The following is a 72089-nucleotide window of genomic DNA, read 5'->3' as shown; positions in this document are numbered from 1 at the left end:
ACTGCCTGGTGTTGCTATACATTTGATGTATATTAGGATCCTAACATTTGAAGATCTTAACTGTTTCATCACTCATTAAAATAGGTCTCATACACAAATCAAATCAAACTAATTCCTCTTTTGTCCTACTCCTTTGATTCCAAGACACTGTTTTCTGGTCACTTTAGTCCCTTCTATTCCTTTTTCCTTGTTTTCCTTGATAGGCTCATTAAACTTTAATTTCATCTGTTGGTTTATGTAAGACTACAGCTGTACTCCCAGTACCTGCACTCTTCATTCTACACTTTAACTACTGGCCACTGCCCATATTCAGAAAGTGTTGTAGACTGTAATAAAGCAGCAAAAGTTTTTCTTAAAGATCGAGGATGCTGCTTCTGTGGCATTCCTGTCCTCCACCAGCCTGAGCTGCCACCTATTTCAGCACTGCTTCTAAACACAGATATGGTGCAAAATACAGTAAGAAGCTGTCCAAAATAAAGTGTCTGAACTATGTGAAGGGTCACTAATTGTTGTGTTCCTATCAGTATTGCAGAATGATGGCTACCAGTGATCTGCATCAATGATGAACAAATCTTTCAGTGGTACTTGCCATTTGAGAACTCAGTCCTGTTCATTTCTTAAACTCCCATGCAACTTGCTTTACTCGTTCACACTCTTTGAGTTTACAAGGTTGCTTCAGAAAGGGTGCAGCAAAGAAAAGAGGATACTTCCACTGAGAATACAGTATGGTTTATTTCCTGAATAATGCTGGTAGCAATGCCTGTCTTGTGCCTGATAGCAGATACATGATTTACATGTGTATTATACCTGAAAGTGTGAATATTTATTTATAATTTTTACAGGTGAATAAATTCTGCTTAAAATTAGAAGATAGGGAGCCACTTTTGTCCCTATACAGACCCTTTTTCACATGTACTTGTGGATAGATGAAAAGGCAGGTCCTGGCAGCCTGTGAGGAAACCGCAGTTAGTACCTGAATTAGGAACAGCAAACATATTGTTAGCCAGATTACAGATACCTTGCGGGTAGGCTACTGATAAAAGAAGCAGAAACAGGTCTACGGCCCAACCTTTTATTTCATTGCTCTTTAAAGCATAAAAACAAACATTTATCTCAAAGTATGTCTGGCAACCCATGACAGCACGACTGATTTTCACCCATACCAGCTGAAGAGACTCGAGAGTTGGGAGGAGGGTGGCACACAGATTGGTAGCAGGTCTTCTTGAATTTGCTGAGTTCTCCCAATTTCTCTCCAGCCTGTGCCCAATATTTATAGATGGCTGGTTCTAATATTCTAATAAATGATCTCTGCTTAGTTTCTTTAAATTTCCTTGTTTCACTGAAACTTTTGGAACTGGACTGAACCAGATCTCTCATGGACTTGGAAGGTGTCAATTAGTTGGGCTTTATATCCTTGGGAAAGAAAGAGTGGTGGTGGTGGTGGTGGGGGGGTCTTATTTCCTTTCCTTCCCCATTGTGGAGTGCTGCTCAATACTGACCTGTTTCTGCTTTACTTCAGTGTCTGACGAGGCTGTTTTTGTTTTTACAAATTATCTAAATACCTTAACAAAAATATTTTTATTATAGCAAAATAATGTCTAATACATTTGGTTATATCAATCACTACTACTACTATTTTCAAATTAAACTATAATATGGTGTATTTGGGTTATTTAATGTATGATCTTCCTTTATTTCATTTCAGGCTTTTGCTTTGACTTATTGTGTTTGATGACTTCCTTTACTTTGCTGACCAGGCTAGTTGTCACATCTGCAAAGGTTCACACTACGGTCACTTAAAAACAGGCTTTGGGGCCTTCTGTTTAGCCATAGTTCTGCAGTTTGGCCTAGGCCCCTTGAAAAGGGCCATGGCAGCCAACAAAGTCTGAAAACCTCCAATGATGGAATTCAAGGACATCTATGACTAGGGACATCTAGTCTGAACCTGTGCAGTAGTTTTCTTAAGCCATCTCATACAGATGTTGCCTATTCAGGCTCTTGGAAACCTCCAATGATAGATCCACAGAAGACAAATACAGACCAGAGGGTCAGATTTTACTCCAGCCTTAAGAATGAAAGTGGAATTAGGGACCTAAATGCAATTCTATCCCACCCTGTTCAAGTTCCTGAAAACCAGTTAATGCAAATGGTAGGTGGTCCTCCTCATTGCTTTTTTATTACTCACTTTTAAGAAGAAAGTGTGTTACAAAACTAGACGCATTCATGGATTTTCCGGACATGAACCCAGTGGAATAGACTTAGGTGCCTAACTGACTCTGCTTAGATGCCAATAGGAGGTATGGAATCTGGCTGCTGATTCCTAACTTGAACTTTGATTACTGTGCTGCAAATCATGGCATCATTATAGATTGTGTACTATTCTTGGGATCTGGGAAGAAAAACCTGCAAAATTACCATTCTTTGTGAGGATTAACCTATTGTTCCAGTGTGCAGTGAATCTCATGCAGTTCACTGAGATTTTAAGACGAAAATATGAGGAGGGAAGGATCCGAGTGGGGGAAGATCTGGAGGATGTAGAGAATAAAGAGATAAAAGTTTTGATTGGGAGGAAGAGGAAGGTTTTCTGAAATAGAGGATTGTTAAAATATATGCAGTAGAGCTCACTGCATCTGATATTGGAATAGAAACCTTAATTCAGCGAAGTGGATAGCTTTGTGTTTAGTTTGGAGTAATGAGTCCAGGTTGAAGGAGGAAGAGTTTGAAGTTGTGCTTAGCTTGCTGAATCAGGGCCAGGAGAAGTTCAGTGAAACACTTTCTCAAAGCCTTCTGTTGAAAAACCACCAGAAGCAGCAACAGTAAAATTCTAAGACAAATAAATTGCTTGTGTAGCACCTGCTGGGTACTAACATGAAAGGACCTGCAAAACTTAAGCACATTTTTATTATAAGAACTCTTAATAGAGCAGATGCAAGTGCAGCTCCTGTTTATCCATATATGCTTGGACTAACTTCTTGGTATCTCCTTCAAACTCTTCCTCCTCAACTTTTGTGCAGGCTATGTAAATGAAGTCTTAAAACTATCTAGAGCAATGAACTAAAATAATTTAAAAAAGGAATTAAAATATTCTTCCCTGATGTCTGTTGTACCACTCGGAAAATAATCGCATGTTTCCCGGCAAAATGAAAATTGGGAAGGGGGTCGGGGGGAAAGCATATCATTAGCTCTCAGCTGTCCTGCAAGACCACTAGGAACTAAATTTCAATTTTCAGTAATCAAAAAGATGCAATAACATTGTTCAATCTTTTAGAACCTCAAGATGGATCTAAATAATGAATGCAGAAGCCCAGCAGATTTTCAGTGCAAAGATGTATCAGGTAAGAGTCATGGAGCTGAGCTGTATGCATGTCCTGTTCTCTTGTTTTAAAAAAGGTATAAAACAAATGTAGACAGATGCTGTATTAAAGTGAGTGTTCAGTTTATAGTAATACATTCCTCTGTGTTTGGAGGAGTGTGAAAAATATTTTTCCTCTTCTCGGCCCAATATCACTCACATAAATGAGATATTACAATAACTGTACAGGGGGCATCTGCACGTGCACTGTACTGCACAGTTGTTACTGCGCAGTCATTTAGTCCTTGCTTAAGCAAGGTCTAAGTGACTGCAGTAACCGACATTACTGAGAGGTTCTGATGCTACACAGGTTGTTTCTGATGCTACTGTGTAGTAGCTCATTGCTATTGTACAGTAGTATCTATGTCATGGTTCATGCCTGCCAACATAACATCGCCATAGCAAGGAGCTACGGCGATGTAGCTCATCACTACAGCAACATAGCATTTCATGTAGATGTGCCATATATGTATAATTAAAATCCATCAAATATGTCACAAGGAAGGGTTAGTGGAGGATTCATTGGCAAATGAAGTGTGAAGCATTTGATTGAGCTCTGGGATTACAGTTCATCTTTTGTTCTCTGCTTACAGCCCTACAGAAATGCAGTTCATGATTGGACTTCCTAGATGTGGCAGTATAAATTTTCTTCCACTTTATTTGTCTCTCATGGCAGGTAGATGGGGGGAACTGGTGAATTGACTGGCATGTCAGTCTTGCTTAATTGATGCTACAGTTTTTTGTTGGTATTTGCAGTATGTTAGAATAGTCTAATTTATTTGATTTATATCCTGATTCTTTTTATTTGTGATTCATGTAAACAGGAATATGCTTTAAAAGTAGCAAGGAGTATGAGGAATAAAAAGGGCAAAAGAACAAACTTAGAGTTGGCATGTACGTTTACTCCCTGTATTTCCTTTATCCCCAATGGGAAGGAAAAGACCAGGATGTCCTCTCTCCACTTTTTACTGAGATTTGAAAATCTACCCTTAATCCTCTTCTCCTTGCTTCACTGACACAGTCAATTGGATAAAGGCATCCTCTATTTCTTGGTATGAGTTCACCTCAGAGAATTAAAGGAAATAAGGAAAACCTTGGTTTTAATAGACCTTCCCTTAATTCTACCAAATAATGTAGACTAATAGTACTTTGAAATAGTCTCCTGGAATGTTAATGGGCTTAATAACCCAATAAACAAGAAAGAAGATACTGAACTACTTTTTAAAAAGTTACATCCAGACATTGCAGGTAGATGAAAAAACTGTCATCTCCTGGAAGAGGAGGTGGGAAGATTTTTTTTTTAAAAGGGTGGATGCAACAGTTACCCTGATACATTTGGCCTGCTTATGTCCTTCTGCCCACCCACCTGACACGGTCAAACTCAGTGATTTCCAAAAGGTGTGTTGTCACACACTAGTATGCTGCAAGGCTGGCAGAAGTATGCTACAAAAAATACCAGTATTTTTTTTCAGTATTAGATACAGCCCTTGAAGCCATGTCCTTAGGGCTCCCTGCAGGTCCAGATATTAATTGCCACTGCTCCCCTGCTGCTAAATTTCCAAATCCTGGATTGTAGAATTGGGTCCTGGCTCAGCCTTCCCCATGTGGCAGGATTAGGCCTATGGGGCCAAAAGGCTGGCACCACTACATATATGCAACTTTTTGGGTATGAGTAAAGTATGCCACCAATTTTAATCCAAAAAACAAACAGTATCAGAAGTTCATGAAGCACTGCTATAGCTGTTTCACTTGTCCACACATTTTGTACGGCCATTTGATCGTTTTTATTTTCAAGTCTTCTAAAATCAGCAGTCAAGCCCCCCAAATCAGACCCATTCTTCTTCTTTGTTCTTGGGTTTCTCAGCCTGTACTTGGTTCCAGTTTTTAAATTTTTCTTCATAACCACGAGGGCTGGAAACTTGTTTATGTTTTTTTAGTATAACTTGGGGTTTCACACTGTTTCTTGACTGCAGAAGCCGGGGTTTAAGGAAATTGCCAAATATCATGAGGCTGTCAAGAAAACCCTAGAGTAGACAGAACTGGGATAGGACAGTGGACAAGGCAGATGGTAATGAGAAAATTAGGTAAAGGACAGGGATAGATTGACCGCTTGGAGGGAAGCTGTCAGTGGACAGTTTTATTGGATCTGCATTTCAGATTGGATATTGAACCTGAACTGTAATTATTGTCCTCAACAAAGAGATGAACAGATCCCCACCGAAGACTCAGATTCATAGGCAGACCAATCCTATGCCTCCACAGTTTATTGTTTCTTAAAATCTCTCAGTCTTGTGATTTTCATAGGTGAGGAAGGAAAGGATTTTGAACTCTTGCTTTTGGTAATATTATTGTGACTGACTACAGGTATCTTGATTATGAGGATTCTTCATGAGTCCTTGGATAACCCTTTCTGGGCCTGACGGTCATTAATCTGTTTTACTTCATGCCTGGACGTGGACAGGGAGACTGAACCTGAGTCCTAGGGTGCAGGGGAGGGGCCATGTAAGGAAACTTGCAATTTGTGTATTCTTTATTTTATTCTTTTTCAGAGCCTGAAAACCAGGCCAGTAGAGGCCTTAAAATATATATTTGCATAGCAAACAAGGAAAGAATCCTAGGTTCCACTTGTTTTGATTCTTAAAAGGAACATTTCACTTGAATTGTCTCTTGGTGAGGTATGCAGTGTAAAAAGAGTAGAGTCGACGCCTGGGGAGCCATCAAGAGAGGGAGGATTTGCTGGCAGATAATAGTTGGCTATTTCCTAATGTTTCTTAATGAACCACTGTGGTATACGAGAAAATGAGACTAGGATCTAAAATAGAATTGGAGGTGGGAAAAAAGAACAAAGTTCTCTAAAGCATAATTAACCAGAAAGGGGGAAAAAAGTCTATCTGTTTATATTAATCTTCAAAAGTGAGAATGAGGGAAAAAATGGGAAGGAACTAGAGTAAAGCAGTTTCCCCTACTTCTTTAGCACTTACAAATTAAATCTTATTTTAAAAAAAGTTTGACTTCAAGTAAGGACCTTAAGGGCAGCAATATAAAATTATATGGATATTTAACTGCACCATATTGCTGTGCTGTAATTAAGGCAAAGTACCTTGCAATTATTCCACCAACTGTGTTAATATATTCAATGTTCATGCCTTCAACATGAATATTTATTTATTTTTAAAGAAGTCTTATTTTAAAACATGAAGTGAAACTAGTGGATTAGTACCTCAAGTTATGAAAGATGAGAAGAGGAGCACAGTAAATCTAAACATTGTTTTACTTCATAAACAACAGTACAAAAGCCAACATTTTACATTTTATTTGGATATTTGCTCTTATTAACACTAGTTAGCAGTGATTTGTCTTCCAGATGCTTACTAACTTTAACCGTTAAATCTTCATAATACACCAAGTGGATTGATACGTTTTAATTAATTTTTGAGATGAGGAAACTGACTCAAAGAGGATAAAGCTAGAGCTGGCCAGAAAACAGGGTTTCCTTATGGAAAAAGTCAAGATTTCAGGATTTTGTTTCATTATGAAAATTGAACACTTTTCAAAATTGAATATACCCCATTGCACCAGAAGAGAAAAGCATTTAAGGGTGTGGATTTCAATTTTTGCTCCTGATCAGAGATTGGAATCCAGGTCTCTTCCATAGCAGGTGAGTACAGCAATCACCAGGGGATTGGACATGCTGACCCCTGACCTACCCAGTTAGGTGCCTCTTAGGCATACTCAGAACACACCTAAAGGACCAGGCCCTACTGGCAAGATAGATGTTCTATTACCTAATTTAAGAAACCTGCTTGTAAGGGTTCCTGGAACCTAGAATTCCAAGAAGTTCCTTAGCTGCAGGATGGTTTTGTGTATGTTAACCAGTGGAAACATATGGAATTAAGCAGCAGATAAACAATGACATGGGGAATGTAAGTGCTGTCTAAATGGCTGAATAATGGAGACAGAGAGGCACCTAAGGAGTTGGGCCCAAGTACTTTCCAGAATGAGAACTTCAGCACATACAGCATTTTTAAACACATGCTGAAATGCCTTTCTGACTTACAAATGTTGCATGGTGCTGAGTACACTTGGTTCTGATGAAGTCACTTGGATTTGCAGTCCTGGAACTCTGGCCCTAATAGAGACAATTCTCATGTGGTTTTTTTATAGCTACGTTACAGACTGGTTGCTGGTTTGAGAAAGTATCAAACTCCTTTTTTACTTACAGACCACATATAATGGACCAATAAATGGATGGGAACTATACTCAAGACTCTAACTAAAGACTGGCTCAATAAAAATAGATCCAAAACTCAGTCCAATCTGTTGTCCCAAATGAAAATGTTTTAAAGACTCCATGAATAGACTTATGTGTTTGAAGTGTGTCTCTTCTGGAGATCTTTAGGTAAATGTGGATAGTAAAAATGAGTTTGCTGATACTACCATCACATCATATCATGGGCGGAGATCCAACATTTTTTCCAACTTGTGCCAGAATTCTAATAAGTAGACTGCAGTAGTTGGGTGAAGCTTGGGTCATTGCTATGGCTGCTAGGGCTGTGTGAGGCTTCGGACCACGCTTCAGATCTGGAGAAGCTTCGGACACTTTGGCATCCAAAGCAGCATGTCTGGATCAAAGCACTGGCTTTGTTAGGCTTTCCAAAGTTGTTTGGAGCTTCCAAACCACTTCGGAAAAGCTTTAGAGCCGCCTCAGACATCCAGCCATAGGGTATAATGGGGAATCAATAAAATATCTATAACTTTGTTGTTTTTTGTCTGATTTGGATGAAACATGTAGGGATGGTAGCCTCTTCTGAGAGCATGAAGCCTACCAAGTTTCAAGAAGATAGGTGCAGGGGTTTGGGGGGAACTGTACCTCAAGCTGCGGACAAGCAAAACTCGTGACATGGATGACACTGTGTGTGTTAAGGCGCAGCAGGATGAAAACTGCAGGGATGGTGGCCCTTGCTGCGGCCATGAAGCCTGCCAGCTCTCAAGGAGATTGGTGCAGGGCTTCTGGGTTCTGGGGCCCTGCACCCCTAGCTGCTGACAGGCAAAACTTGTGACATGGGTGCTTGTGCAACTGACTGTGTCTTGGGGCAGTTGATTGTCTGTATTGATTATTTCCTCTCCTTAGTCTGTGGTTTTGTAGGTGTTAGTCCTTGCTAATTAACTGGCTACATTAGCTAGCTACTGTGTATTGAGCTGGTCCCTGAGTGAATCATGATTGATTGGTAACTGGTAACACAGTAACTTAGCAGCCAGGCCTGCTGTAGTTCCCCGCCCTGCCCCAAGACAGACACAGTTGCACAAGCACCCGTGTCACTAGTTTTGCCTGTCAGCAGCTAGAGGTGCAGGGCACCAGAACCCAAAAGCCCTACACCAATCTCCTTGACAGTTGGCAGGCTTTGTGGCCACAGCAGGGGCTACCATCCCTGCAGCTTTCACCCTGCTGCGCCTTAACACACACAGGGTCATCAGTGTCATGAGTTTTGCCTGTCAGCAGCTTGAGGTGCAGTTGCCCCCAAACCCTTGCACTTATCATCTTGAATCTTGGCAGGCTTCATGGCTTCACCAGAGGCTACCACCCCTGTAGTTTTCACCCCCCTGTGGTGTAACACATACATGTGACATGAGTTTTGCTTTCAAGAATTTGGGGTGCAGTTCCCCCTGAACCCCTGCACTGACTTTCTTTAAACTTGGCAGGCTTCATGCGCTCAGTGGAGGCTACTACCTCTGCATGTTTCATCCAAATCAGACAAAAAACAACAAAGTTCTAGATATTTCATTGATTCCCCATTATACCCTATGGCCGGATTTCTGAGGCGGCTCTGCAGCTTTGGAGCCGCTTTGGCTGGATCAAAGTGGAAACCCGGTCCAGAGTTCTGGATCAGATCCCTGGCATCCAAAGCAGCTGGATCTGAAGTTGGATCAAATAGCTGCCTACTTGCACAGGCCTAATGGCTGCCATTGAATGATGATCTTGCTCGTTAAAAAATTAGTTCTTTCCACAAATTTACAGAAACCTTCCTACTGTGGTTAACTTGTCTTTACTAGAGATTCTCAAGGTATAATTAGTTTTTACCTTGATGTAGTTGTTTAAAAATGACCCTTACTGTGGGCTTAAATGGCTCTGTAGTTGTCTGCCACCACCTTGGTGTACAGCTTTTGCTTGCCTGCCCATCCAATGTCTTGATGAGTTGGTTTTCCTCACCTACCATATCTTTGATGTTCTAATTATTAAGGAGTAGGCCATTAATTCAGTCAGGGAAAGGTGCCTTTCTCTCACTCTTCACATCACAGGGTCATTTCAACTCAGGCCTGAGCAGTATTTGGTTGGTGGAACTTCACTCTACCAACTTACCAGCCCAACAGACTTTTCAGCTGAAATCAGCCTCTTGGGCTCATCATTCTCTGCCCAGTCCACAGGGTTGTTAGCCTGACAGGCCAATTGGCCACGCTCATGGGACTTCCCACTCAACAGGCCAATAGGCCACCTTACTCCCCTCATAAATGACCCATACCTTGCATGATTTAATAACCTAGCCCATCATGGCTTTGCGTCTAACTCAGAGGTCTGTTCTTTCCTGGGTGCCTTCTCTCTCAAGCCTTCCTAGGCTTTTTGCATATGTCTGGAGTTTATTCAGCACAGGCCTTCTTCTGGGCTTACTCGTGGTTAGCAGTCCCAAAGGTTCAAGTTTACGGATATCCTCTTCCCAACACTACTAGGGCCCTTCTGCCAGGTTCTTCCTGTGTCCTGTTTTATAAGGCCTAGAAGGAAGGGGCATAGCTTCTGGAACTGCCTCACCTTAAAGGCTTGGCTCCTTCTTGCTCTTTTAGTGAGGGGGCTAGAGGTCCCATTATACCCTGTATCTTTTGCCCATTTGATGTAATTGACTGAAGTGAACTATGAAAGGAGGTATAGGATGACATGTTATTCCTTTTTGGTCTTCTGGATTGACATTCTATTTCCATTTGGCAATCTACATTGCCATTAGGTCAGAGGGAGGATGTCAGTGTAAATCAATGGTTCTGAATGGGTTTTTCTCTCAAGGCACCCCTTGTTAGTTTAAGGCAGTTCTTGTAAAATACCAGGTCCTGGCTTTCACTCATTCTTTGACTATGGGAAAATAATAAAGCAATTCTTCTGTTGCAAAGAATTTGGAATGCCCACAATAGGTCAGAATGTTTTTGATGCTATGGATGCCTTTTGGAAATCTCCGTGTTTATCTTATAAATCATGTTTACACACCTACAAGAGCTAATATTGAACAACACCCTGCAGCACCTGTGGTTGAGAATCACTGTTCTAGATAACTGGAGGTATTATTCACAGTGTTTATCTTCACTTAGCTGCATCAAGGTAAAAGATATCTATGCCTGGTCTTCCTTGATTGTATATTAAGAGAGTAAACTCAGTTTATCATCCTGGGATGAACAAACTGATCTGTAATAATGGGAGCACAGTCTATATCATGACCGGGCTTCATTTTTTACTGGAAATAAAGAGGATATTTGTTGCAGGGAAAGAAGAGTTGCACTTTTTTCCCCAGTTACACTGGTTGCCATCACAGATGTGAAACTGTTAAATGTTGCCCCAGGGGGAGTGCTATCTTGCTGTGTAAATGAATTTGGAAATGTGACATTTTGCTGGCAGGGACAGGTGGTGCCTGTGAGAGTCTGAGTGACTGCCATCCGTCTGCCTGATGGATTGACTCCCATCATCACAGAGCCAAAAGTCATTGATTCCTACTGCTCCTTTTCATTGGAATGACCTCCTCCATAGGGAGGTTGTTCTAATTCTTTTAATTTCTTTCCGCACCCTTCAACTCATTCATGATCCTTTTGTTTATTTACTTATTTTCAATTGTCATGTCAGTCAGCTTCTTTAATTTCTGCTAATTGCAGATTGAAGATAAGGGGGGTGAGATGATGGCTTCCATCAAGGAACATGTTACAGAAAAGAAGTCAGACAGTTGTGATTTCCTATTGTCAGAAACTGCTATGCTGCAAGGAGAAACCTGCCACCTTCCAATGTATATGTATATAGATTCATAGATTCATAGATGTTAGGGTCGGAAGGGACCTCAATAGATCATCGAGTCCGACCCCCTGCATAAGCAGGAAAGAGTGCTGGGTCTAGATGACTCCAGCTAGATACTCATCTAACCTCCTCTTGAAGACCCCCAGGGTAGGGGAGAGCACCACCTCCCTTGGGAGCCCGTTCCAGACCTTGGCCACTCGAACTGTGAAGAAGTTCTTCCTAATGTCTAGTCTAAATCTGCTCTCTGCTAGCTTGTGGCCATTGTTTCTTGTAACCCCCGGGGGTGCCTTGGTGAATAAATACTCACCAATACCCTTCTGTGCCCCCGTGATGAACTTATAGGCAGCCACAAGGTTGCCTCTCAACCTTCTCTTGCGGAGGCTGAAAAGGTCCAGTTTCTCTAGTCTCTCCTCATAGGGCTTGGTCTGCAGGCCCTTAACCATACGAGTGGCCCTTCTCTGGACCCTCTCCAGGTTATCTGCATCCTTCTTGAAGTGTGGCGCCCAGAATTGCACGCAGTACTCCAACTGCGGTCTGACCAGCGCCCAATAGAGGGGAAGTATCACCTCCTTGGACCTATTCGTCATGCATCTGCTGATGCACGATAAAGTGCCATTGGCTTTTTTGATGGCTTCGTCACACTGCCGACTCATGTTCATCTTGGAGTCCACTAGGACTCCAAGATCCCTTTCCAGCTCTGTGCCACCCAGCAGGTCATTCCCTAGGCTGTAGGTGTGCTGGACATTCTTCCTCCCTAGGTGCAGCACTTTGCATTTCTCCTTGTTGAACTGCATCCTGTTGTTTTCTGCCCACTTGTCCAACCTGTCCAGGTCTGCTTGCAGCTGTTCTCTGCCCTCCAGTGTGTCCACATCTCCCCATAGCTTTGTGTCATCTGCAAACTTGGACAGAGTACATTTGACTCCCTCGTCCAAGTCACTGATGAAGACATTAAAGAGTATCGGTCCAAGGACCAAACCCTGCAGGACCCCACTGCCCACACCCTTCCAGGTCGAAACCGACCCATCCACCACGACTCTCTGGGTGCCGCCCTCCAGCCAATTCGCCACCCACCGGACTGTGTAGTCATCCAAGTCACAGCCTCTTAACTTGTTCACCAGTATGGGGTGGGATACCGTATCGAAGGCCTTCCTGAAGTCTAAGTATACGACATCCACCCCTCCTCCTGTGTCCAGGCATTTCGTAACCTGGTCATAAAAAGAAACTAGATTGGTCAGGCACGATCTGCCTGCCGCGAACCCGTGCTGATTTCCCCTCAGCATAATTTGTCCTGCCGGGCTCTCACAAATGTGAGCCTTGATAATTTTTTCAAAGACTTTGCCAAGGATGGAGGTGACACTGACTGGCCTATAGTTGCCCGGGTCCTCCTTCCTCCCCTTTTTGAAAATGGGGACCACGTTGGCCCTTTTCCAGTCCTCCGGGACTTGGCCCGTGCGCCACGAGCGTTCAAATATTCCTGCCAGTGGCTCTGCAATGATGTCGGCCAGTGCCTTCAGCACCCTAAGATGGAGCTCATCCGGGCCTGCCGACTTAAAGGCATCCAGTTCTTCCAAGTGACTCTGCACCATCTCAGGGTCTACGCATGGAAGTCTGGCACCTTGCTGCTGCCTCTCCCCAACCCCAGTGAGAGACTTGTCGTTTCCCTTGCTTAGGAACACTGAGGCAAAGAACTCGTTGAGGAGTTCAGCCTTGTCCCCTCTGTCCGTCACCAATTGTTTCTGCCCATTTAGCAGGGGTCCTATTCCTCCCTGGGTCTTCCTTTTACTCCCTATATATCTAAAAAACAATTTCTTGTTGTCTGTTACTTGGGTTGCCATCCTCAGCTCCATGGTAGCTTTGGCCCGTCTAACTGCCTCCCTACAAGCATGAGCAGAGGAGGTATATTTGTCTTTGGTGATCTCTCCCTGTTTCCACTTTTTATGTGCTCCCCTTTTGGCACTTAGGCTGCCCTGGATTTCTGTGGTCAGCCAGGGAAGCCTCCTGGCCCCTTTCCCTCTTTTGCCTCGCTCGGGGATCATCTTGCTTTGTGCCCGAAGGATCATTTCCTTAAGGCACAGCCACCCTTCTTGGTCTCCCATCCCTTCAAAACTCCTACTCTGCAGTGCGTCCTTGACTAATCGCCTGAGTTCATTGAGATCAGCTTTCCTAAAGTCTAGCACTTTCACCCTACTAGTTACCTTACCCACTCGACTTCTTATGGTGAATTCTATTATTAGGTGATCACTGTCCCCCAGATGGCTACTGATCTGGAGGTCCCCTACCATGTCATCCCCATTGCCATTACCAGATCCAGTATGGCATTCCCTCATATGGATATGGATATCTATGTTTAAATTTGCCAGTGGTTAAAGCATGTTGAATGTAGTAGTTTTTAGCTCAGTGGTACCCCTTTTAATCACATTTTGATACCTTGAATGCTTAGGTCCATGCAAATAACAACCTTGCAGGGAGAGGAAATGAGGGATATGGAGGGAATGGAAGAGTGCTCATAGCCCCTAGTATGAAGGAGAAAATAAATAACCCTGACACATGGGGCTGGGTGCATACAGTCTATGGCATGGGGGCAAAGAATGGAGGGCACAGAACATTCGGGGGGGGGGGCAGAAATTGAGGTCACTGACAGATGTGGAGTCCCTGCTGTAACTCATGGTACTTTTCAGGAAGCGCCATGAGTTACAGCAATCCCCAGACCCAACAGATGTTCACTGTTGTGTTTAAGGGTTAGGGGATCAAGCTCCAGTTTCAAGCAGCTGCATGTCTGCAGCCTCTCTTCCCTAGCCCTGCCCCAACCCCTCACAGCTCCCATGCTGTCTTCAGAATGGGACGGGGAATAGGGAGTGGAGGGAGCTCATTCTGGGGTTTGCCCAGACTGTCCTGGAAGGTGGCTTGGAATCCTCCTAGCCCCCACCCCCCGCACACTCTTTTTACCCCCCTCCCTTTCTAAAGATAGCACTGGGGGTGGGGCTGGACTATATCAGCCCAACCTTGCTCTGGGCATGCGCTGACAGATGTTAATGAAGGTGTTCCACTTTGGAGAACCTTAATCTGAACACTTATATCATGAGGGTTCAAACTGTCATGCAATCGGGCATTTTTAAAGTGCCCTGCAGCCATGCTGATCTGTAAGGGCATGGCTGTAAGGCACTTTAGGTGCGATAAACTGTCACTTCTGTCAGCGCCCTGAGTGATCCTGGTAAGGACAAGAAGGGGTGGGCGTCTGGAAATAAAAGGAAATACACAGAGCCTCTGTTATGGGTGCAGAGAGAAGGGAAGGCATTGTATGGAAGGAGAGTGCACACAGGGCTACTGTGGGTTGTACCAGGGGAGGTGAAGCAAACAGATCCTGCTGTGGAGGATGTGGGGAATGAAAGTCATGGGAAGATGTGGGCATGCAGCTGCTAATATGAGAGTACCTTGGTATTTGAGAGTGAAGGATTAGCATCTATAGAAACCCTGTCAAAAGAGAGGCTTTTTGGGTGGTGGGAGTTGCAGGGGACATTTGGACTCGAAGGGAATGGGAGAGTGGCCTACAGGGAGCCCCTAGGCTGTACAGTGTGCTTGGTCTATGAAAGAACAGTCTCCCTGTGGAGAAGTTCTGAAGGGAATGACCTTCTTTACAGGGAGTCTATTGCGATTATTTTTTTTTAATAAAATCTTTAATCTCTATCTATTTAACTATTTTTACCACAACTTTCACTGTGATATTTAAGTGCTTGATTTTGGGAGGGAAAAAATTGTCCTTGTTTAAATGTCTATCAAAGAATAGAATGTTCCCATCGTGGTGCAAGTTGTGGCGTTGGGGTAGGGATGATGATGTGTATAGGGCCCAGTCCTGGAGGTACTGTGTTCTTTATACAAAGCATGGAGAACCCATCTTTTTGGCTATGAGGATGTTTAGTCCATCACAGAAACAGACCCTTAATGAGCAGTATGCAGTCTATGACATGCATATCCACAGCCTAGTTCAAGGGGGAAAAAATGTACTACCCAGAAAAATATATTGGTAGTCTCTGCTTAATCTTTCGTAGAAAACTGTAAACACCATATTGAAAAAGTAATATTCAATTCAACACAGTCTGAAATGACTGACAGTATGTGCTTCAGAGAGGCCCGGGACTAAGCTAGCATGAACACTGCATTACCTCGCACGCCAAAAAACTACACCGCATCATGGGAGGAAAGTCGTTTGAAGGATCCCATACTGTGTTGTTGGAGTTTGATTGCGTTGCAGCCGCCTTCATAATGTATGTCCTGTAGGCAAGGAACACAAGTTTTCCAGTCTTGTGATTCTATCAGATTTCTTGAGCATATTCACCAACTGTCTTCCCCTGACCCAAACACAACAACAAAAAATCTCTGGCAGTGTTACCAAAGTTGGAAAAAACTGGGGAAATTCTATTAGGGCTTGTATGTACGAGGTTTATATTTGGTGATTCTTTAAGAAGAAGAAAAGAAATTAATCCAAACTCTAATGAAAAACAAAATCCCTGTGAAAGTAAAAGTTTTCTGTTCTCTGAAGGAAAAAAAGCTCCTTTCTTTTCCTCTCCCTACCCTCCCTCCCTCAATTGCTAACAGGCTTTTAGCAGGACTTTTCTGCTCTACATGGAAAAAGCAACAAGCAAACAAAAAATGCCCAGGTAACAAGAGGTTATGACATTTCAGCATAATGTGATCCAATAGATAATATGTTTAGATCCTACAAATATGATATCAAATTCCTCCACCATCCAAAAACCACTAATGAAAAGATTTTTTTTTGAGGCAGTGGATATGAGGAAATTCAGAAAACATGTATATCAGTAAGTTATAAATGCAAAAATAGTTAATTGGAAAGAATCCATCCAGCAGGCCACCGAGGTGAGAAAGTTCAGAGGTTGTTACATGGTTGGGATCTCAATAGTGATGGCTATGGAAGAAAAGACTGTGTGTACAGTCTCACTGTTGGTAAGTGGGGCAGCAAGATCTCTTAGCACTTCTTCAGTGGTGTGGAGGGAGGAAGCAGGATTATGTAACTGCTGGATCACTGACAATGGTAGAGGGTAAAGGGAGCTGTGGGCCTTGTTTCTTGTTGGTTGCAGGAAAGGAAATAGGGAGGTGACCTGTGGTCATGTGATGGCATATGGGCTTGTCTATGCAGTTGCACAAGGAAAAGGTGCAGGAAAATGTAAACCAAATACAATTATGTTATAGATTTTATTTATTTCTTTTTTATTTAAAGTTTCGGACCTAGACAGACATCCACATCCTTGAAGAAAGGGATGGAGGAAGGGGGGAGCATTTTTATCAGATCGCTGCTGCAGAATGCATGATTTGAATGGATACTCTGGCACATCCTGTAGGTTTTCTTGAGTGAATTCTGAGCATCAAAACAGAGCACCTACTTTCTGTTTATCTTGAATATACAGTTCAGCTGAGAATGAATGACCGCAGCAAGCTATAAAACAGCATGAGCAAGCTGACTGGGTAGTATTTGCTGAATTTCCTAAACAAGTGAAGTAGAAAGTGTTCAAGCTATGTGGGAACTGACCTGGAAATACATTAAATCCAGTAGGTGGAGATGAGAGGAAAAGCTAGAGAGAAACTTAATACCTCACTGGGGAAAAGCATTCTAATTACCCAGGCTGTTTCAGTGGAAAACATATTCCTAAAGGAAACAAAGGAGTAAGGGCTGTAAAAAGGTATATCTGTTGTTGTGTACTGACTTGTCATAAAAATTATTTCTGTGAGTTAAAGGGAATAAGGAAGCCCCATGGTCAGGGCCTCAGGGAAGAAGAGAAAATAAAATGAGACGGGCCTGTTCCAAAACCCACCAAAGTCTGTGAGAACATTGCCATGCAGTTTGATGTGCTGTGATCATGTCTAAAAGGGCCACTTCTGCTATTGCATGAGTGCACCTCTAATTTAAATCAGTGGAAGTAGAACCTGTGTTTCAGAACAGGATTTGGCTGTCTCCTGCTGTTGCACTAGGGGTGCTTTGGAAAGGTGGTGCTGGGTGAGTCTTCCCACCCCTGGCACTCCCTGATGCTGTGCAGGGAACAGCCATAATATGAATGTTTGCATATCCCTAGTGCAAGGAGGAGGCCAATTAACAATGCCAGCAGTTTTCCTAAAGGGCATGTCTGTACAAGGAAAGAACATGGGGTATATGCAGACAAGAAGCTGCAGAATTGCTCTGAGATAGCACATGCTACATCTATTTTGTGGAAGGAAGCTGGAGGTTTGCCCTTCAGCACCCTATAGAAATGGTATGACTTCTCCAGGGTCTCTGCTGGCAAAATGCCTCCAGCCACCACTACTCAGGCAATGTACTTCATCTCTACTGTTTCAGTCTCCCCCCACCTTGGAGCATTTCAGGATTTTAAGAAATAATGGAGCTTGATGTCAGTTTGATGCAAAATGTCGCTGTTTACTGGAGCAACTCATTCTTAAGACTTTATTGTTTTCTCTGTCATTGGACTGGGAACTATAGAGATCACCTAGAGTTTTGCTCAAGTAGGATTTGTTTCCATATGTCTGCTCGTTTTTCCCGTTTTAATTGAGAAATTACCATGTGACTAGTATGTTGCTTGCATAGTAGTTGAATGTAGATCCAAATCTATTGCACTTGGAGCAAGACCAGGGCAGAGTTGTTTTTTATGATGCTCCAGCCACATGGGATCATTTTGTGACCTTGCCTGGACCCCCACCACAAATGAAAATAGTCAGCCCCAGGATCAGGGGCAGAGAGTTGGTAGATTTGGGGAGTGGGAGTTGGTGTGTCCACAGAAGAAGGGCTGCCTAGTTGGCAGGAACATTTGGAGGGTGGGGTCTAAAAATAGCCCAGTGAAGGGCAGAGTGGTGGGAATAGCATAGCCCCAGGGCTGAGGTGAGTGGCTAAGATTTCCCAGCCCCACAACTGTGCTGTGATCCCATGCAGGCATTTGGGAAATTGGATTAACCCTTTCCTAGATCTCAATCTAAATTAGTGCACCTCCTGAGTTGCACAAACCTACATTAGGCACATCATTTTTGGGTGATTTAAGCCCTCTGAATACCTCCAGAAGTGGACATTTAGATTGCCCTAACCTGGCTAGGGCAATCTAAATGTAATGTCTATACGCACCTTTTTGGGTTACCATACTGCCTAAAGGAATCAACCGCATTGTTTTAATCATTTGCTTGTTGATACAGCATATTGAGAGATTTAGGTCCCTATCACTGTATTTCACACTGAACAAGAAGTTGCCCATACTAACCAGAATGGGAAGTGGAGAGGAAAATGTTTCTTATTACCCAACTTCTCTCAGAGTTTTACCTCTGACCTGGGAGGATGTCTTCTTACACATCAGACAACCTTAAACAGATTCCTGGTGTTGGGCATGTAAACCAGCTCTTTCTCTTAAAACATGGGCTGAAGAGAAAGAGGTATATTCCTTTTTATTCCTCTTTGCGCAAGGTATGAGAAACTGGGATTTATTTCCTTCCTCTGTCTGCAGGTATTTGAACACAAATTTCCTATGTCTGTGCTCTAATCCATTGTCTATAGTTATGCACTCACCGTTTCTGGCTTGGTGAATATATTTAAATATTCCATGCAAAGTGGAACAGCTTTAATAGAAGGAACTTGAGAGTATTCCTACACGAGAATATCCCATAGCCTGGGCTTTCTGTGGATCAATCCTTTAGTCCCAATGTGCAGGTCTGATTCCTTGATAATTCTGCATACCTAATTTCTAAGTGTTCGTCTTCAGTTTCTACCTTAAACTGGTAAATAGCTATAATTGCTCCATCCCTCACCAACCTCCCACCCCCAAAGGGAGCAGATAATGCTGGTGGGTTAAGTTTTGTCCCCGTTGTATATGAATGAAAGAGGGAGCTGCACAAGTGAAAGAATTGTTAAAGCCATTGAAGGACACCCAGGAGAGGCTCTAGCCCAGGAGTGGGCAATTATTTGGGCCTGTTGGCCAGATAGAGTTTTGCTGAGCTGTTGGGGGTTGGGTCAGAATGCCAGCCACCCCCCCCCCCCCCCGGCTCAACAACTCACCAAAACTCCCTGCACTCTTTGTGGGATGGGGCTGGGGGCAGGCAGGTGAGAAGCAGTGATTAGGAGTGGGACAGGTGGGCAAGGCTGGGATCATGGGGCAGGGTCATGGGATGGTGACAGCGCAAGCCCAAGGCCAGGACAGAGCCAAGATCTACTGCCGGCATGGCCCTGTGATGGGCATGGGTTCCATGGGCAAGGGCTTGCAAGGGGTGGATCACATCTCTGCTCTGGGCCCAGCCCCATGCTGTCATCACCCCAAGATCCTGGGGTGTCCCCAGCCCCACCTGTCCATCTCACTCCTGAACACTACTCCCTGCCCACTATCAGCCCCATCCCAGCTGCCCAGCCGAGTGCCCTGTCCATGCCAGTCCTGCCCCTAGCAGTGGGTGTGGGGTGGATGGACTAGGATGCCTGAGCAGTGGGGCCAGGTCTGGCAGCTGTGGCAGCTGGAAGGGGCCACCACCACTGGGGCTGCGTGGAAATGGAGTTTGGCTGCTGCCCCAGCTCTGCTGTGTACCCAGGGGTGCAGGACCACAGCCCAAGCTGCCACCCTGCACCTGAGATGGGCTGGACTGAGAAACCCACCACAGACCAGACAATCTCCCGGTGAGCCAGATCTAGTCTGTGGGCTGTATTTTGCCTACTGCTGCTCTAGCCTTAGCTTGATTGCAGAGTTCTTCTGTGATTCTGTGAATCATTTCAATTAAACTTTCCACAGGTGTTCACTAACTTTGTCATCTTTTCGTGGATAACCAAGCTGAGATACCTGGCACCTGATATGTGCAGATGCGGGGCCTTCCCAGCTGCAGCCAAAGCTACTTGGATCTGTGAATACTCAGCACTTCTGTTCATAAAGCAGCATGGGATGGATGAATGAGCACACCTAAACATCAGATACTGTAATGATGAGCATCGTAGTAAAGCAAATGGAAAAAATTATCAATAATGTATTCAGAACAGAATTGGGATGTCTGGTAACAAATAAGATGAGACTCCACATTGAATGAGGAGGAGTTCAAAAAGAAATAATGAGTAGCTATTTCATTTTCAAAAGACTCTCTCCATTCTGCAAAGTGCATGAGGCAGGAATCCTGTGGAAAACACTCAGTATGATTGTTTTATTAAAAATCATATCATTATATCATAGAAGAGAGGAGGGGCTGAGCTAAAGTTGCTTGTGCAACAGCAAGTTTAATATTTTTCTTCAGTTTATGAGTGTTTGATTTTGCATTCATACTCTCTTTCAATGTAGTTTTGTGGTGCATGATCCAATATTTAATTTCTGAGTTCCTTTAGGATGGATTACATTATACAGGGAGAAAGGTGTTGCCTTTTTAAGAGCACTATGAATTGATTTGTATAAGTACCGAGGTGACAATTATCTCATCAATGTCCTTTCAATGAAAGAGGCAAAACTAATCTGACAAAACTCAGGTGCATTTAAGCAGATGAAAGATAAGTTACCCACTAGTTTCTGACTGCAAGTTGTAACTGGCACCAAAGGCACTTAATTATGATAATCTGGGCTTCAAAAATTGACACTTCCTAGGCAAAGGATTTAGACTACCATACACGGTGAAAAATTGCCTGTGCTTCTACATCTTGGGTAATGTAAAGGAACAAAAAGTTGTGACAATGCTACAGTTAACTATATGCATAACAATCAAATATTATTATTTGCATTGTAATTAAGAACTGGAATTAACTAGGCTCTTTCTAAACACAGAGATTGAAAGAAGACTTTGTCCTTGCTGCAAATAACATTTGTTATAGTTAAGCATCATCAGCATTGGCAGTCCCTCACAGTTGAGGATGATTGTCATCCCTGATTGATTTATCTGTGGGTCTGAAGATGGATGACAAGGCCAATTAGGGATTAACAGGTTTTACTGCAACTCAGGCACATGTTTCTTTGCATGGTGGGTGGCTCTAGATTCCTGATTTGATTTGCAACCTGCTGTTTCTGCCACTTCCGCTTTTCTGTCTCCTGTTGTTGTCATGAGGTTTCAAAGTACTCAATCCTTACAGCAAACTCTTCCTCCATTTGGGACAGTCCTGGGTGATAGCCTTCCATGAGTTGGTGTTGATGTATTTTTTTCAAGTTGTTTTTGAGGACGTCTTTGAAATGCTTTCTCTGCCCTCGTCTTGAGTGTATACCATGTGACTGAGCTGGGAGAATAAAACTTGCTTTGGGAGATTGGAGTCAGACATCTGAATGACATGGCTGGCCCACTGAAGTTGATGTTGAATGATCATCGCTTCAATTCTTGTGATGTTTGCTTGCAAGAGAACGCTAATGCTGGTGTGTTTGTCTTCCAATTGGATTCAAAAGATCTTCTGTAGACAGTGTTGATGGTACTTCTCCAACATTTGAGGTGTCTCCTGCATGTGTTCACATCTCAGCTCTGTACAGTAATGTAGGGATCACAACTGCTTGATAAACCACAAGCTCAGTTTTGAATCTGATGTCACAGTCTTCGAACATACATTTCCTCAGGTGTCAAAAGGCTGGCCTTGCACATTTTGAGGCAATGTTGGATTTCTTCATCAATGTTGGCCTTCTGCGAGAGATGGCTTCCAAGGTACAGGAAATACTCAACATTCTCCAGAGTTATACAGCTGATTTTAGGGCTGGTTAAATAGATAGAAAAAATATTAACTGAATATATTATTCAATGAATTTCCTTGATGTTTGTTGAATGAGATATTCACCAAAGAGTATTTGGCCATCTACAGAGCTAGCCAAATACCAGAATAAAACTATTTATTGCATAAATTATTTGACAAATACTGGTGGAATTTGTCTAATATTTCAGAATGCAGCTTGGCAGGCCCTACGTATTCAACTTCAATTGCCTTTTAAAACCTCTTTCTCTTCCTGACATAACTCCGCTTTCATCTTTCACCCATAATAGATCTATCCCCGCCTCCCCTGAATTGTTTGTATGGTGTCTGTTTTCTCCTTTTCCTTCTCTGTCCCACAACACTCTTATCTGTTTTCCTTTCCCTACATTGTGCTCTCTTTCTCCTTGTCACAGTGCAACTGGTCCAGGTGACCAGACACTCCACAAGATGGGTTTGGGTGGCTCAGGAGGACAGCAACCCCCCCCGGCCAAATGCCTGGTAAGGGCTGGAGCCATTAATTATTTACCCAATGGAAGTGCAGATGTGGAGGTCATAGAGTGGTGAGCAGCATCACCTCCATGATTTGTATGTACGTGCTCCATGAGGTTGGAGAGGTACGTAGGGCATGATGTCAGACACCCACACCAAGAACCAGCTACAGGAGGCCAGAACTGTGTGACGAGAATGCGGAAAGCAGCACAGTTGTTATGAGCTCCAGGATGCTGAGGCCGGTAATGCACCAAGCTAGTTCTATAGGTGGGATACCTGGAGGGGTGTCCTGCTCTTCTGTGTTCCAGAGCCACCCCAAAGAGGACCCATCCTGGACCCCAGTACACAGATACAGGAAGAAGGATGTATGAGTGTGGCAGAAACCTTGCCACTTCTCTTTTGTTTTATGGGTGTGTTTGTTTGGGTTTTTTTTGGTTTTTTTGAGGTGGGGGGGGCAGTTATTGCTGTGCTGTATCCTGATGGAGCCCTTGATTTGGGCTGGAACCTCTGCTAGGTCCCAGAACTGACTGACACCCCTAGGACCAGAATTAATTAAGAGCAAGTAGGTTGAGGGAACAGGCTATGTGATTTGGGTTATTGTTGAATAAAGAGAACCATGTAATTTAGTGAGGACTTACTTGGTCTGAGAATTAATTATTGACCTACGTGATTTGGAGATTGAAGTTTGGACTGTCATGATGAATTAATTAATTTTGGACATTCTTGATTAATTCATTGAATCATGAACTATGGTGATTTATAGATTAATTTTGTGACCCTCTTTTGACTTATGAATTAATTATGGATGAAATGGATTGGTAACATCTGAGGGGCAGCCGAATCAACCGCATGTGGGACATCCCATAATCAGGACATTTTTCAAGAAGGAAAAGCACCAAACCCAGCTGGTCATATATGATTCAAATACTGAGCAACATAAAGCTGATGAGCCTTGTTTGGTGAGTGGATGGGTGTAGGGAAGGAGGAGCCTCAAGAAACACCTACAAATAGAGTGTACCCAAGGGTGGTTGGTAATATACTTGGAATCTCCCTTTGTCTTTCATTAAGATCAAGATGTGGCAGGCAAGCAGGAGGAGACCTTCTGAGGAGAAAACGCTTGACATACCAGTGTGTCAGTGCAGACGGGGGTTTGAGCCTGGGTGGTACAGTCCCGAGCCATGCGCCACCTATTCTTATGGCATAAGCAGGTACACACCTCATTTATACTTTCTTCCCCTACTTTTCCCTTCAAAATTCATATACAAAGTTTAAAGTTTAAGGTAACTCACTGTTTTCTTCTCCGTGCTATCTTATCCTTAGTCTTTTGCATGGATGTCTGGGATATTTTACCATGCATCTAAGACACAAAAGACTAAACCCATTTGCACTAACTCATAGTTGACTATGGCATGTCAATATTAAAGACTCAGGTCACTACCCAGAAATAATATCTGGATAATAAGCCAGTCACTCCAGCTGCCAAGAAACATGGAGGATGTTGAGGTCCCTGATGAAGAAATATTTCTGTTGTGAGGCTCTATTTTTTGTGTGTGCTACTATATGACAAATTTGAAGCCATTCCCTAGACCCCTAAGTTTGCTTGAATAGAAAGAAACCATATTCTCTGTGTTTGTTTCTTTTCTCATGCCACCTCAAAACCTCCTGACTGCTATCAGAATAATTGGGAGTGGTCTCAAATCTTAATCTTGTTTTTCAGCATCAGGGCTAATATAATGTGTATGTCAGACTGCCACTTTACCCTTTGTTTAGCTTGGAAGTGAACAATCTACTGTTTGCCTTAGTATTTCTATAAGAGCTTTTTCAAGCACCAGAAGCAACTTGGTCTGATTCCTACTGTTTCACTGATTTCCACAGAGTTCTGAAAAACAGTAATGAAATTTAATTAGATGCTGGACAATATCCATTATGCTACAGCTTGGGAAATCCCTAAGCAGCAACACAGGCCTGGGGCTGCTTATCTGCAGTCTTGCAAAGACGGTGGTGGTTCAGTTTCTGTTAATTTACATTTATTTGATTTATTTTTTCCCCAACCAGAAAAGCTAAAATTTCTTCTTAACTGCAGGCTTTGATTCTGGAAAATTTAATGGAAATTTCCCCAAAAGATTCCTAATTACCTATTGTTTTGGTGATTATAATACTAATATTTTTCCCTTTTTTAAGTCTATTTGGAACTGATATGTGAATGTTAAGCTTCACACCACCCTCTTGAAATATGGAAGTATTGTTTCATAGGTGGGTAAAGCAAGGTACATGGAATGCTAAGCAATATGTATTCTTTGGTTATATGGAGGGTCAGTAGCAGAACTGAGCATGAAACCTAGGAAGACTGAGTGCCCATCTACTTTTTCCACTCCTAAATAACAGTAGTTTCCCTGTATACATGTTTGGTACTACATGAGATGCTTCCTTTAAGTCAAGTGATCTTTCTAGGCTTTGGCTGCAATGTTGCATACAATTTCAAATTGCCTCTATTTGTAAAGCCATATTGGGAAACAGAGCTTCCCCTCCCCTACCTTCCAGACAAAGCATCCCACTACCCAAAAGAACAGCCTTAGAAATTGCTGCCTCAAAATTTCAGGATCATCAAAAACTGTTAGCTCATCTAATGCAAAGCTTTCTGAAGAAATAATAGAAGAAGCCATTTCACTTACAGGATTTTCTACTTACTGTTGTGCTAAAAGTGCCTGGGCTTGAGGTATGTTTTGATTTTTTTTTAATTCCTTGGTTGAATTTGAGCCCTGAATTGTGTGTGGGCACATGAGTGGGCCAGCCCAACACAGCAGTGATTGCCTGGTGCACTGGCCAGGATTTTTTACATTTCATTTTCATTCATTGTTTAGCAATTGCTGCAGTGATTCTACCAAGTCAGCACATCTTCTTAGGTTAATACAAAGCGAATAAAAAAGCAAAAAAAATACAGTCTGTGGTCTCTAGGCACATTACTTGCCACCCACTGATTGACTTGAGTTTTAAATGTGATCAGAAGAAAAGATTAATATTTTGGTTTGGCTTCTGAAACCTTGGGAGCCTTGGCCACTGAGCTCATTTTTATTGCAGTGTATTAACATAACAAAGCCACTTGTCTTCATTTGACAGAAAACAGAAGCTTATTGTTTTTTTTCAAGCACTTACCACATCCAATCTGCTTTGTAACATTGAGAATTTACCACCAAGTAGGTAAGAAAGAAAGAGAAAAAACATATTTTCTCACATATAACACATCCCAGAATAAGATGCACACTGTGGTTTTGAAAGTAGAATGAAGAAAAGAAGGTTTTTTTAGTAACTGGGTGCATCTACACATGTGCTTTACTGCGGAGTTGACTAATTAGTTCTGCAGTAAATTGTCACTGTCTACACATGTGTCTGTATTAGGGGGCAGTAAATTAATTAACTCTGCTGTAGGATATTACTGTCCAGGACAAGTATTATCCTACAGCAGTCATTAAGTTTACGGAAATGCATGTATAGATGGTGACTGGAGCGGGCTGGGGCATGAGGGTGTTACAGTGCAGGGGCTGCCTGCTTGCTAGCCCCTGCACTATAGCACGCGTGTGCCTCAGTCAGCTTCTCCAAAGCATGTTGAGTCAAAGAGGAGCAGCCCCAGGCTGGCAGGCTGACCACCTGGATACCCTGCAAGTCTGGAGCTTCTCACCCCATATCTACTTGCTGTGGTCTCAGGTACATGTGTAAATGCTATTCCCAGGAGAAATAAACTCTGATGTGAACTGTGTTGGAGGTTATTTCTACATGCTAATTTCATGTGTAGATGCACCCACTGAGTAGCAGAAGCTAGGGACCTGAGCCTGCTCGTTGTTCTGCTCCCTGTAGATTGCATGCAGATGTTACTTTCACTGTTGCCTAGCAGACGCTTAAGTGCAAAAACTGCTCTTCCTGTATTTCCTTGTTTATAATGTGCACACCAATTTCCAGGAGATAGTTTTTGGAAAAAAAAGATTTGTGTTGTATGTAAAAAAAAAAAATTAAAAAAAAATGGTGTATTGGTGGGTTGTGTGACAGTTTCCTACTGCCTGGGCTTGATGATTTCTGAATGCACATGCCCTGTGCTGTATGAATGTAGCAAGGTCACATACTTTGCTAAGTTAACACAAAGTAAGAAAGAAATATTTTTTATAATCATTAAAACTTTCTCAGTATTCAGGTGAGCCAAGCATCCCTTACAGAACTGATATTTTATTGTGGTGCAAAAGAAGTTATGTAACCAAAAATTAGTACAAAATACATCTTTTTGTTCTTAGTTTTTAAAAGCTATAGATATACAGGATCATATATTCTTCTATGAATACATTGGAACAGTAAAAATATATGCACTTGTTGCATGAGGAAAACCTGAAAATGGGTTAATTGCACAAAACTGGGTTCCTGTGACATCTATGCATTTCTTACAGATGTCTGGGCACAATATGTGCCATGAAATTTTGCAGGATTGACTACTGTATTCCATTTTGAATTTTGGCCAATTTGGCACCTCTCCATTCAGCGCATAGGACATTAATGCTGGTAATAGATCTATGACTAAAATAATTGCACTGTATTAAAATACTGAATATGACTATGTAGGATGTAATTGGGCACTAACTTTGTATATCAGAGAACAGACATTACAGTTTCAAAGAAACAATATATTTTATAATGTATCAACATTTTCTTTTAATTCTTCATCTGGCCTTTTATTAGCATATTGTTATGACACAGAAGTCCAAAACTGTTAGAGTTTTGAAGTCACATTTGATTTCTGAAAATTATTCTACTACATGTCTGTATTATCTGGCATAGGTATTTGTCAAAGGCACAGATCTATGAAGGAACTTAGACATCATAACTATGACTGATATAGTACCTAACATAACTATGACTGATACAGTACCTAACTATTAGGTGCCTGGCCCCTGTAGCCAAATCCATAACCATAAAATAGGCATCCAGCCCCATTGCACAATGCAGGGGAAGAAGTAAACACCTAAGAATGGGATTCACAGTAATTACCACCCTGAGTGCGAAACTGGGGCATTGCCAAAGTTAGTCAGTAAGAAATGCTGTGGACTGGGAGCGTCTCTGAGGTCCTGCACTTCTAAGAACCTTAGTTACTTTACTCAATTCTTCCAGGAGGTGTCTGTGCCCTCTTGGGATTCAAGCTTGGAGCACTTTCCTGAAAATATGTCAAAGGCCTTTTTTTAAAAAGCTAAGTGAAGTTCAGTCTTTTTCTCTGTGCCTGCCTGGTCTCTAGAATACACTCATGTGCTGCCTTGGTGCATGCACCAGGTGTTGGCTACAGTGTGGGTTCTAGTGACCTCTGAATGAGCCCACGATCACCCCAGGGAAAGACCAGAGACTTTCCTGCCATGACTTTGATGATGTCTTCAGTGGTGGGCTCCCCTTCAGTGGGCTCCCTCAGATTGGCTGCAACCCTCAGCAGGTAGTCGTGGGGCTCTGCCAACCCCTACACCACATCCATGCACCAGCCTCTAGGATGGCCCTTTGATGTTCATAAGGCTCACCCTCTGATGTCGTCTCTTCCTATCTCTCTCATGGGAAGAGAGACGATGGTTCATCTCAACCTCTGCATTCCCGGGGCATCTTGACTTGCTCCCAGCCTCCCAATGGACCTTTTGGCTAAGCCTGGCTGTTGGCCACGGTCCTTTGGCCACTCCTACCTTTGGAGTGCTGCCTCTGCCCCTGCCCTTACCTCAGGGCCTCTCGGGGGTGATCCCCATCAGAAAGGGGCGGAAAAAAGAAACAACAAACAAAAAATAAAAAAAATTTCAACAGCAGTCTGGGGTACGGTCCTGGCCCGTTCCCTTGCCACTCACGGACACATTGCTTTATAGTCTTTGTCATCTCTTGACATCATCCGAGGTCCTCTCCCTTGCTGGGGACCCCTCCTGGTGCTCTGGCTCCATATCCCATGCTGGACGCCAGCGTTGTCTACGCCCAATGTGGGAAGCACCCTTGCCATGCACCTCCTGCAGTGCCTCCCTGGTGTCTCGGTGCTGGCTTTTATCCCAGCCAGGTAGCATCCAGAGATGATGTCACCCACCTGTGCTGGCCCGAGCCAGAAATAGGTGCGGCTCACAAATCACATGGCTGTTTGGTGCTGGTGCAGTGTGTCCACCTTCTCTTCTCCTGTAAGAGGTAAGTTTGCCCTGGTTTCAGGGCTTTTTGTGTAGTGGTGGGCTGTCCCTGTTCCAAGTCCCACTGCAGGGGGAGTCCCCTCGTCTCCCTGTGGCTGTCCTCTTGGGACATAACCCTCCCCTTCAAGATGCCTTGGGGCATCTCAATCTTCAGTTCTGGTTTCCTACCTTGCATTTCATGTGTCTTTAACGTCTGACATCCTGTGTTGCTGGGCCCGATTTCATCCCTGCACCTGGATAAAAAGTCTGCTATGATGTTATGTTTTCCTGGCCAGTGTGATAAGTGAAATTTGAATGGCTGCAGGGCCAAGGCCCATCTAGTAATATGGGCATTACTAGTCTTGGCTGTACTCAACCATTTTAGGGGTGCGTAGTCTGTTATGAATTTGAATTCCCTCCCCATTAAGTAGTACCGGAAATGCTCAACTGCCCATCAGATTGTCAGATAGTCCCTTTCTATCATAGTGTACCGTGTTTCTGTCAGAAACAGTTTCTGACTTGCATTGGCAATGGGTCTCTCCAGTCTGTCATCCTCTTGAGTCAGGACTGCTGCAATGGTGGTTTCTGATGCCTCCATCTGTAAAATAAAAGTTTTACAGAAGGCAGGAGTATATATTACTATGTCCTTGCATAAGGCTTTCTTTAGACATTCGAAGTTACATGTCATCTCTGGAGTCCATTTTATGGCTTCTGTCTGTCGCCCTTTCAAGGCTTCCATGAGGGGCACTGCCAACTTGGAGAAGTAGGGAACAAACCATTGGTAATAGTTAGCTAACCCCAAGAATGACCAGAGCTGTTTGCTGTTCAATGGGGACTTTTCACCAAAGGCCTGAGAAGAAAGGGACAGGGTGTAGGGTAGGTGGAGCCCTGCAGAAGAACTGGACCATGCCAGACAGATCTTCTCCCAAAGAGTCATCCAACCTCCCTAAGAGAACCAAAGCAGCAAAGTGTGACAGGAAAGTGGGTTAGCATGACAAAGATCTGTGGTATTACAGGTGGTGGTAGGTCAGGAATACATGCATGCTTACAGGTCAACTTTTTGTTGAATTTCAGACAGACATGGGTTAGTGGGTAGAAAACTGGCAAAACTCAAAGAGTTGAGAAAAGGAATTGGAGTAACAGGCTCTGACTCTGAATAGCACAGCGTGCCTGCTCTCCATGTATGCAATGGGAAAGTTTCACTACTCTTTGAGTAGTGTAGCTCTGCACTATTGTTCTGGCGCTACTGATTATGTTGTATAGAACAGTGGTTATCAACCATTTTTGTACCATAACACATGTGTAAACATCAATGGCCACAGTCCACAACCCCTCACGCCTGACCTGCTGCCCCACCCCTATGCCCCAGCCCCTCATTGTGCAGGGTGTGGGGGAGTAAAGGGGAAGGCGGGGTAAGCAGCCCTTTGCAGGCTGGAATTCTTCCAACCTGCAAGGAAAAAGCCCATGCTTTTCTCTTTTAAAGGAGAATCCATTTTAAAAGTCTGTTTGCTACCCTTTCATATATTCTCGTGACCCACTTTTGGGTCATAAACCACAGGTTGAGAAACACTGGTATAAAATATGAATCAGGACAGAGCCCTCTGTAGAGTGTCAATTTCCAAGGATTACAACATTTTAGAATTGTAAAAGGTATCTGCAGAGTTTGTACGCAAATTATTTGGCAGCAGAAATTTCCCATTCTAATACAGGGCCAGTTCCATTCTGATTTATATAACACGGAGATTTATTGGATTAGATTCTTCATTCTGTTGCATGCAAAAAATATCACTGACATCAATATACTTGCATTGGATTTATTCTGGTGCCACTATGAATATGATAGAATAGGGCCTGTTGATTTCACTGTGTTTTCATGAATCAGAACATGGTTTTCTCCTTTAAGTGCAATTGATTCAGATTTTTAGATACTTGATAACTGAAAAACCAGATCAGCAAAGTGCTGAAACAAGAACTGATTGCTACTGTAAATTAATAAGCCTTCTGGTGATGTCCATTATGAAGGGAAGAATACTATATTGACTTCAGTAGATTTGCTTGCTTTGTACATAAGGTATATTTTTCTAAATTAATCTTTATTGAATTCATTACTTGCCATATTTTATCCACCCTGGTCAAAGTATCCCATTAAAAATGCATACAATAATCAGCCCTGGTCTGCAGGTAATCTGAGCAGTCATTGTGAAAATGTAGATATTGTTGATGGCCAGTTGACTCTTGTACAATAATGCAGTCACCATAATGTTCTGAGCTGAGTTCTTGTCAGATTTCATAAACTGAAGTTTGCCTTGACTGGTCAGTACTTGGCTGAGAAGAAGTAGTTGTCTTGTAGCTAAGTGAGTCAGTAGGTGGCAGGGTAGGTCATCAATGAATCAGTGCTCCAGCTTGGGTCAATCTGCTGTTCTTTCATACGAGATAAAATTTAGGCTCTGACTACTTCTGGTTAGAACTGTATTAGCCCCACTGCCCTGGCTAAATTCTCTTAATAGTTTTGATTTCATGTGTTAGATTCCTACAAATGCTTGTGTAACAGAGTGTGCTGCTAGGCTATTATGCTTCAGATCAAGTAACTGCAAGCTTATATGGGTGCAAGTAGGAGAAAGCATTAGATATTGTGAATGGAGCTTATGTGTGTCCCTCAGCATGCAAACATAGGCCTTAGCTATATGCCTCTTCTCTCTTTGTCTAATGCTTCTACTAGGCAGGAGTAAATGGCAAGAACAACAACAAAAAAAGGATCATGATGAACACATGGGTGTGTCTGCCTCCATCCTGCTTTATCAGTTTCTGTCTTTGTTTACTTGTGCAACTGTGCCCTATTTGAATGACGAAGGCTGAAGTCTATGGAGAAACCTGTGGGGACCATTTACTGTAGATGAATACCTTTCTGAACCATGTTGGAGTGACATTATTGCCTCATCTTAATTACCTATGAAATGTAATAATGCTGTTTAAAAGGAAGCCTTTCTTTCAACTGCAGTAGAATTCACAGTTAAGTACAGGCATTCAAGAAGCCTGCAGTGGAAGCACTGACTTTAGAGATTTTAAATGTCGCCATTTAGGTCAGGAGGAAGCAGAACATGTCACCTCTGGGGGTGGGGGTGGGCACAGCTTGAAGCCTGCCTTCATAGCCCAAGCACAGCAGGTAGGGGGGTTCTCACATGCCTCTTAGCATGCCCTGTGGGTTCCCTGGGCTGCCAAAGACTTCAGAGTGGAGCCAGATGGTCAAGCGGCCCCTGGTTGGTTGGCAGGGACATCATGGCCAACCACCTGGATGCCCCCAACACTCTCTCTGTCTCTCTCTCTCACACACACACACCCACACATCCAGCATCCCAGGCACAACTGGGCCAGTGACTTTCATGCCGCTGATGAGGAGGATGCTGGGGTGATGGACAGTAGGAGCTATGCTCCTGGGGTCCCCAATTTCATCATTGGTGACTTCATCGCCATCCCTGGCCTTACTGGGGGCTGGCTTACCCCCACCTGCCCTTGCTCTTGAGGTCCTATGTGGGTAGCTGGGTGCCTGAAGGAGCACTTCAGCTATGGAGTGGGCCTTGTACTGTGAGCACATGCAGCACAGGGATGGGGGAGAGGGTAAGCCCCCCTGCCAATGTGTGTGGTCTTGGTACCTCACTGCAGCAAGCTGTATGGTTTGCAAAGTCCTGGCTGATTGCCACCTCACCCACGTGAACTGAGAGCCCTCCCTGGATAAACAGGTGCCAAGGACTTTGAGTGCCCATTCCCTGGTACTAAGCCATGCTTTACTTGCCATAGGCTCCTCTGGCCCTTCATCACAGGTACCACTGCCCACAACCCAGGATTCCCAGGCACCCTTTCCCTTTCTTTTCCCCTCCCCTGCTAGGGAAACACATAAAGAAGAGACAGGTCTCATTTTAATCAAATGTTGAAGCTACTAAACTGTTAAGTATGTTTATGAAACAAAAACTGTTCAATGTTGCCCATTCCAGAACTTGGAACCTTCTTCTCAGTTAACATTGAGACAGTGGGAAAGTCCTTGGCTGCACCAGGCGGTTCTTCTCTTGAGATGGGAAAAGGGGTAGGCAGCCATGGAAAGCTCACTTAACAAGAATGAAATCTTGGGGTGACAGGGGCTGCTGTGCATGAAATTGCTGCCCCTTCATTTAATTAAATGTTGCAGGTGCCAAACTTCTCATGGTCATATTAAAGAAAAACTGTGGAACACTGCCTGCTCCAGAACTTGGACCAGAACCCAGGGAGCTGCCATTCTCCACAGCAGGACCCGGGTCTTAATTGGCCTGGCCTGGTGGGCTGGAGGCAGGGCTGATGCCACTCCGGGTGTCATAGCTGGATCCCAAGTGGTATTTCAGCCTGTGCATAAGCTCCCTATACTGGCACTATGACTGTTGGCTCCATAGTAGTACATGTGGCCTCTCAGAGAGTGGATGGCCATCCATAGACCTTGTTCTTGGGATTTCACAGCACGTTCCTTGATGACTCATTCCAGTGCTGCAGCACCTCAGGTGCAAGCAGTTGCCAACCTGTTCAGTCCACCCCCCCCGCCCCCAAATTGATGGTCCCCTTTGGTCTTCATGTTGCCGGCACTGCCTACGCACACACCTCCAGCACTCTGCAGGTGTCCAGCCAACCATCCTGAATCCAGCATCTTGGGCTCCATAACTAAGCATCCCAAACACAAATGCAGAGTCTGCAGACAAGGGAGACAATGAAAAAGCTATGGGGATTCCCCTGTCCAGGCCCTTTCCCCTGCTGAGGGCTGGAAGCCACAAAACTCCTCACAATCTATTTATCCAGCACAACATGGGGTTTTAACTTCAAAGTGCTAAGAACCACTGCACTTGCAATGGTATATGCCCCAGCGAATTACTGTGCTCCTGTGTGGTCTGGAAGTTGTTGCACTAAAGAACTCAACACTATACTTAACAGTACTCAGAGACTCAACAGGATGCACAACTTGCACATTCACATGAGTGACTGGTGCCTCCTGAATCTGGGGTGGGTGTGGGGGAACCTGCAAAAGCTGCCCCCTGTCATCCAGGGTTATCAAAGAGCATGGTCCACCATTTTTTATAGTGCTGTGTGGGCCCTGACTGTTTGGTTATGGCTGTAGAGCGCTTTCTGCACACCAATCAGGCAATAAATGTAACTTCTGTACCTGGCCTAAGTGTCTAACTACTTCTCCCTACCTGCCCTATACCCTTTCCAGAGTCTATTGGAGAGAAGCTTTCTTTAATGGCCTAAACCAATTCCGCAGCATTTACTGTGAAAAGGTAAAAGCAACTTTAATTTACTAGCTGGCTAAGATCCTCTGCGCTGAGTCTTTCTAAAGCTTGATTTAAAATGTCATAAGAACAGTCATCCTTTGCTAAGAGAACTGATAATGAAAATGGCAACTTTGTGTTTTGTGATACTAGTAGACAGCAAGCAAAGCAATATTTAAAGTTTGAAATGCTTTTGTGCAATTGCATTGAAATTCCATTGGGTAGTGCACTGCCGTTTTCCAGTAGTATTGGGTTATTTTCTGAATGGACAAGGTCAATCTTTAACTAGATGGGTTTCACTTATTGCATGTCATGCCTGAGCAGGTTTGAGCGAAGTGATGAAATTGAGGAATTCTGTGAGCCAACTGAGAGGCATGGCGTTGCCTCCTCGATGGCATTCCTCTTACGTACAAGTTAATTTTTTTTAATGCCCACCCCCCCAATTGTTAATCTGTCATAATGCTTATTGCATAATTAATTATGTTATTATACTGTCTTATTACTGGAATGCTCCTCTTAGGACAGTTACTGTTAAATCTTTTCTACCTTGCATTTTCTGGATAACTATTGTAATTAAGTGCAAGTCAGATCCCTTTTTTTTCTCAAGCCAATTTCATCCAACCTCCCAAGACTGTATTTTACCTCACAGCTGGTTACAAATATTATTTTGTAAGTGCTATGGCATTGTTGGCTAGGAAAGAGAACAAAAGTCTCAGAACAATTGCTTTTGAATCATAGAATTTAGAGAATGGAAATAAATGTGTTAAGTTCGTTATCCAGTCCATCTCCCTGCCAATACAAGACATTTCTCCCTATGGTTTATCATGCATTATAAAACCTAATTTTAAATGTCCCAAGAGATGATCTTTCCACCACTTCCTTTGGGAAATTATACTGCAAGTTAATACATCTCACAATAAATAAGTTTTTCATTATGTTCAAGGTAAATTATTTCACAGATGATAGATATCTCACTGTCAGGAAGCAGCCTAAATTTTCCCTTTCTTAATTTCATCCCATTACTCCTCATTATATCCCTTGGACCAGCCTAAATAATTTATCTCTCTTCTCAATGTTTATACCTTTCAAATATTTATAGACAGCTATCATGTCTTCCTTTGTCACAGCTTAGCCAATGCTTATCCCTTTTCAATTCTTCATAAGCAAACCTTTCTGTGTCAGGAGTATTGCACAGGTCTTCAACTACAGTTAAGATACTTAACTGGTTCTACTGATGTCAATAGAATATAGGCCCATTTTTTTTTCTTTTGCTGAATTTATTAGTTTATTAGTCTGTCTGTGGTGTAGAGGTGAACTGAACTGGATGTAATGTCCCATGTGTACCCTGGCCAGCCCTATTTAGTGGAGCTCTTTCCATAGTTTCATAGTTGGTAGGGTTGGAAGGGACCTAAGCAGATCATCTAGTCCGACCCCCTGCCATGAGCAGGAAAGGATGCTGGGGTCAAATGACCCCAGCTAGGTGGCTGTCTAGCCTCTTTTTGAAGACCCCCAGGGTAGGCGCGAGCACCACTTCCCTTGGAAGTTGGTTCCACATCCTACCCGCCCGGACAGTGAAGTAGTGCCTCCTGATGTCTAGCCTGAATCTACTCTCAGCCAACTTATGGCCGTTGTTCCTTCTAACCCCTGGTAGTGCTTGGGGGAACAGGGACTCTCCCATTGCCTGCTGGTCCCCCTCGGCAAGTTTATAGGTAGCCACTAGATCCCCTCTCAGCCTTCTTTTGTGGAGGCTGACCAGGTTCAGGTCCTGTAGCCTCTCCTCATAGGGCCTGCCCTGCTGCCCCCTAATCATGCAAGTGAACCCTCTTAATGCTATCCACATCCCTCCTGAAGTGTGGCACCCAGAACTGGATGTAGTACTCCAACTGTGGCCTGACCAATGTCACATAGAAGCGGAGGATCACCTCCTTGGACCTGTTCGTGATGCATCTATGGCTGCATGACAAAGTGCAGGTAGCCTTCCTGACCACATCCCTACATTGGCAGCCCATGTTCATCTTGGAATCAGTAGTGATTCCAAGATCCTTCTCTGCCTCTGTGCTGCTGAGAAGGGAGTTCCCCAGCCTGTAGGTGTGCTGCTGGTTCTTCCTCCCCAGGTGCAGCACCTTGCACTTGTCCATATTGAAACCCATCCTATTCTCATCCGCCCACCTCTGTAATCTGTCGAGATCTAGTTGTAGTCTGTCCCTCTCTTTTAGCATGCTCACTTCTCCCCATATCTTAGTGTCATCTGTGAATTTGAACAAGGTGTTTTTCACCCCCTTGTCCAAATCGCTGATGAAGATATTGAACAGTGCGGGCCCGAGGACCGAGCCCTGGGGAACCCCACTGCCCACATCCCTCCAGGTCGAAAATGACCCATCCACCACCACTCTTTTGGTGTGGCCCTCCAGCCAATTTGCGACCCATTTGACTATGTAGGCGTTGACATCACAGACGCCAAATTTTTTAATGAGGATGGGGTGAGAGACAGTGTCGAAGCCCTTCCTAAATTCCAGGAAGACTACGTCCACCGCAACACCTGTGTCCAAGGCTTTTGCAACCTGGTCATAGAAGGCCATTAGGTTGATCTGACAGGACCTGCCTCTAATGAACCCATGTTGATTGTCCATCAGCATAAACTCCCCTGCTGGCCCCTTGCAGACGTGCTCCTGGATAATTTTCTCAAAGAGCTTCCCCAGGACCAAGGTAAGACTAATGGGCCTATAGTTTCCTGGGTTCTCTTTCCTCCCTTTTTTGAAAATGGGGACCACATTGGCCCTTTTTCAGTCATCAAGCACCTCACCAGAGCACCACAAATGCTAGTAAAGCTGTGCCAAGGGTCCTGCAATGACCTCTGCCAATTCCCTAAGCACTCTGGGGTGGAGATCATCAGGACCTGCTGAGTTGAACACATCTAGTCCCTCCAGAAGTTCCCTGACTAGGTCCTCACTGACCCTGGGCCTGGCTGCACCTCCCCTGGGTCCGTCCAGAATCCCAGTGCGGGGGGGATGTCCCTGTCCCTGCTCAGAAAAATGGAGGCAAAGAATTTCCTCTCAGTGGTGTGACATTTTAACTCAGTCTTCTTGCTAGCCTCTCATGGCAATTGTACACATGACCTCCTCCAAAAAAAATTAGAAAAGGATCAGGCCCCTTGACCCTTCTGACTTCTGCAGTGTCTGCTGAGGGCAGAAGCAGTGAGGGGCCCAATCCTTTTTTTTCTGAAGAGACTGCCCACCTCTCCCTTGGCCAGGGGGCAAACTGACAGTTGCAGTGTTGTAACTTGCAACATGGCAAACTCAACTATACCCAGGTATAGCTGAGTTTGCAATGATGCAACATCATTTAAAACCCTCAAAACTGGCACACGTGTAGTGTGTGATGCCTCTAAGCCACAAAATCACATTTTTGTCATGTGTACATTGTGACGACTGTCACATGTACATCTTGATGACTGATATGCGTACAAAATTTCCTGGTAGCAAAAAAACCCCTAAAATCCTGGAAAAAAAGGTGGAGCAAAGCACATGAAAATAGTGCGCGTCAGGACAAATGCAGCCCTGGGCTGCAAGCTCCCTCATCTCCACATGCCTCAGCATGGGCTCTCCACGGTGGAGTCCTCTGGGCTGCCTAGTCCCCCATCTCCATGTGTTGCTCCCTGGCTGGCTGGGGCTCAGAATGGGGGCTGCCTGCTGCAGGGGCAACAGTTGCTGCCTAAAGATATTATGATGTAATGCTAATGGGTGGGACAGCATCACAAATGTATTACCAGGTTTTTGTCACACCAAGTCCAGTCTTTCATATCTCCCCTTTTTCTTTGACTTGGATGATCCTCAAATTATTTTCCTATACCTCTGCATAGCTAATAATAGTACATATTATTACACTTTAATAGTACCAAATTTGAATGATTATCCAAAGGCTGGCTTAGCTCACCTATACTCCTTTCACTGCTGTTGTTTTATTATGCTACAGCATTCCTCCGCCATAGTGTTTCAGCACTGTACTATACTACTTACTTCACCATAGCTTTTTTTTATTCAAAATTTCACAGTACAGAGCATATTATCTACAACAAAATTATTAAACCAAAGGCAGACTTACATCTTCTGCAACATTTTTGTGGCTTGAAATATTTCAGTGTATTATTTTATTCCACACAGTATTTTAGTATTTCAAGCTCCATATTTCACTAATGCATTTTGTTCTTCGATATCTCATTTAGATTATTTTTATCTCTTATTTCATCTGCTGTTTAAAAGTTAAAAAAAATCCCAGTTAGCTTAATGGTAACTCATACTTTATAAGGCTATAATTAAAGGTGACCTATGACCACGTATAAAGATCTGATTTCCACCAACACACTGAGTACTATTTTGTTTAGCAATCAAGCTTATAAGTGGTGTTACTTATGTTGGAAGGTAGTAATTTCTAGGGGGAAGGAAGCTGAGAAGAATTCCTGGTGGTGATTTGCAATTCTCTTGGTGTGATTCAACAGATATGTCAAGACTTCATTGGCTGCATCAAAGGACTTAAACCAATTCATCAAATAGAATTAATAAAACCAGCAAAGAACTCTTGCTGATATAAGCTTCAACCTCCATTAGGAGGGCTTCATGGTAGAGACATTTCTAGACGAACTCTAGGTGATCTTTAATTGAGGATAAGAAAACAAAATAACTAACAAAATGAGGGTATATTTACCTTGATATGTAGTGTAGATTCTATGGGGCTCTCAACCTGTCCCAAGTCACATGAACCACACCTTCACATCTATATTTTATTTTGTAGCCTACACCAGAGCTTGGTGCTTCTTGTTCATCAAGTGGAGGCCTTCTAGGTATCTGTCTGAAAATTACTACTTTCTCCTTCTATGCTTGGCTTTAATTATGGACAGTAGAGACAGAAAGTGTGAGGTAGGAAGGCCAGAAGTCAGGAACAGGAAGTATTTGAATTGCTGCTGGCAGCAGACTGGTTCAACCTTGAATTGCTGCAGGCTGGTTCAACCTTGTGTCCTGATGTTCAAAACAGCATGTTGGATTGGCCTGAACTGCCACTGGGGTGAAGTTTAAGGGTTTGAAGTGAAGGTGGTTGGTGACTATGAGTTTGAGGAAATGTAACTGTTAGCATATATGCAACATAAAATGTCTTTATGAGACAATGTCCATTTAGCTTGTTCACTATCTGAAGCTGGTATGATCATTTTCACTTGCAGAAAGTAAGTATAAAAATCCTTTCAACACCAGAATTGTAGCACATTATATCCATCTCCCAGAGGTATGACAGTAGTATGGAAAATCTAGAGTACTGGAGCATCAGACCTAATCTTGCTTTTCTGACCCACTGTAATGATCTCAAGGAACAAAATATTATAGAATTATACTTACTAGGAAACATACTTAGTATTAAAAAGGTGTGGTATGTAGGAAACAAAAGTCATCCTAGTTTCAAAGCTACAGACACCACAATGCTAAATTCCTTGCAAGCAGTTATTTTTAACTTCAAAAGCTTATTCCAAACTCTTCAGAAACTATACAGTTTTACCCACAGTACACTTTTATTTATGCCTAGAATGGTCATTTATTTTTGCATGTAGGAACAGACTATTTGCTTTTGATTATTTCATTCTTATTGTTTTAATTTTACTGATTGAATTCAAACAGATTTAATAAAGCAGACATAGGAAGGAAGCTGATATAGTTTCAGGCTCTCATTAGAATAACAGAGTTAGTGTCTATAGTTCAAGAGAATGGATGATGACATCCATTATTGATCTTGCGACAGGTTGGGAAGAATATTATAATAATCCATACCAGTCAGCATGACCTTTTACTGATTTGACCTTTGCCTTCCCTGGAAAGGAAAATAAAGGTGCCTATATAGTTTTTGTGGTACACTGGCTGTCAAGTTTCTGACATGGGCTGAATTATTGTTTAGATATTCATTATTAAAACACAGGAACCTGTCAAACCATTAATCTCATTAGTGTTCTGCAAAACAGACAAGGAGGCATTGAGAGAGCTGAGCCAGGATATACCCAGCAGTAGTCTAAAGACTTTGCTATCTTTCTTAAAAAAGAAAAGCCTAAAATACACTTTTTTATTCTGGTAGCAGCAATTATCTAGGCTCATGGATATGAGGCCAAGAGTTCTCCCAAAACTAGTGATTGCTGCACATCAGTTCCTGTGGCCCATGGTACACAAGGGAACAATATGATAGTATCTGTATAATTTAAATGCATAGTGAAAAGCCCATCTTTTAAAGAGCCATGTTAGGACTGCAGGAAGTTTTCACACGGGGGCATAACTGGACACATGAGCATTGTGGGCAGCAAGAGCACACAGGGCTAGCAGCAGTGGGAGCAGCTGGACCAGCAGTGCAACTTCTGCTAGTTTTGTACCCCTACAGCATCGGTACCTAGGGTTGGTTGCCTCAGTTACCTATCCCCTTTGTTATGCTACTCTTTTCACATACATTTTTAGATGAATCAGACTAATTTTGTACAGTTGTTTGCAAGACCACATAAAATATAGTGTTATGTACAAAATAAGAAATTGAAATGACAGTTAATTTCAACACAAAAACAATGAACACATTTTGTTCCAAAAGTGTCCAAATGAGACTTTCTCTTCCTCCTCTTCTCTTCTACTCCCCTCCCCTCAAAAAATACACACATTTAAGAACAGAAGAAAAAGAAAAAGAAAAATCTGGCAAAATCAGCAAGGTTTCTTGAAGTGTTTTGATAGAACTGCCTCTTCCAATGGAAAATGTTCCCATCACAATTTCTCCAACCAGCTGCAATCTTATTGCCCTTTAAAGCTGATCTACATAGAAGGTGACAACCTACTACTGCTCTTGGTTAGTCCTGTCATGCAGCAGACATCTGAGTGGTGGATTTAAAGGTTACCCCCCAGTGATGATTTGTGTGGTGTAATTTGTCTTTTTTTTTGGCTTGCTTTTTTTTTTTTTTTTTTAAAGACTATAGAAACTACATGCATATACAAACTCTGTTAAAATAGCATTATTAGGTTGAAAAGTCAAATACCCAAATGTTAGGAAATGCCAGACTGTGGAAAAGCTAGTAAGATATCATGCAATGAAAGAATACCACGATACACAATCACAAAGGGTGGCCAATTAAGGTTGCGCAGATAACTTAATTGGCCACCCTTTGTGATTGTGTATCATGGTATTCTTTCATTGCATGATATCTTACTAGCTTTTCCACAAGACCTCTGCTTCATTCAGTGAATAGGATGGACATGTTTTGGGAATGGATCAGCAAAGTGCACCAAAGGAGACTATTGTCTTAGACCCTTGACAGATGTGCAGTTAAAGGCATGATGGGATCTGATGCATGATCCTCACAGTTGTGCTTTCTGCCATGCCATCAGTGCATGGCAAGATGTGTGATTGTGGGATGAAGCATCCTGATCCCAGACTTCCCCTGCACCAGCAAGTAACAAGCTCCCACAGCTGGGAGCCCCATCAGCAGATCCAGGCTACCAGCCTTGTGGGGGGGGGGGGGGAGAGGTGCAATGTGCGCCCCTGAGGCTGGGAGTCATCAACTGATCTGGTGTGGCCCTGTGGGTGGCATCCCAGATCAGCTGATGGGGACCCCAACTGCTGGAGTGCATGGTGTTCCCCCACAAGTGGGACCTGTAGCCTGGCCAGATGTTCAATTAATGGCATGATAGGGACCAGTCACAAAGTTATTACACCTATTTTGTGTAATAACTTTGTGGCTTGTTCTTTGTTTTATTATGCCATTATCTGCATTGATGTGTGTCTGGGTAACTACTTAAAATAAAAGGAATTGGTTAATAACATCTTAAGTGTAACATGTGCCAGGGGCCTTAGTGGCCCTGTTTAATTTGTTGCAGAACAATAAATATGTGTAGAAAGAAGCAAGGGAATAGAAAGGATGGTTTCATGGTTACGAATAATGCCTTGGAGAACTGAATTCTCTCCCTGGCTGCGCAACACAGTCTCTATTTGTTGCTGGGCAAGTCACTAAAACTAGAGCTTCCATAGGCTGTTATTAACTGTGTTACTCACTTTCTGGACACCTATTCAAGATCCTAGGGTCTGACTGATAAAAGCTCTGAGTATCTGCAGATACAGCTGGAGTCAGTGGGAACTGTACTTTGAATATATATGTGTGTGTGTGTGTGTGTGTGTATGTGTGTGTATATATATATATATATATATATATATATATATGTATATATGTGTGTGTGTGTATACGCTACTCTATCATGCTAATATGAGGCACCTAAATTAACAGATTCTTCTGAACTTGTACCTCCCCAAAGGGGTCAGGGAATGGCAATATCACACGCTCATTCCCAGGATTGTTGGGGAAATGAATGAATCAGTTTGTACTATAGGAACCCTCCCCCCCCCCCCCCCCCAACAATTCAGCTGTCAGAGCAGTGTTGGACCTAAATAGCTGCTCATTGAGAGTGAGCCTTTCATTATAGGCACTAAATAAAGCTGGCATTTTGTGGAAAAATAGTATGTAATCATCAGGGATCCTAGAAATGCATTTGCCACAGAAAAACACTGAATTTCTGTTTTTAAAGGGAAACTTTAGACTTGTCCGAGGGAAAAATACTGGAAATAAAATGCTGGTTCCCCAGTGGGAGCCAGTGGTTTTTATGGCTGCTTCAGCTGCACACTGGGAGGGGGGTAGAAGCCACTGGCATGCAGGAAAACAACCAAGATGGCAACCACCACCCCTCTCTCTGCCACTGATTGGCCAAGATGGCTGCCCATCATGCAACCCCACCCTTCTCCACCAGTCAGTGGTAATGGTTGGGGACACATGAATGGCATTCCTTTTGGCCAATCAGCAGTGAGGGGTGGGGCCACTGCCGGGGCCTATCAGCCATTCAGCATTGTGGGGGGGCTCACTGGGGAAAAATGTGGATTTTTATGTGTATTTATCAGAGATTCGGGGGGGGGGGGGGTATCACAGAAAACTAGAATCCCTGGTATTCATATAGTGGATGGCTGCACTGTAACTCATACACACCAAGGAGGAGTGGGTTTAAGGTTGCATAACTAATGTTAATTCTGACATTTCCTAACTCTCAAAAGTTTGACTTCAACTTTAATAATGTTCTTCTATTGTTTTTGTTATTTTTATGCAGATGAATGCTACATGGCCAAATCTCTGATTTTTCCAGAACTAATCATAGACTATAGCATGGGCCAGAATAATTTGGATTCTTCCATTCCTAGACAGACAGCTTGGCTATAGTGACAGGGTTAGAAAAATGAAGCACCATGGATTATTACAGCTTTCTTCCTGGATGCTCTGGGGGAATCGAATGTGGTCAATTATTTCTGCTAACAGTGGAGAAATTTTTGCAGGGAAAAGCTCATTTTGATGGTAAAATACACTTCTGCAGGCTTATCATGATTAGTGTATGGACATGTTAGAGCAGAGGTATCCAATTTAAGTAGTTGGGAATTGCACACTGCTTGCGCTACACTAGCAGAGGATGCACCAGTGGAAGCTATGGACTGTGGGGGCTGCATGCCCCCCTTTCCTATTGGACTGTGAGTCTGGGTGCCCTATCCCTTCTGAACCAAATGCCCCCCTGTTGCATCCTAGGCCCAAGCACCCCTGCTGCTGTATTGTGTGGCCATTCACTCAGCTACTACATTGTGCACCCATCCTGCTGCTGCTGCCTGCATCTCCTCGCTGCACCATGCTCTCTGACACCACTCTCCATTACACTCCATGTCTATCCATTGCACTGTCCACCTCACAGTTGCACCAGAGCTGGCATTAGGGAAAATGGTGTCCTAGGCAAACTTATATTTTGGTTCCCTCTGCCCTCCCTCTCCTCCCCCGTTTCAGAAATAAAGCTGTAACCTCAAACTTTTTTTATAAGTTCCTAAAAAAATACAAAGAGGAAATGACACAAAATTAATTTCAATTCAGTTTTATTCAAATAATAAATTTATAAAAGTAATAAAAATAACATTATAGCTAAATGACAAATAAACAAAACATTAAACACTAAACTAACAAATAACAATAATAAATAAAAAAACTGTATTTACAAAGATTCCAAGACTCAGAAGATGACTCTAAGTGCCTTTACTGCCACAAACTCTGATATCACTTATGAGAAGTCTATATTTTGAGCCACAGCATCCTCAATAGACATGATGGCCAGCAATGATGTCCTGTTGTCTCCCATGGTCAGTCACAGATATGTTTTTATAAGCTTCAACTTCAAGAAGCTCCATCTGCTGCTTGCCACCATTATGGGCATGTTTAACAGGATCCTGAGTGCTATTCCTGTGTTTGGGAAGTTGTCATGAAGTTCATTGTTGTAAATAAATTGTAGAAGTTCTTGAGTAACACTACAGTCTATTGAAAGTAGACTTTGGAAATAGCCAAGTTCTTCACAGAGGTTGATGCCACTAATGTCAGAGCTCCTTCCATATGTCAAAACACAATGAAGATCCTTACAGTGCTTCTTCAAAGTTTCTTTATCAGGGAGTCACCCTGTGTTATATAGAAATCCCTAAAGGGATGAATTCGGATTCAAGTCAAAAAGCTTAGAACAGAAAAAGAAAACCTTGTCAGTGGACTCTGAGTAAAGCAGCCAGTTCTGCTTCACAACTTCGCTGTTTTTAAGTTTTCTGTATAAAAACTTAATAGAAAAAATGGTGATTCTGCTTATCCAGAGGAAAATCCATGCCCTTTACTTTAGGTGGACTGTTGGTCTCTAGCAGATCTCAAATTTTGGGCATTAGATTGGGCCATAAAGCAGGATCAGAAATGACATTGCCCATGCCCAATTGGAGTTGTTTCATCTCTGTCACTAGTGGCACTGTCATTTTCCTGGTCCAGATGAAAAAATTTTGTTTCGTTTTGGTTTCTTTGTTTCTCTTGCGATGATACTTGGAAGTTGAATTATGGATCATCTATTCATTTTTCATCTGATCTCTCTGCTGTGGCCATCTCTGCATGGGTTGTTGTTAACAAATTTAATGTATTTTTTAATTCCATCTACCTCTTTTTTTGTTGCAGTCATTAACTGAGTGTTTTCTTTCCTGTTCTATGCCCTTGACATCCTCTTCTTAGGTACTTGTGACATTTTATTTTCTTCCAAGTTTCATGGCCAGTGAAAATTAAAATGAGCATCCCAGTACATGCTGGTACACTCTGGCACACCCCCAAGGGTCATGGCCTGTGAAAATTAAAATGTGTGTCCCAGTTCTAGCCCCACTCTTACTGCTGCTGTTGAGCAGTCCCCTCTCCCCCCTCCAGGTGGTGCAGCTCTGGTATGCATTATTATTCAGGCAGCTAAGGGAGTTAATGGCCCATTAATGACCCATTGTTCTTTACAGGTGTTAACACTCATCTCCCTTAGCTTCCTGAATATTACCAGAGCTGCACCTCGCTGCTGCTCCACCCACCTCAAGGGGGCACATCACTGCTGATGCCCCCCTGACCAGGGCACTCTGGATGGTCATCCATGCCACCCATCCCTAAGGCTGGCTCTGCACTGAACCATGTATCCCTCCACTGCTGCTTCCCAAGTTCTCCTGCTGCACCTTCCACCCAGGTGCCCTGCCTCATCACTAGTGTGGTGACAAGTTCCCCTGCTGCACTGTGTCACTCAGGCAACCTGAGCTTCAGGCTCCTCAGCACTGAAGGCTATGTTGTGCTGCACCACCTTCCCCATGGGGCAGGGGCAAAGGCAGGGCTGGAAGGGGAAGCCAGAGGGAGGGTGAGACTGAGCCTTTGGCTATTGCTGCTGCTGGAGCAGTGAGGGGATCAGTGGCCAGGTGAGAGTGCACTAGCTGCAATTTAAACCCATTGTGAGCCACCACTGGATAGCCCTGTGTCAGAGTGCATTCCTTTTTATTTTTTTCTGCAACTCTTGTGCAGAGTCACAAATTAATGTTCAAATAATGAGACCATCTAAGAAAGCTTTTGCATCTGCAGTACAATATGTAGCTTGCACCATGTGACTTGTTTGCAAAATTATTTTTCCACATGGATTTATGTTTTCAGAAGTGCCCTAGAACTTGCTTCTGTGAATCTGTTTGAGGCAACAATTAACATCATCCACCACAGTCAGGAGCATTCAGGACTTAATTAGCTCTCTTCCATGGTGAGAGATTTTAAACTGGCAAAATTCAGCCAAGAAACAATTGGAATTCATTTCCTATGCAATGCTGTTGTTCCCATACCCGTTCATTCTGTTGTTGAATTCTTCCAGCTGTGACAGTTTATCAGCAGGACTATCTGCAAGTCCAGGCTAATTACGAAGTGCATGGAATATTTCAGCTAGGTTTAAACTATTATGTCCTTACTCATATCAAGTAACCCCTTACTCTGAAAGTCACTGACCTCATGTATGGTGTAAAGTGCTATTTAGAGGGAGTAAAGGTATTGCAGTCTGGCCCTAACATAGTAAAAAAAAAAAAAAAAAAAAAAGGAATTCATATTGTGACCTGTTTTCCCATTGTTCTTCTGTATCCTGTGTATATAAGGCCTTGGGCATTATTAAAATAAAAAAGGTAGGGGATGCATCTCCATATCAAACTATGCTTCCTAACTGCTCTGACATCAAGAAGACATGTGGATAGATACTGTGCACGTTGTATGAAGAAAGGTGAGAGTGGGGCACTGGAAGAAATAGCAAGTTAATGCAGTTGGGCATGTTTAGAAAATGTTTAATTTTACTGGGAAGTCAGTGGTTGTGAAAGGTGCTGTATTGATTGCTCTGGAAAATGTTGCATGGTCTCTGGTTTCCACAATGTTCCATAGTGTACTGTAGAACTGGGTGGGAAGTGGTTTTCCCTTTCCTGCAAATATTTTAAAGATTTGGCTTGTAATTAGTTTCACAGTTCCAAGACTCTCCAGCTGAAAAGCACTAAGGTTTTTTGAATGATTTCATCTCAAAACCATTCAAATCAACCCAGACGTGCATAAGTCTTCACTTAGACTCTGGCAGGATACTATAGAATTGATACCATGATGTAACAAAAAAGAAAGAAAATTAAGTTTCAGGGATACCACATCCTTCAGAGTGACAAAAGAGTTAGACAACAGAAACTTCATTTTGTTACCTGTTCCATTGCTTTTAGTGCCTATTCTCTGCAGGTGACAATCACTGATCTATGACTAATCCTTCCTTAGTTCTCCTGCCTTGTGATATGTGGTCACAGTTGCTGTTCTGATCCACCTCTACATTTTGTTTTGATCTTTCTGTTTATTTCAACATCAGCCAGGAGCCAGTCTTCTGAACCTAAGAGCAAACTTGACTTTTAAGGCTTTTCCTTTTGTTGTTCATCTGGTTTCCTGGAATGTTAATATACCACATTCCATTTAAAAATAGTCCATTTGTTCCTTTTACTGCTTTATCCCAAGATACAGCAATTATTAGCAACAGTGGGAATCTCTTTGGAACTTTTCCTTGAATGTACAGGGAAATACATATTAAATATATTACATACACATTAATATGAATATCATCTCCAAGCCATTAACTCCCAGGCCTACCCTCAACTTCCCTTAGGGTGGGGAGCCTTGAAAGCTAATTAGTGAATGCACATAAGCTTTAGTCCTGAAGGACATTGCTCATTTCATTATTTTTGCTGTGCTGAATATGGGAGGATACTGCTGAGTGATAAAATGCACAGAAGCAGAAGAAACACTTGGCAAAAGAAAAAAGCTTGAGGACTATTCAGGCACCATGTAATGATGCCACCCCATAGTCATATGTTACAATACTTTAGACATGCCATAGCTGAATATATTTTAGAGACCGCTACCAAACAAACTTTAAAATATGCAAAATACCTAAATGCCCCGAAGGGCCAAATGGAATTCTAGAGGGTTTCTGCTACCAGCTGTCCACTGGCCCAAAGCATACTGACTACAGTACATTGCAAAACTATATCTGCTATGTCCCAATAATCCACATAATAAAATATTATTTAAACCATTTATTTTTCCTGCAAGTATACTCTGAAAAATATTTCGTATTGTAATGATAATAGTAATACATTTTATAACTATCCCCCCCCCCAAATATTACTTTGGTTATTACAAGTCTTTACAAATCATCATTTTTATTTACTGTTCGGTCAAGATTAATACTATATATAGTATCACATTTGATTGTTTTTCTCCTTATAATTCCCATATACAGTGTGTGTGTGTGTGTGTGTGTGTGTGTGTGTGTGTGTAAATTATGTGTGTGTGTATGTATGAAAATGATACATATGCAAAATTAAACATATAAAATACATAGTCTGCCAGACCTGGGCTGACCCAATCCAACTTAACATGCTGTGGAGGGGCTGGCTGGGGTGTGAGAGTGCTTCATTGTGGGGCTAGCCAGAAGGCAGCCCTTGCACTGAAGCACCCTCATGCCCCAGCCAGCCCCAACAGCATCTACCTGGACACTGATATGCATACCTTTTCATCCTACAACGCACTGTAGATCCACCACTTCGGAGCAGACTCAGTTAATCAAGTCTGCTCTGCACACGAGCTGATGGGAACTGAACTGCACCGCATGCAGTTGTATAAGAGGGAAAATGCACATCAGTGCTGAGAAAATGGCAGCAGCGAGCTTTTGAACTAAAGCACCTCTGAGGTGTTTTAGTTCAAAAGTGCACACTGCCATTTTCTCAGTGCTGACATGCATTTTGCCACTTATACAACTGCATGTGTAAAAATGCCACATGTGCACTTACTGCTCACTAAAGAATGCAGCCATAGGCTAGTACTTGTGTTTACAAGTACTAACCTATGGTGGAGTTAATTAGTTTACTGCGATGTAATAGGGCTGCATGTGTAAACACTGAGAATTTACTCCAAAGCTAATCAAACAGCTCCACAGCAAATGTATCATTTGGATGTGCCTGGTGCTACATAGTGGCTGTACATATGTTTCTTTATCTATCAATTTAAGAAAACCATTGGAAAGACCAGGCCATTGAATATAATAGGTGTCATTCACAACCTGTTTCTGCCTTTTACACAGGAAACGTAAGAATGGATATTCCATTTAACTTTATGTAGTGGATATAATTCCAGTTTTCTTAGTTCTTTTTTCTTTTGGAAAGTAAGTTTAGAATCCATTAAAAGGTGCCAAATTTGAAGTGGTAGAGATGAAGTGCCTTCTTGAAATACAGGATGTATTGGAAAAGACAGTATTGGCTTCCCCATAGTTTACTTGGTGGGAACTGCTGCTAAGAACAAGAGTACATTTTAGTTCCTATATCCAATCTGTCCCCAGCTGGGAATCTCAGCCAATTCCTGTGATGGTCACTTGGGAAACTGACTGAAACGTCTTTCTTGTTTTAGGTAGGATCGTGAAACAACCATCAGTATGTTCATAGTAATGATTTTAAGGTGCAGCAAGAAGACTAAAAAGTAGTAAGTGAAATAAATATGAAAAGTTCTGGAACCCATTACCAGCTCCCTGAGATCTTTGGTCCTTTATTTGTTACATCATCTTATTTTCCAAACCAGTATTTTTAGTTCAAGAACCTTCCTGCCATGGTCTTCTATTTGGAAGCTAGCTAATAAAGGGATTTTCTCAGGCCCTTACAGAATAATGATCTTCTATTTAGGAAAAAGAAGAAAGAAATGTAAAATGCAGCAATTGGAAATAAATTATTCAAAAGTGGTAGTAGTTGTATTGCACTACAACCTCTCCTACTGCTGGGGCTTCTCAGAAAAACCTGAAAATAAGAAAAGGTGTAAAATGCAAAGTAACAAAAGGCTGATAAAACATTCACTAGCAAAATGGAAAAAAATAGACTAGGAGATTAACTTCCTCCATGGAACCTTTTTCTGGCTGTAAAACTATCCAATAGCATGAGGTTAGTGGACCTTAACCTTATTGGAACTAAATGAATTAGAGCACATCAGGGAACCATAATAACATTCCAAACACACACATGTCAATACAAATTAACCACTAATCACTACAAAACACTGACTTTCTATATCAGAGGCTTTGTGAGAATGTAGCTTGCTACATACACAAGGGGCATGACTAACAATGTCTCAATTACTTACATGTATATCTGTATCTGATGGGGGAATATACACGCATGCATTTATACAGATTTTATGTATCTATATTTTATTTAACTTTGTGCATTTATTTATCAGTTAGCCACTCATTCAGTAGTTGGCAATCACTTCTGCTTATGTGTAAGTGTTTAACTAGTATCCCAACAAGGTGCATGGGTGTGTCATGCTCTTTTAATAACTGACATAAAGCCAAGGGCTTGGATATTCAACCAACAATAGGAGGTTTGCTTTACTAAGGAAAAAGAGTTAGGGCTACAAGATATGTTCCCAAGACTGTATTATAATGGAGTATCCTACCATCTTACTTTACCTCTCCCCTGAGGATAGCTATGTTAATAAATGTGGCTATTTTGCAGTGGCAGGGCTGTGGACCCCAGTTTTGTCAGCAATTTCCAGTGTAGTAATTGCATTCTGTCTGTTGAAGGCATAAGACCTTACCGGTCATTGAACAAGTAAAGCAAAGAGGGTGCATAAAGCCCCTGATGTTTTTACATGCCCTATGCAGGGGTCAATTCTAATGGTGGAGTTGAATATATCCTCCAATGGACTCAAACTATCATGTCCAGAGGATTAGTGCAGCCTGTGTGATCCTTGGAAAGTTGGTCCACCTGAAGAACAAATCTACACCAAAGCATAATCCATTCCCAAACACCTCCTGGACCAGTGCAGTTCCATGCTGCCTACAATACACACCACCATGGGCAGATCCAAGATTTTAAAAAGGGGGTCCAACAGCAGAGACTGGTTTTGCAGCTCCACCATGAAGGATGGAGGGTGAAGCATGGCTAGAGCCACCGGGCTTAAAAGGGAGGGTGGGCAGAAAGCAGGCTTACGAATGGGGGACCTGCCCATCACCACTGCTGTCCCCAACCAAGCCCAGCAGCATGTGTAGCTGCATCCCACAGACCTCAGCTGGAGCAGTGTAGATTTCATAGATTTCATAGACATTAGGGCTGGAAGGGACCTCAGAAGATCATTAAGTCCAGCCCCCCACCCGAAGGGCAGGAAGTCAGCTGGGGTCATAGGATCCCAGCAAGATAAGCATCCAATTTACTCTTGAAGGTGTTCCATATGGGTACTTGAACCACCTCCGATGGCAGGCTATTCCAGACCTTGGGGGCTCGGACAGTAAAGAAATTCTTCCTTATGTCCAGCCTGAAACGGTCTTGCAGGAGTTTATAACTGTTCGACCTCGTCATCCCTTGGAGCGCTCTGGTGAACAAATGTTCCCCCAGATACTGAGGTAGGAGCAGTCCTAGAGCTCTACATGCACCCAGGTCAGCCAGGAGCAGTGGGGGCAGGGGGTAGTTCCACCACCTTCCTGTATTGGCTCCCAGAGGCTCCAACTGCTGGGAGACAGGCTTAGCTAGGAATGGTACTGGGTAGCTCTCTATTCTCTACTCTTGGTCAATCTCCAGTGGTTTCAGCTGAGGGGCAACAGCTGGGTGGGGTGCTGGGTTCAACTAGGGTTGGTGGTGGTTGCGGCAGCAGGTGGTTCTAGCCCTGGGGAGGGGTTGTGTGGGATTCTGGGCCCACCTCGGAACAGCAGCAGTGGTACACAGATCCTACTTTCCTGCATCTGCTCCCTGGCTGTCTCCCTTCCAATGTTGTCCCCCTCCCTGGATGGTAGGCAGAGGAGGGGTCACTTTCCTACACAGCAGAAGAGAGGTGCAACTTCATCACTGCACACCACCCCTTCTCCCCTTTGATCCACCCCTGTGTACCATTGATGTACAACAATCTGGCTTGAAACCTCCTGATGATTTCATTGGTATATCTCCTCCCCTCCCTTTCCAGGTCCAATATTATGCAGTGTTTCTAAGAGCTTCATAATCTGGTCTAAGGAATGTATAACAAATTACATGCTAGAGACAATTCCACTCAGAGGAGTTGAACAATGACTTGAACCTGTTGCTTTTAGTGCAGAAGAGACGAGAAGCATCTTTCATTTAAAGTGAAGCATAGTGCCCACAACTGCTACCAGTAAAAGGTCTTTTTCTGTGGGTCAGTTCTCGGATGGGAACAACCTACACAAAATTACATTAAGGAGGCTCTATTTCAGCAAAGCTTTTCAACATGTGCTTGGGTTTAATCACCTGAGAGTTTCCATAGAAGTTAGTGGAAATAAATTGCCTTAAAGTTAAGCACAAACTTTTGTTCATTGCTGGGTCAGTGGCCAGGTGAGTTAAATGATCCCTGATCAGTTAGCGTGCCATAGGACACTTGACACTATTTTAAATTATTCTTAAAGTAGTTACTATATCCATGTGACTAACTATTTAAGGTAAAGGCCTGTTTTATTAATTTAAATTTAAGTCACTTGCAGATTCACTATTTTTAAAATCACTGGAATTCCACAGACATCAGAACTTTTCATGCAAGTAAATGGAAAGGACCATTGTTCAGCATTCAGTACTGACAAACACCCAGGGACAGCACAGGGGTAACTTTGGGTATAAAGTTAGTGCAGAATCTGGCCCAGTGATTGCAACCACATTTTAAAAGAAAAATCTATTACATGAAACAAATGGGCTTGTGTTCAGGCTTTTTTCATTTACTGTAACTGCCTTAGTGCCTTTGAAACTATTTTAACTTTGGTTCATAGCATATGCGTGAGCAGAATTATCACCCATGTGAAATAGTGACTGTGAGTTCCCAAGACAGAGCGAGTAAGGGGAAAATTAGGTTTTATCACATTATCATAGCTATTTGGATTTAGTAGTAAAATTAACCATGAGGCAAAGCCCTGCTGTGTGGATTGGGATGCATCTTGATTCTTCACAGCACAGAATACTTAACAAATTGTTCCCTTTGACCATAGTATCTTTTATGCTCCAAAGTCTCTGGAATATGCAAGTACAGCTTCAACTGGGGCCTGCCCTGGGTTTATTGCAGTTTAAAATTATAACAAAGAAATCTCCACATACAGGTTCCTTGACATTTTTTTAGGTGTTTTTAATTAAAACTATATTCAAATTATTACTTTTCAGATGGATGATTGTACAGGCATCTATGTGACAGACAGCTGTGGATTTTTTTTGCAGGTGTTTGTGCTTTAGTAATACTGTATTGCTTGCAATAAGAGAGGGGTTAAAACCAGATAAAAACTTTTTCAAAATCTGGGTTCAGTCAAAGTACCAAAATTCAGATCCACATGTGGGACTTTCATAAAGCTTTTGTAGCATTTGGGCCTTGACTCAGCAAAGCAGGGAAGGGCAGTAGTTAAGGTTATTACTGAACACTGCACTTCTGCTAAACTTAAGCACGTGCTTAAATCAATGGGATGTAAAGGCATGCATGGAACTGACCATCTAATTTGTGTGCTAATTTGGGGCTTTTGATCTGGTTAAGCCCATCTCTATTCAGAGTTGCTATAAAATGGAACTTATAAAAAACCTTTCTCCAGGACTCTACTCAGTCTCTAGAACTCCTACTGTCCCTATTCTTTAAGTGAACTTACCTGACATTTCCCAGCAATTAAATCCATGGACCCTCATCTGTAGATGGAGCAGAAATACAATCCATCATAGGATCAAGAGGTGCAACTTGCTCCATTTTGAATGCCTGCCTGCAATGGCTGTGGAAAATGCCCAAATCACTCTTAGGACAAAGATTAGAATAAAGCCAGGAGCTAATAAACTTGATTGAACTCATTAAAGTCTCCCAATTTTATTCTTATTCATATTTCACTGCAAATGGATACTTTCATAAGAAAGCCTTCTGTTTATAATCAAACTTTTCATCCAGAAAGATTTCAAAGCATTAAACAAATTGTAGAGGGATATATTCCTGTATGATTGAAATACAGTCACCTCTAAAGGAAAAGCCGGCAACTGTTTGATATAAATTATATCTAATAGTTTGATTACCTTTCCTTTTAAAAGATGAGTTCTCTTAATGTATCAGAAGCATGCTTCTCCTATCCCTTTTCTCATCTATCATCCTACCTTGGGCCCAAAGCCATTCTTCGTCCTTTCTGAGCCTTTGTTTTTCATAGGGGACTTTGAGGTAATGGTGAACATGTTCTTCTGAACTCCAAAAAAGAAAAAAAAAAGGGATCTCAATCTACCATTAATTCTGTTTTACCCAGAGACCGAAGAGACCAGACAGTTCAGAGCTTAATATGTTCCTCACGCCTGGAGGTGACATGACAGTCCTCGTCATTTGACAACGAATTTAAAAATATTTGTCTGGAGCCAAGAGTCACCACCATAAAGATTGTTCAGCGTGCTGCAAGTTTTAGGCCAGCAAGGCTGTTATTTTATAAAGGTGTCTCAGAAAGTAATACTCCTTTGTAAACAGCCCTTGTCTTTGGAAAAGACCTTTCTCTACTCCTATAATTTTTTTGTGCATCGATGACAGAGCAGGCATTAAATTTGGGCAGAGATAATGCCAGGTGATAAATTCTTTTACTCCTGACCTCATAAATCAATTGGCAGAACTGTACACTGCTTAGTGTAACAGTATGCCATTTTTAATTTGTTACTACTGCAGTGCAAACTAATTTTAGCACCTTAATTCTTGTTCTCTCCTGCAGTTTGCAAAGCAACTCTAGCTAAAACAATACAATAAGTGGCTATATTTATTGGCCTTATACCAACAACTGACAACATGAAAATCACAATTGATGCCAGTATTAGTGTTACTACATCTAGGTAGCAGGGGAAAAAAAGAATTGCATTTTCAGTATGATTTTTATCAGCTCACAAGTTGTTGTTAGAGCCTTTTGACAATTGAACTAGTTACTCAGATAAGAGGGATATATATGAAGAATAGCAGTGTTGCTAGATTTCAGTTTACTGAAGAGAATAGATTCTAGTTCTCAACAACGTTTTCATAGCTAGAAATCTCAGAGGCCTTAATGGGCTCTATCCCTCAGAGAATGTGGTGGCTGCATGTAACTATGGGGAAAGACATTTTTCAAATTATGTGGTGATCTTACGGAATTCTTCTCCTGTTGTCCTGGAAGATTTTGGTGGGTAGTCAGAGACCTACCCTAAGCTTTGAGCACTCTCTATTCACCCTGACTTCTAAGGCATTTAAATGGACTGCCTCCATTCTAGTTTTGTTCCTCCTAAGCTCCAAGAGGTACTCAAGTAGAGACTCTTTGCATTAGGCTTGGGTTCTGTGTAGAAAAGACAATCTGTAGCTCTGGGTAAGACAATTTCATTAACAATGAGAGAGGCAAGGGTGATACTTTTTATAGGACCAACTACATAGCTGGGATAGAGTTCGACAATCTTCCAAATGCAAGACATTCTTCGTCAGGTCTGAGGAGTGAAACATATGGCACAACATATGTGCCATAACTTCCATTAACAATGAGGTATCAGGAAACTGTCTGTGGCAGAGCACAGGTTGTGCCTGCCACTTTCAGGGGCTTGAGCAGGCTGTGGAGCAGCTGGCAGGTGTAGCCTTGCCTGATTAGATGGTCACATGGCCCATGTAGGCCAGATTTGAAAAGCCTGAGGCCAGAAAGGGCCAGAGGCTTAAGTTAGCCCAGAGTGTAGGACAGTAGGCATAACACCCCATTATTGAGTAGGGCCTGAATTGGGTGGCCTGAAGGTGTGTAAAGGGCCAGGACCAAGAGTGCAAGAGATGAAGCCTGAAGAGCTGTATAGAGTAGGGCATTGAGGTCCATGGTAGGACGAGAATAACTGAGGCCTAAAAAAGGGGCAGAGTGAATATGGCCCTTCTAGAGGCAGTATGAGAGAGGTTTAGCACAGGACTGAGTTCAGCCTGGTAAGGGACCAAGATAATTGTCACCAGTATGTGATGCCATCTGAGAGACGTGGAACACAGTGTTGAGGTGGTTCAAAGCCGTGAATTATGCCTTTGACATTTGGGGCAAGAAATGGGCAGCCTCCCACCTATGACCAACTATTTAATTCCAACAAAGGTGTGGCACGTGAGTCAAGTAGGCGGACTGCCCTAGACAGGTGGGCAGGCCAATGATAGGACTGGCCTCGAGATGGCCTTCTGTCACACTGTCACAAAAGAGGTTGGTTTGTGAAATGGGTGAAAAGCAGGATCAAGGAGAAACAAGGAAGGGAGAGAGTACCCACCACTTAAAATGGGTCACTGCTGATATGGACAACCATTTATTCAGGGCAGTTAGCTTTAGCCATCTGCCAACTTCATAGATTTCAATAGCAAAGGTATTGTTTACACTGGGTTAAGTGTGATGCCTAGTTTGAGCAGACTAAGATGGTCAGACCTCATTGCAGACTAATTTTCTTACAGGGGCACAGATTGTTACATGCTCTTGGACAGTCAGTCAGTCAGTGATTTGTACCTCCTTGAGCAGCAGTGTGCCTTCCATTCATTTGAGGGAATTCTGAGTGCCTGGTTAATGTTTGAGATGTGCTGCATGGTTTAACCATTCGCTTCATATCAAAAACATATAGCATTAGCTCAGTGTGACCACCTTAGGGAGTGGGGATTTTATATTAAAATTATGATCCTGCAACCATTACTCATTTCACACTCAAGAAAAGCTCCAGCTTAGCATCTTTCATGTACCCTGTTTGCAAGCATTTCTGTACAAACCTGTATGCTGCTGTTGCACAGTGAAATAATAATAGCAGAGGAAGAGAGAAACAGGAAGGCTAAAGGAATGGGAGAGAAGATAAGAACTGAAAAGAGATGGGCAATTAATGAGACAGAGAGCTGTAGAAAGCCATTTGGAGATGGCAGGTCCTGAAGAAGAGAAGGCTCTTGCCATGTCTTTTGCAAAATTGAATGAACAGTTAGAAAAAAAAATCTTTCAGATTAGCAGAGGAAATCAGGAGAGAGGAAGAGGGAGAGCTAAGGTCCTTGAAGTGAGTTGTTGAGATTTCATGTGGGGCTTTGAACCAAGGAGTATAGTTTTGACCTAGACCCTAAAATTTAAGTCGGCAGGCCCGGATGAGCTCCATCCGAGGGTGCTGAAGGCACTGGCCGACATCACTGCAGAGCCACTGGCGGGAATATTTGAACGCTCGTGGAGCATGGGCCAAGTCCTGGAGGACTGGAAAAGGGCCAACGTGGTCCCCATTTTCAAAAAGTGGAGGAAGGAGGACCCGGGCAACTATAGGCCAGTCAGTGTCACCTCCATCCTTGGCAAAGTCTTTGAAAAAATTATCAAGGCTCACATTTGTGAGACTCCGGCAGGACAAATTATGCTGAGGGGAAATCAGCACGGGTTCGTGGCAGGCAGATCGTGCCTGACCAATCTAGTTTCTTTTTATGACCAGGTTACGAAATGCCTGGACACAGGAGGAGGGGTGGATGTCGTATACTTAGACTTCAGGAAGGCCTTCGATACGGTATCCCACCCCATACTGGTGAACAAGTTAAGAGGCTGTGACTTGGATGACTACACAGTCCGGTGGGTGGCGAATTGGCTGGAGGGTCGCACCCAGAGAGTCGTGGTGGATGGGTCGGTTTCGACCTGGAAGGGTGTGGGCAGTGGGGTCCCGCAGGGTTCGGTCCTTGGACCGATACTCTTTAATGTCTTCATCAGTGACTTGGACGAGGGAGTGAAATGTACTCTGTCCAAGTTTGCAGATGACACAAAGCTATGGGGTGAAGTGGACACGCCGGAGGGCAGGGAACAGCTGCAAGCAGATCTGGACAGGTTGGACAAGTGGGCAGAAAACAACAGAATGCAGTTCAACAATGAGAAATGCAAAGTGCTGCACGTAGGGAGGAAAAAAGTCCAGCACACCTACAGCCTAGGGAATGACCTGCTGGGTGGCACAGAGGTGGAAAGGGATCTTGGAGTCCTAGTGGACTCCAAGATGAACATGAGTCAGCAGTGTGACAAAGCCATCAAAAAAGCCAATGGCACTTTATCGTGCATCAGCAGATGCATGACGAATAGGTCCAAGGAGGTGATACTTCCCCTCTATCGGGCGCTGGTCAGACCGCAGTTGGAGTACTGCGTGCAATTCTGGGTGCCGCAGTTCAAGAGGGATGCGGATAACCTGGAGAGGGTCCAGAGAAGGGCCACTCATATGGTTAAGGGCCTGCAGACCAAGCCCTATGAGGAGAGACTAGAGAAACTGGACCTTTTCAGCCTCCGCAAGAGAAGGTTGAGAGGCGACCTTGTGGCTGCCTATAAGTTCATCACGGGGGCACAGAAGGGTATTGGTGAGTATTTATTCACCAAGGCGCCCCCGGGGGTTACAAGAAATAATGGCCACAAGCTAGCAGAGAGCAGATTTAGATTGGACATTAGGAAGAACTTCTTCACAGTTCGAGTGGCCAAGGTCTGGAACGGGCTCCCAAGGGAGGTGGTGCTCTCCCCTACCCTGGGGGTCTTCAAGAGGAGGTTAGATGAGTATCTAGCTGGGGTCATCTAGACCCAGCACTCTTTCCTGCTTATGCAGGGGGTCGGACTCGATGATCTATTGAGGTCCCTTCTGACCCTAACATCTATGAATCTATGAATCTATGAATGGTTGATATGACTTAGCTCTCAGACAAGATCACTCAATGAGCTAGCTTGTACTTCAGCAAGCATGTCACTACCAGACATGTGAAGCTTTTCCATCTTGAAACACATACTACATTTCTTACCTCCCTGAGAACTACAAAAATATCATTGGAGCTTGGATCAATGTTCCTGTGATCCTGGGTTCCCTGTCTTGGGATCCAAGTGTGAGATGACAGTGCTGTCATGTTAAAAAAAAATTAAGATATGGCTAAATAACTTATATTTATTGGTTGAGATGGTATCTATCCAGCCTCTGGGTAAATTTCTGATGTCTTCAGGCCCGCTCTCAAATATCAAAAGTGTCATCAGGTTGTCAGTTGCACAGGCAGAGTTCCCATTGACTTTGCATATCATTGCAGCCCAGAAAGCTGGCCATACTGGGACCTTGAGTGCTGCATAAGTAAAGATGAAAACAGGAATGGGAAATCCATAAAGAAAGTTCTGAATTCCACTTTGGTCTGCAATAAAAATGTGCAAAAAGAAAGCCTGGCGCAAAGGACCTGAGTGCCTGTTGCAGTGAAAATCTTGGGCTTTTCAATTTTAAGCAAGGATAACTGTCCCTACAGCTTTTTCGCCCTCTTCCCTGATTACCCTTGTAATGCTCATTCTCCCACTCCCCTCAAGCTGGCATCTCTCCACACACATGGCTGAACAAGGGATGGAGGGAGCTAAGTAGAGTGCTGCTGCTTCTTGGCAACTGACTGAAGCTCTTTTTCTTATCTCTTGCAGAAATGTTCAGTACTCTATCCCCTGGCTTTCTTCACCATATGTAAATGTTCTCTCTGGTGCTAACTTGTGAGATTGATCAAAATGCAGCTATCACAGTGGACAGCAATAATGTGGAAGAGGTAGGTTCATCATCCAGGAGTCGCAATTGATGATAATACTGTTTCTTCATTGTGTATTGTTCTGGCCAATCTTGCTGGCTTACTGGTAGCAGAAGTGAGGCAGCCAACAGCCTGGGCCCAATTCAGCACCTCACTAAATGGTGGGGAAACTCTCCCTTCTGCTCTCTTAGTGCTCTAGCTTGAAGGAAACTATCTATGCTGTTCTCATATATATGAGAAACTTCTGTTATTGAGTTAACTGGGAATAATATCAGACCTGTAGAGCCAGCCATGATATAAGAGAGTCACAAGAATATAGTCTCCCAATAGGTAAGTCCAGTGAGTTTTCTGAATTTAGCATTGGTAAATGGATAAACATGCTGAGCACCAATCCCATGAGGTTAATGAGATGTGTTATGTTTAGAATAGTTTATTAAAAGGGTGTCATGAAAGTGCCATCAAAGATTACTGAAGAGGCTGCTGAACTGGCAGAACTGATTTATGTCCATGAGATCCTTAGAGACTGAAAGCTTAGAGGTGAGGCTAAATCACATTCAGCAATGGATGGTGCAAGCAAGATCAAGGGTATTTTTTAATCACTATAATTGGGAGCCTCCACTGGGAGCCCACCCAAAACCTGATTCAGCTTCAAGCAGCTTGCTATAGCCATGCCCTGTGATTCCTGTTGTGTCTTTAGGTCAGCTGTAGTGATGCAGGCCTTGTTGGAGCGTGGATTGGTAGAGCCATTGATAAGTGCATATAGCATGCACAGAACACCCAACTGAGGGAGCCTGATGTAACTAGTACTACTCCACCCCTGACCACACCTAAGTCTGACAAGTGATAAAAGTAAAAATTTGCTTTAGCTTCTCTGCCAATCAAGCATTCTATTCAGTGCTTGTTTGATGTTTTTTTCTGATATAAACTTGTTTCCCCTGGAAATAGAATCTGCCATGGCAACTTAGTTATATCTATATGCATCTCCATGAAAAATAAAGGTTCCATTTTATTTTGTGAACGCTGGTTTTTGATTGTAATATGATACAGGACTTTCCTATTTTGTTTTTTTGCCTCAGCCCTGGACTAAAGTTTCAAGATGTGTTAACACACAATGTTGACAAAATGTGGAACCCAAAACTGAATAACTTTGTCCTAGCAATACAAGGGGTATGCCAATAAGTGTGGTCAACACTGTAAAAACCCACAGTTTTTCTAGGCAAGCGGATGGTAGCCTGAAGGGGTATTTTGATCTTTAACCAAAACCCGAAGAATGACCAAGGATGGTGAGGCCTCTGAGCAGGTAATTGGTCACAAGTAGGTGTCCTATTTTTCCCAGACCTATGTATAATCTTGATATTTACCTATTTAAAGTATGTTAAGAAATGTAGGGTATCTTGGATAGATTAAACTGTTACCCAGAGTGCAGTTGAGCTTGGAGTCAGAGTATATATAGAAATGAATGTGAACATATGGGAGAGTGGGGATTAGTCTTAACCAAGAATCACATGGATGTAGCATAAGATGTGTACCCACAATGGGAAACTTAGCCTGAACAGTTGGACTGTGACAACTATCAGTTAATTTAATATCTCTGCAAGATCAAGTTACTGTCAGCAAATTGATCTTGCTGATTGACTGGATTTGGAGACGCATGCAATTTCTGAATTGTGCCCTTATAGGTAAAACAACTTCCTATGAAAGAGAGATGGCAATGTACATAGCTCCTCAGTTTTTTCCGTAAAATACCTTTGAATATCAGCTTGCACTGTATCTGTTGCATAACTTCTATAAAGCTCTTACAAAACATTTATTTAGACTAATCTTCTTTCTTCCTTGAACAAATGCTTCCAATGGTTAGCGGCTGGCTACATAAGATTTTATGTCATATGGCTTCTTACATCTGGCTTAAGGAAGTCAGCTTATTGAGTGACCATAACTATTCCCATGTTACATCAAGTTTAAAAGGAGAATTAACTAGTTAGGTTACTGTGTGTTTTGGCAATAAGTAGAAATGTCTTAGTAATTAAAAGGGGTTTCTTTGGTATTTCTGAAAAAAAACTCAAATTAATAAGCAGCAGAACTCTCATGGAAATGTCTGTTTCAATAGCATTTTAATTTGGAAGGGTTCTCAGGTCCAGGATGGAATTTCTCATCAAGACAAAAGTAAGATAGCCCTAAAATAGCCAATAGCTCTGCTTCGAGTCCCTGCTCTAAATCTCCCTCATTTAAACTATAGACCCAATTCCCCTTCCTCCCTGTCCTCCCATCTTCACCTAATGAAAATTAAATTAGTCATTCAAGGGAGAACAGCTCTACTTATTTGAAAGACCTATTGGTCAGATCATTGGTCAGATCAGTTCAAGTCCCTGTTAGAGTTTTGGAGTACCACATTCATAGTACCTTAAGTTACAGGCTATTGGCTATTGTAGGACTGGGAGGGTCCCTTGATCATTTTCTCATAGATAATATTGAACAATCTTGGTTTTCTTTCTTCCCTGATGTAGAACAGAAACAGTTTTCAAAATCTTGATATTTTTCACAGAACTGAATTCTCATTTTCCAGCCAGCCCTAGTAATCTACTTATTGAGGTAAAAGTAAAGAGGATCTTACCTTGAAGACAGGGGGTTTGGAATCATGAGCTCTGGGTTCTAATCCTGAGTCGTCCTCAAACTCCTTTGAAGGAAAGGGAATTTGAGACAGTCATTGGAGCCAGTCTTTTCAAAAGTGACCACTTGGGGTCCATTGTTTCTGAAATACACAATAGCCACATGTCTTAGACTGGAGTCAGTGGGATCAGTGGGTGTTGAGTAGCTCTGAAATTTGAGCTCTGTTTCTCAGATTAAGCATTCCAGGTTGGCTATTTGTGAAAAATTTGGGCTTAATCTCATGTTGTTGGATTTTTTTCTACCTGAAAATAAGGATAGTGATGTTTATCGTTGAAACACACTTCTGAAGTAGCTAACTCCATCAATGAATGTAAAGCACATTGATAGTATAGGGAAATGCTTATAACTATATTAGTGTAAAACAAAGTTTTATAAAAATGGTCTTTATGAAGCTGGGGAGATGTTATGTTCTTTTAGGTGTGTCACAGGGAAAAGCAGGAGGGAGGACCACAAAATACAAAGGGGAAACCCCGAGGACAGGAACCCACAGACAAAAAAAGAAGGAAAAGTCGAGGGTAAAGGGAAACACTTACCCACAGCAAGACCCGTGGCAAAACAGGAACCTGAAGAAAGACCCGCGCAGATCATAAGCCGTGCCTTTATACAGCTGTGGCTGGCTGGTGATATCATCGGCAATCACCAGCCAGCGGGAATAAAACAGACCACTGGTGAAGACGAGGGGAGAGGGAGATTGGTGCCGGCAAGAGCACCAGCAGGAGGTGCCTCTCCAAAGCTCCTATGGGAGCGAGAAGAGTCGGAGGCTGCTTCCCCCAGTGGCGAAGAACCCTCCAGCATGAGCTGCAAGCCAGAGACTGCTGGCTGCAGCGAGAGGAGTCAAGAGCCAGAGGTGGCTCCCAATGACCGTGAATGCAGGCATAGGAGCAAAGGGGCGCAGAAAGACTCCAGTGCCAGTGGCTTCAACAGAGGGGCCGGAGAGGTCAATACAACTCCCCACGCCAGACCAGGTGGGACTATCGAGGGCACTGGGAAAGCCTAAGAGGCGTACCAGGTGGGAGACAGGAGGCAAGGGCAGTACGAGGGGCTGCAAAGCATGGCCACCAGCAGCGGGGTGCCAATCCTGCAAGCAATGGAGGGACAGGTGTCTACCGGAGGACTACAGGTGGTCCAAAGAAGGAAAAGACTGGGTGATGGGGGAGAAGAGCCATGGAGGAGTCCACAGGCTACCCCAGCTACATACAGGGCCTAACCCAGACCCAAAGTGCTGAAGGGCGGGTGGTCGGCAACTAGGCAGAGGGGGTCCGGCAAGGGAACAGTTGGGTTCCTCAGAGTGTAATAGTGGGTTTCTTTATGTTTTATGTTTCCCCCTTTTGGAGGGGCTGAGGGGTAGAGCTCTTTTGAAGCTTTATTGTTGCTTAAGACCTGGGTTGGATTGCTAGCCTTAGGGAAGAGGTGGCAGGCTTGCAATCTGGCAAGGATACCTCAGGCTACTTAGCTTTAGCAGGGAGGGTCACCCCCAACGGAAGCAATCAGGGGCTCAACGGTTGGGAGCTTTGCCGTGACGACAACAGTAACCCGTCAAGGCTTGGTGTAAGGGTGAGGTACAGGGGAGGTGGAGCCATGCAGAAGACCACCGGATAAATGTTCCACCGCCAGGAGACCTCAAGTGGCCAGACCCTCCGCTGAAAGAATATTCACAGTCGTGGCAGGCGAGATTGGGGAAGAACACACTGGGGATAAACACCTTCTTGACAGTCCACAGGGGACGGTAGGGCAAACACCACCAGCCATCTGGGCCAGAGTCGCATGTGACCGGATGTTCGAGGCCAGGTGGGCACAAGGTGGAGTAGGGAGGAAAGCAGCAAGAGAAATAGCCTACAAGTCAGAACTGCATCACGTCCTGTTCAGAATCATTTGAGACATCAGTGGGCTGGAAATGGGAACATCTAGCAGAATGGGAAAAGTGACTAGCCATAGCCAATGTCAAAAAGGAGCAAGCCTGAATCCAAAGGACGAGTAAAAATATAGCGTGGGCTGGCAAGTAGTACAGATGATTTAAAATATGTAAAAATAAGTAAATAAATTAATAAAGTAAGGTAAATGGAATAGATTTGAAAATTCCAAATGGGATTTTGTGTAATTTGCAGTGCAAAGTCATACGAAATATTCACATAGCCTTAGAAAGTACCAGCCATGAAGGAAATTTAGGGACATTTCTGTATACTAAGGATAGAAAAAATTACTAATGGTACAAATAAACCGCAGCTGTGAACATATTTTAAAGAGTGTTATAAAAGCACTTGAGGGTAAAAACACTACGGGGTACAAATGCTAGGCTTAATTGGCTACATGGTATTCTTCCATCCTGAAATGTCACTGGAGAACCAGTGTCAACTTTTCTACTCATATGCTGTCCAGGGGATAATAAACGGAGCATTTGTACATGTCAAAATTGTGTTCTTTACTATTACAATTCTGAATAAGTCTGAACTTGCAATCATTTATTGTAAAGAATTCTTAACTTACCCAAAAGTTTACTTGGCCATTCCACTTCGGGAAAAGAAAAAAAAAGACTTAAAGTTAAGATTGCTTTGATGTATTTCCTATCTGTGAATTTAAAAGAAGGGGGTGGGAGGAGATATTCTCCGTTATACCAACATTAGCATTCCCACTAACCTCTGCCCACTTGCCTTTCCAAAATTACAATATCTGGTATGGACGATTTTTCACCTCCACAACAAACTCCATCTCATTTCCAATGTATAATGTACAACCACCTACAATTCCTGAAAAATCATACTGCAAAAATATAACCTGGCTTCTGACCTCAGAGATGAAGCTACCTTAACAGCAGTATACTTTCACTTTAAAAGAGTAGAGTGCATTATTCATACCTATAAGGAATAATAAGATTAGAGTTAGGGTTGTGTCTTTTGAGTGATTGAGAAATTGGAATCAAGGTATAGTGTCCACACAAATTTAAGATGGTTGAGAAACACTCTAAGGAGTAAGAATCATTAGTCTGTGCCCTGTTGATAGTCCCATTAGAATCCCATTTCTAAATCTGCATTTGCTTTCATCTAAAACTTTAGAAGTATTTCATCTACAGTTTTTGAAACTTCTGCATTTCAAGTGTCAGAACTAAGAAGAAGAATATAGATAGACATGCAGCCCTATGCAAAGAGTGAGAGGCATTCAGCTGCCAGGCAGGGTCTCTCTCTGGTGCTCGTGAGAGAGCTGGGAGGGAGGCCTTATTAGGCATTGTATGAACATCCAGAAAAGAAGCCTGTCTCTAGCCCTCTCACTGGGCCACCATATACTGTGATCTTGGCTGCAAGAAGTTGCCTGTGTATGGTGTTCACATATGTCTGCACGGCTCACAGGAGCAGCAAAGCATGTACCAGAACACAGTGCCTAATCACCCTTGTGGAATCATGTAAAATGATTTTAGTTGTTGTTTACTGGAAATTAAGTTATGTCATTATAAAAATGCTGTAAACTTATGGCTCTGACTCTGACCTGAATTGTGACCTACATGGTTGGACCAAAGTCAGTGAAGTTTGGCATTCTGCTTGCACTAAGTCCTGTTGACTTCAGTGGGAGAACATCAATTTTATTACACAGATGAGAATGCAGGACAAGGGTGGACATTTATTGCAGACATATACACCAAATAGTTCATAAGGTTGTGGAATAAACAGTACCTGCATCTTTGCTTGCTTAATGGCATGATATTTCAGGTTATTAGGCAATATTAAATTGACTGAGGGGGAATTTGATAACAGTCTTCAAATACCTGAAGGGGGATTATAGAGGCTGGAGTGGGAATTTCTCTGTGACTGTAGGGGACAGGACTAGAAGCAATGGACTCAAGGGGCGCATCCAGATGAGCACACATGTGCCTCTTGTTCTGTCTCAAAACCCTTTGAGAAGGGGCGAGAGGCATGTGCGGGAATGAAAAAATGTTCCTTGTGCTGCAAGTTTGCAGTGTGGGGAGAAAATTAGACCACTGGATATCCAGGGGTCTAAAAAAAATGGAGTTATAAAAAGTGGGGCAGGGCAAGGTCCCGGACCATGTCCTGAGGCAACCGGAGGCTGGGTCCTCCACAGAGATGCCCTGGGTGCCAGAGCGTCTGTGTGGTTGGCCCCTCGCCCTGTTGCTGAAGCCTGCTGGGGCTCCAGTGCTGGTAAATAAGTGGTTGGGGGGCTGAAGGAGGGGGGATGGGACTATGGGGGGCATCCCTGCTGGCCCTGTCCACTCCCCAAGCTTCCCGCCCATTCTGCCCTGCCCTGCACAACCCCACCCCATTCCCCGCCTGCCCCCCCAAGCCTCCCTAATCCCTTTCCTTCCCAGCCCCACCCCCGCCTGCCCCCCAGACCCCTAATCCCTGCCCAGCCCCAGCCCCCACCTACCCCCAGACCCCCCTGATCCCTGCCCTGCCTGACCCCAGTCCCCCAAGACCCCCGATCACTTTCATGCCTGGCTCCATCCCCCGCCTGTCCCCCGGAGGCCCCCAATCCCTGCCCAGTCCCCCACCTGCCCCACAGACTCCCCTGACCCCTGCCCTGCCTGGCCCCATCCCTCACCTGCCCCCCGAGGCTCCCGATCCCTTTCCTGCCTGGTTCTACCCCTTGCCTGACCCCCAAACCCCTGCAATCCCTTTCCTGACCGGCCCCACCCCCTGCCTGCCCCCTGGACCCCCCCAATCCCTTTCCTGTCCAGTCCCATCCCCCACCTGCCCCCTGGAACCCACCCCTTGCCTGCCTCCCAGACCCCTCCGATCCCTGCCCCCCCACCCCAGCATCCCAACATTAAAAAACAAAGCCCATCAGGATCACTGGGGACCCGCCCACACAGTGCAGGGCAGAGGAGCAGCCCCAGTCCAGGCCCTCTTGCTGCCCGCTGCCCTGTGCTTCCCTGGGGGGCTCTGGCAGGAGGCTCTGGAGCCCCCACAGCTTCTAGGGTAAGTAGAGGCTTTTTTTCCCTTTTTCTCCCATTTTTTTTAAAATGACAGTGCCTGGGGTTGGAGGGGCAGCCTTGGGGACCTGGGGGTGCAAGTTGAGCCAGGCGGGGCAGCCATTGGGGAATCTGGGGGGTGGGGCTGGGTGGGGTAGCCATTGGAGGGGCTGCAGGAGCTGGCAGGGGATGGAGCCGGGTGAGGCAGCAACGGGGGGGGGGCTGGGGTTGGGCATGTGGGCCTTGCAGGGGGTGGGGTAGCCACTGCAGGGGCTGTACCCCTGTTGGGGAGCCATAACTCCTGTTGGGAGGCCATAGACCCTGTGTGGGGGTCGTAGCCCCTGTGAGAGGGCAGCAAAATATATATTCATGTTTCATGAATTCATGAATACATGTATTTAAATTTCACTTTATATGATGATAGAGACACTGGTAGGATTCCACATTGCTTTAATAGTTTCATAGTTTCATAGTTTGTAGGGTCGGAAGGGACCTTGACAGATCATCAAGTCTGACCCCCTGCCATGGCAGGAAAGAGCACTGGGGTCAAACGACCCTGGCAAGGTGTTCATCTAGCATTCTCTTAAAGACCCTCAGGGTAGGAGCCAGTTTCTCTTGGAAGTTGGTTCCAGGACCTAGCCGCCCTGATTGTGAAGTAGTGCCTCCTGATATCTAGACTGAATCTACCCTCTGCCAGCTTGTGACCGTTGTTTCTAGTTATTCCTGGTAGTGCTCGGGGGAACAGGGACTCCCCCAATGCCTGCTCGTCCCCTCTGACTAGTTTGTAACAGGCCACTAGATCCCCCCTCAGCCTTCTCTTGTGGAGGCTGAACAGGTTCAGGTCCCTTAGCCTCTCCTCCTAGGGCCTGCCCTGCTGACCCCTGACCATGCGAGTGGCCCTCCTCTGGACCCTCTCAATGCTATCCACATCCCTCCTGAAGTGGGGCGCCCAGAACTGGATGCAGTACTCTAACTGTGGCCTGACCAGTGCCGTGTAGAGGGGGAGGATCACCTCTTTGGACCTGCTTGAGATGCATCTGTGGCTGCATGACAAGGTGTGGTTGGCCTTCCTGACTGCGCCCCCACACTGTCGGCCCATGTTCATTTTGGCATCAATAATGACTCCAAGATCCTTTTCTGCCTTTGCACTGATGAGAAGGGAGTTCCCCAGCCTGTTAGTATGCTGCTGGTTCTTCCTCCCCAGGTGCAGCACCTTGCACTTGTCAGTGTTGAAACCCATTCTGTTCCCATCTACCCACCCCTGTAACCTGTCTAGGTCCAGTTGCAGCCTATTCCTCCATTCTAGCATGCCCACATCCCCCCACATCTTAGTGTCATCAGAAATTTGAATAGGGTGCTTTTTACCCCCTCATCCAAGTCACTGATGAAGATGTTGAACAGCGCGGGTCCGAGGACTGAGCCCTGGGGGACCCCACTGCCCACATCCCTCCAGGTTGAAAATGACCCGTCCACAGCCACTCTCTGGGTGCAGCCCTCTAGCCAGTTAGCGACCCATTTGACTGTGTAGGTGTCGACACCACAGTCCCCTAGTTTTTTAATGAGCATGGGGTGAGAGACAGTGTCGAAGGCCTTCCTGAAGTCCAGAAAGACTACATCCACTGCTACCCCTGCATCTAAGGATTTTGTGACCTGGTCATAGAAGGCCACCAGGTTGGTCTGACAGGACCTGCCTCTAATGAACCCATGTTGATTGCCCCTAATCATAACCTCCCCTGCTGGCCCCTCATGGACATGCACCAGGATAATTCTCTCAAAAAGCTTACCCAGGATCGAGGTAAGACTAACTGGCCTGTAGTTTCCTGGGTCCTCCTTCCTCCCTTTTTTGAAAATGGGAACCACATTGGCCCTTTTCCAGTCCTCTGGCACCACACCAGAGCACCACGAGTGCTTGTAAAGCCATGCTAGGGGTCCCACAATGACCTCTGCTAATTCCCTCAGCACTCTGGGGTAGAGGTCATGAGGACCAGCTGATTTAAATATGTCCGGTCCCTCCAGAAGTTCCCTGACTAGATCCTCACTGACCCTAGGCCTGGGTGTGCCTCCCCCGGGTCCTGCGGGGGTCCTGGCGGATGGGCTGATATGGTCCCTGTTGAGGAAAATGGAGGCAAAGAAATCATTAAATAGGTTAGCCTTGTCGTCTGGTGTGACAACCAAATTTTCTAGCATGTCTTGCAGAGGCCCCAAGATACTGGGTACCTTCTTTTTGCCCCCTATTTATTTAAAAAAGGACTTCTTGTTGTCCTTAATCTGGGTAGCTAGTCCCAGTTCCATCTCCGCCTTTGCCTTCCTGACTGCCCCTCTGCAGCCCTGAGCTACCGAAGTACAGTCTTCCCTGGTGATGGCCCCTCCCTTCCATTGGGTGTACGTCTCCCTTTTAGCCCGAAGATGTACCCGTATGCTTTTGGTGAGCCATGAGGGCTTTTGTGCCCTCTTGCCTCCTTTGACCCTTGTTGGGATTACCTCCCTTTGGGCATGTAGGATTGTCTCCTTAAGGATCGACCACTCCTCTTGGACACCCGACTCCTCTCTCCTCTGGGACCTCAGTACTTCCCCAACTATTATTCTTACCTCATTGAAATCTACCCTCCTGAAGTCCAGGGCTGCTGCCTTGCTGCTGTCTTTTGCCACCTTGCACTGGATGGTGAATTCCAGCAGGCGATGATCGCTGTTGCCCAGGTGGTCGAGCACCTGAACTCCCCCCACGAGGTCATCGCCTGTGGCCAGCACCAGATCCAACAAGGCATCTTCCCTGGTGGGGCTGTGCACCTCCTGAGTTAGATGGAGGTCCTGTAGATATATAATGTTGTAGATATATCAATAAAACATTGCCCAACTGATCGCTGTCTCTGTCTCACTCTCTCTCTTTCTTTATAGTGGTCTTTTGTTTTAATTTTGGAGGAATGTGGTTTTTGGGGTATTTTACAGAGTCACTTTGAGATTTTTTTATCAGGGATTCTTCAGTTTTTCAATAGGGAACTCCAGAATTCCTGCTAAGGAGGCCAGTGGCAGGACCCTGCTTGCTCAAAGCTGGTACCTTGGACATAGCTGGCTCTGGCTCTCCTCCTGGCCAAATGGGTCTAGGAGGACATGCTTTCATAGTACAAAGCAGGTCACCACACCCAGAACATCTTCTGGGCAAAAGCTGGGGGCACACATGGCAGTAGTGTCGCACAGAGGCCAACTCTGCAGCCACAGCCCACTCACAGCTGGCCCAGAGGGGCAGATGCCTCTACTGGCTCTGCAGTCCCCATCTGGGTCTGGCAGGTGCACAGCAGGTCACAGCCAGGCTGCAGTCCCCACTGCCAGACTGCTGCAGTGGGTAGAGGGGGCAGGGAACTCTCAGGGCTGCTTCAGCAGTCCAGCTGGCACAAGGGGTAGTGTCCCCAGGTACCAATTGTCTGGGCCTCAGAAGCTCCAATTAGCTGGGCCTCAGAAGCTTCTGAGAGTGAGTAGCCCTGAGCTACTTGCCAGGGCAGCTTTTTGTACTGCTGGGGACAGCACGGGTGCTGGCCCCAGGCTCTAGCTCCCCCTGGCTGCAGGTCCAGGAGGAGCCAGGCAGAGTTATTTTGCCCCAAGTGGCACAATTTGCTCCACAACAAAGTGCATGTCCAGTCACGTACGCTGAGGCAAAAATCCCTGGCTCAAATTAGCACCGCTTCTATTTTGAGCTGCTGCAAACGCACGTGCTTACATGTGTGTATGCGCCCAAGCAAGTGAAATTTAGGTTAAAAATTAAGAAAACCTTTCTGACTATGAGGGTGGTCAGGCATTGGAACAGGCTACCTAGAGAAGTTGTGGAATCTCTGTCCCTGGAAAATTTCAAAGCAGATTAGATAGACACTTGGTTGAGATAGTTTATTTGGGGATGATCCTTCCTTGAACAGGGGGCTGGATTAGATGACCTTATAAGGAACCTTCCAGCCCTACTTTTCTATGATCCTATGATCCCCTATATCCATTTTAGAGAAATGCACAAGACATTAATATGCAAATGTAAATGTTAATGCATTGCAGTGCTTTTATGCTGCTTTCCATTTTCAAAAAACTTTACCATAGCTAATTTCATTCAGATCTCTATAAAGTAGGGAAGGGGGTATACCCTGCAAACTCTTTCTATTGGGCATAGTACATGCTTTATCATGCATAGCTCCACCAACCTCAGGGAGAGTGGTAGTGGAAGAAAGTGTTTGTAGGACTATACCCTAAACTAGCTCTATTTACAGTTTTATCATAGGCAAGGGGGATGTGGTGAGGATAATGCTGCTTGTCTAAAGCCACAGGGTAATCTCTGAGGTTAGAGCTAGACAAGTAGCTCCTGAATGTCTGTTGTAGCCACTAGACTTCACTTCTCTCTGACAGCTGAGCTGGCTGTTCCTCACATGGCTGTAAAGGAACATGCTTGACCTCTGCATGAGGGCCATTCAAAATGACGACTGTTGAGCTCAGATGAGCATAAGAACTGTTCCTTCTAATGGCTCCCTGGAAGAGGTCAAGGAAGTTACTTGAGCCTGTACATTAAGCTGCTAGGAAAAGATTCAATTCAGGAAGGGATTCTCTTTCTTAAGAGTGCCCCTGGGGGCTGTATGTAGCTCTGCATTGCCCCTAGCTCAGGCCAATGGGTAAATACTACAATATGGTCCTGTACAGTCACATTAGCTACTACGTGCTACCCTTTAGGACATGCCACACATTCAATTTATGGAACCTTGTAAAAATGTAGAACATTTTTGTGGCTGGTTTGCCATTTTATGGTGCCATAATTTCTATGAGCATGTGTCATGTTGCTGTGTATGGCACAATTAAGACACAATTTAAAAAAATTAAACATGTTCTATGGTCCTTAGACTAGAGACAGCAGTATGCATTAAGAGGCAAATCTATATAATGAGGGAGTTTTCCAAACACATTTTGTTCCATTGTTCTCTCAGGTAGAATAGAAAGTCCTTTTTGAACTCCTGAAAATAGTGCTTGGTTCCTCAAAATAGTCTTTAGTTGTACTTGCCAAAACTGAACAATTCAGAGTTATTCAGAATTGCTAGGCATCCATGGCCAGGGTATCTTTTTAGTTATGGTAGTGTATGTTCAGAGTACATGCTGAAGTCAAGATGAAA

Source organism: Alligator mississippiensis, chromosome 1 (genome assembly GCF_030867095.1).
Source record: "Alligator mississippiensis isolate rAllMis1 chromosome 1, rAllMis1, whole genome shotgun sequence".
In the NCBI taxonomy this organism is placed as follows: domain Eukaryota; kingdom Metazoa; phylum Chordata; order Crocodylia; family Alligatoridae; genus Alligator; species Alligator mississippiensis.
The sequence above is the reverse complement of the archived record's forward strand: the minus strand, read 5'-3'. Positions refer to the sequence as shown.